The 69,171-nt window shown below is 35.7% G+C and overlaps 2 protein-coding genes and 2 long non-coding RNA genes across 4 annotated transcripts in view; all 4 read left to right on the top strand.

Annotated features, from left to right (window-relative positions):
• LOC129278352 (uncharacterized) overlaps window positions 1-1,377 on the top strand; it is a 5,568-nt gene extending 4,191 nt beyond the window's left edge. The window contains exon 3 of the long non-coding RNA XR_010293343.1: window positions 1-1,377. This exon is cut by the window's left edge and continues 192 nt beyond it. This is a non-coding gene — a long non-coding RNA (uncharacterized LOC129278352).
• Window positions 1,378-21,234: 19,857 nt separating this feature from the next.
• LOC129283954 (uncharacterized) lies at window positions 21,235-30,929 on the top strand. The gene is made up of 4 exons (XR_010293342.1): window positions 21,235-21,518; window positions 27,072-27,161; window positions 27,531-27,751; window positions 28,268-30,929. It is a non-coding gene; the product is annotated as an uncharacterized LOC129283954 (long non-coding RNA).
• Window positions 30,930-36,453: 5,524 nt separating this feature from the next.
• Window positions 36,454-43,680, top strand: LOC129258476 (uncharacterized). Its single transcript, XM_054896737.2, has 5 exons — window positions 36,454-36,697; window positions 36,803-36,854; window positions 37,859-37,911; window positions 42,933-43,061; window positions 43,454-43,680. The coding sequence occupies exons 1-5, from the start codon at window positions 36,658-36,660 to the stop codon at window positions 43,663-43,665; spliced, it is 486 nt and encodes a 161-aa protein (XP_054752712.1). The 5' UTR covers window positions 36,454-36,657; the 3' UTR covers window positions 43,666-43,680.
• Window positions 43,681-62,987: 19,307 nt separating this feature from the next.
• Window positions 62,988-68,939, top strand: LOC135153970 (uncharacterized). The gene is made up of 4 exons (XM_064098960.1): window positions 62,988-63,005; window positions 64,457-64,534; window positions 64,750-64,966; window positions 66,218-68,939. The coding sequence occupies exons 1-4, from the start codon at window positions 62,988-62,990 to the stop codon at window positions 66,262-66,264; spliced, it is 360 nt and encodes a 119-aa protein (XP_063955030.1). The 3' UTR covers window positions 66,265-68,939.
• Window positions 68,940-69,171: the final 232 nt, after the last annotated feature.

Genomic DNA, 69,171 nt, shown 5'->3' with positions numbered 1-69,171 from the left:
ATACAGCTTCATAGATACAATAAATAATTTTTTATGCAGTTCATGCAGGTATATCAAAGTTCAACTCTTATTTTTGGTACATGTATTTCCAAATTCTTTAAAAGAAAGAAAGAACTATCGAATTGAATGAAAAATTAACTTTTTTTATATATATATTGTATCGTATCCGAACATCTACCCCCTGGACATCCACCCCCCGGACATCCACCACCCGGACATCCACCCCCCGGACATCCACCCCCTTAGGACATCTACCCCCTAGGACATCTACCCCCGGACATTTACCCCCCGGACATCTACCCCCCGGACAATTACCCCCCGGACATTTACCCCCCCGGACATCTACCCCCGGACATTTACCCCCCGGACATTTACCCCCCGGACATCTACCCCCCGGACATCTACCCCCTGGACAATTACCCCCTGGACATTTACCCCCCCCCCCCCAGACATCTACCCCCGAGCATCTACTCACGGATATTTTGGATACGGGGGGTTCCAAAATTACGCATCATTTCATAAGTGCATGCAGACCCAAAATTGCACAAAAACGTAAATTTGTGTACAAATCCAATGCAAATAGAGTTTTTAGCCAAAATTCATAAATGTATAGTTTTTCCATTTACTGATTGAAATCAATTAATTCCATCTTATTTATGGTCCAAATAAAGTCCCCGACAATTTCCATTGAAAAAACAATAAAAACAAAGTCCAAAAACAAAGAAATACATAAGAAATTTTGAAAACAGTTAAATACCTGAAAAAATTAATGTGATTTTGAAATTTTTTGTTAGTACATTTGAACAGATTAATATAAAGTGTCTGTGTACCAAAAATTAGCATTTTAGGGGCATTATTTAGTTAATTAAAGCAAAATTCTGATTTCATGCATAAATTAGCATAATTAATTAGCAATGAGATTTTTCACAGAGTTTGATCATGTAGTTTTGTATATTATGCCATTGGTAACGCGGGTGCCAAGTTTCGTCGCGATCAACGGCCGAGATCATAAGGAGGGGGGCTGAATCAGACCCCCCCCCCCACAGTCTTCTTAGGCATCGAAATAGCCCAGTCTATTTAGGTTTAATTCATGTGTAATATCTGTTTTATAAATCTTCCAAATGATACCAAGTATCGTTCAAGTGGGTTTAAAGGGGAAGTTCACGCTGACAAAAAGTTTATTGTTAAAACAGAAGAAAAAAATAATAAAAATATTGCCTAAGTTTTGAGGAAAATCCATCAAAGAATTAAAAAGTTATTTGAATTTCAATTATTTGAGTTGTAACGTCATATTCGGGCAGCATTTCTACATAATGAATGTTTTTTTTTCTATACCTTTTCTATATCAAAGGACCAATCATTTTACACCCAAACATGAAAAGAAAACACAAAATAACAAAAATATGTCCTCTGGAACCATTAAAAAATGAAATTCATGCATTTTATATTACATAACTTTATTTGGCAGCTGCTCGTGTGTGTGACGCCACAAATCCAAAGGCTAAGCTTAGAATTCTAATAAATTTTTTAATATTTAACAGATTTTCCTCAAACCTTCACCAATTTTTTTGTCTCACCTGCATAGCAGACTTGTTTTGTCCAAGTGAACTTTCATGTTAAGATTGAATGAGTTGCAATTATCTTAACTTTAATATATTTAAAAAAATTATTTGCTTCTAAATTGAAGACAAAGTGAAGATTGAAATGGTTTGATTTGTTTCAGTAGCAAAAGAGGTGCAGACTGCAGAGCTTCAAAATATTTGATATCGCTATAATATTGTCAGTACTCTATATCATTCTTATCATTCCAACTATTTTGAGGCCGCCTGAATCGCAAACCCTGTATGGCCAGTTTTTGTTTATGACAAACAATGATGAGGGATGGCTGAAAATCCCTCCAGGTAAGTTGGGGTTTATGTAATTGACATGGTAACCAAATATGAATTTAGTAATTTATAACAGGATGTATATTCCTGAAACAAAGTGCAATTGTTTGATAAATGTTAATTGAATTGGCCACTATTGTAATTTTAAGATTGTCCTTATTGTTAGCTTTACATAGACACCAAAAACAGAGGATATTGTTCCCAACTGGAATTATGATATTACTATGCTATTGTCATATTTATCATCATAATAATGTATCTGGTAATGTAATGCTATCTTAAAGGGATGGTCCGGGCTGAAAGTATGTGTAGCTTAATAAATAGAGTAGAATTCACTGAGCAAAATGCAGAAAATTTCATCAAAACAGTCGTCATGAATATTCATTAGGTGGGCTGATGATGTCACATCTCCACTTGTTCTTTTGTATTTTATTATATGAAATTAGGTTTATTCAATTTTTTTTCCTCCAAGAACTAGAAAAATTGGATTGTCAACTGAATAGTGCATTAAATATTTATTGCTGCAACTTATTTCATTATAAGGGAGACATTCAGACAAGTATGAAATAATGAAAAAAATATGATTTTATGTAATAACATAAGACAACAGAAAGTGGAGATGTGACATCATCAGCCCACCTAATGAATATTCATGACAACTGTTTTCACAAAATATTGCTAAACTTTAAACTTCAATAACTTTATTATTTGTTATCCGATTTTTATGAAATTTTCGGCATTTTGCTCAGTGAATTATACTCTATGTATTAAGATATAAATATTTTCAGCCCGGACCATCCCTTTAAGTTTTGAACCAGGATTTGATTTTTGTGGGATATAATATACATGTATTTTATATACACCTCAGTTCAATATGTGTTACAATGTAACTGTACATCTGATTAAGTTTATCTTATTGTTACTTAATAAAACCACTTTACTCCAAAGAAGTATTTTGAATATTGGGTTCTTTCACTATGAAGTATTCTTTATCCCGCTTAATATTCAACCTTTAATGAGAGCTGTGGTAATGAGTTCCATGACATTTGCTCTGGCGACAATTGCTCCGCTGTAAATTCCACACACTATTCAGCTTCAACCCCTAAACCTACCATGAAACCCTATTGCAACCCTGACCCTCGAAGACAGAATTAATCCTGGGGCAATTATCGCAGGAGCAAATGTTGGGTCACCTGGTAATCAGATGGAAATGATTGGAGAGATGAAGATTAAATGGGGGGGGGGTGGTGGAGATGATGAAAGGTGGGATGGCCATGATGATGAGTGATGGAGTTGAGAAGGGTGGGGACGACGAGTGGATGGAGATGATGAGAGGAGGAATGGGGATGATGCAAGGATGGATGGAGATGATGTGGGAGGGATGGAGATGACAAAGTTTAGAGATGAGTGGGTTACAAGAGACGAGCAGGGAGATGAGGTGGATGGAAACGATGTGGAAGGGTTGACATGAGGAGAGGTTAGAGATGAGAGGAAGGATTGAGATGAAAGCTGGAGATGTGAAAATGGTTGGAGATGAAAAGGGAGTGATCATCATCAACTTCATCAATATCATTGCCATCACCACACCATCATGATCATCGTCACTATCATGACCATCATAATCACCATCATTATTAATATAATTACTTTCATTATCACCACCAAATAAATTATCATTGGCGTAATGAGCCAAAGATTTTGAGAGGGACAAGATATGGCAGATTGTGCCAGTATTTTTTTTTTTTAATTGTGAGCAAGCAAACTTTTCTATATTTTTATTACATAATTTTACGTTTTGATAGATTCTGACATAATACTGAAAATCTTCTCTCTTTTCTTTCTCTTATTATTTATGTTTTGTATTTTATTATCATTTTTTTTGGGGGGAGGGGGGGGGGGGGCTCTTTCCCCCAAGACCTCACCCCCACCATCATCACCAATTTCATCATCACTATCATCAAAATACCCGTCAACACCACTGGCTTCATCATCACCATCATCGACACCATTACTATCACTATCCTCATCACCACCCACCTCATCACCATCACCAGTCTATAATTATCATCTTCACCCACATCATTATCCTCATCACCACATCTTGATCATCATCTTCACGATTATTTCATCTGTGATTTCATACATAGAAACTACATGTAGTACTAAGTATATGTCACATTATTTTTTACCATGCTTGAGATTATACTTTATATGACTTGACTTTATATTATATTCTCACCCAAAAAGGACATTTCAATGATTACTAGTAGAAATCAATGAAGATGATTTATATCTCCCTTATCAAATCAGCGCGTATTGAAAAGCTTTGACAATAGAACCAGAGAATAATGTATTTCAGAACTATTTGTGAGAATTAATGAAAAGTAAAATATCAAAATGCAAACCGGCAGCAAGAGAAGTCATATTTGCGTTAAAAAAATGAATATTTCTGTTTGTTGGAATTTTTAGAGAATTAGTATGATTAACATCAATCAAAAAGTGGCATGAATATTCATCCCTGCATAAAGACATGCAAGATTAATTTTCTAAATGTGTTGGAAACTGCATTACCATGGTAATAACGAGAGGTATACCCTTTTCAGCACTGTTATTCTTTTACCTTTTCATTTTTTTCCATTTCTTTATTCGCGCCCCTTTTCCCTTTTTGCACCCCCTACATACGACCCTGACATTGATACAATAGTAATATCTATTTGATGGAAGCTCCTACATGTATACAGTCAGTGCGTCCAAAAAAAAACTAAACACTTTTGAAATGGCTGCCGAACAAAAAAATATATCACTTTGGGGGGGGGGGGGGAAGCCAATAAAGTCAACCTTCAAAGACACCCATAAGTGTTTAGCGAGCACTCCCCACTATGTTGATTTGAGTAAATAGAGAAAAATCAAACTTGCTAAACGCTGAAGATTTCATCAAAATCGGATGTAAAATAAGAAAGTTATGACATTTTAAAGTTTTGCTTATTTTTCACAACACAGTGTTATGCACAACTCAAATGAGACGGCCGATGATGCCCCTCACTATTTCTTTTGTTTTATATTGTTTGAATTATACAATATTTCATTTTTTATAGATTTGACAATAAGGACCAACTTGTCTGAACAATATAGTATTAAATAATGCTAATTCTACATGTTCAGGGAGGAATTAATCGTTGTTTCACTTGACAAAGAAAAGAAAAATAGAATATTCCATATTTCACATAATAAAATACAAAAGAAATAGTGAGTGGATTATGTCATCAGTCTCCTCATTTGCATACTGACCAGCATGTGCATAACTGTTTTGTGAAATTAAGCAAAGATTTAAAATGTCAAAACTTTCTTTTTTTACATCCGATTTTGATGAAATTTTCAGTGTTATACTTGTTTGATATTTCTCTTTTTATTCAATCCACTATTTGTTGGGATGGACTTGTATGAAGGGTATGAAAATAAGGCTGGGCATGAATTAGCCTTACAATTTCTGCCAGTTCTGAGAGGCAAATCCTTTAATTGAAACCTGAAAAATTAAGGGTGTTGTGATGAATTAATGATCAATCATGACCAGTTTGGTTGTTCAAGTAAATTTCATAAATTATTAATTTGAACTTCAATGCATGAGTGAACACAAATTGTACTTTTCTGGGCAGCATTTTAACTTTATCATGTGGATCTTCATGGGGGTCGGGATAATAGGGAGTGAGATGGCACTTAGTGGGAGAATTAGGTTGATGGAATAAGGGTTAAGAGAACATTTAGCCCCCTCCCTCCCCTCCTGTTGACAGACAGATTGCTATTACATGTGCATAAGAAAGTCAAGAGCACAATGTTGATTTAATGATAAATAATGAAAATCGGGAGTGGTGCATCAAGTTTTACCTATCAATCATTTATTAAACAATTTATCAATAAGTCTACTCATAATCAATGTGTAATGTGATCAATCAAACATTCATATTTTTCAATAAATTATTAATAAATCAACATAATCAGTCAATATCTTGGTAATCATTCCATGAAAAAACAAGTGGAGCGCCTCTGGCAGTCTCACTCGCATCAAACGATTCACACTCTGAAACATACTATGAAATAATTATTCACAAAAACACCATTCATGTATAATGATACAATACTACGTTCATTGACATTTGACCTTGATCATGTGATCTAAAACTTGTCAGAGATACTTGATTACCCCTATATCCACATTTTATACACTATATCTATAAACTTTGAGAGGTCATGTGACCTGTACCTCACACAAGACATTCAGTGATATTTGCTTACTCTTACATGTATTTCCAAGTTTCATGAATCAGATCCATAAAGCTCTCAAAGTTATGATGGTAATTCAACAGATACCCCCATATGGCCAAAGTTCATTGACTCTAAATGACCTTTGACTTTGGTCATGTGACGTGAAATTCGCACAGGATGTGTAGTGGTACATGATTACTCTTATGTCTAAGTTTCTTGAAACAGATCCAAAAACTTCAGAAGTTATGGTAATTCAATAGATTATGGCCAAAGTTCATTAACCTTTGAACTTGGTCATGTGACCTGAAATTTGCACAGGATGTTCAGTGATACTTGATTACTCTTATGTCCAAGTTTTATGAACTAGACCAAAAAACTTTCAAAGTTATGATGGTAATTCAACAATACCCCAAATTTGGCCAAAGTTTATTGACCCTAAATGACCTTTGACTTTGGTCATGTGACGTGAAATTCGCACAGGATGTGTAGTGGTACATGATTACTCTTATGTCCAAGTTTCTTGAATCAGATCCAAAAACTTTCGAAGTTATTATGGTAATTCAATAGATTATGGCCCTAGTTCATTGACCTTTGAACTTGGTCATGTGACCTGAAATTCGCACAGGATGTTCAGTGATACTTGATTACTCTTATGTCCAAGTTTTATGAACCAGACCAATAAACATTCAAAGTTATGATGGTAATTCAACAAATACCCCAATTTGGCCAAAGTTCATTGACCTTAAATGACCTTTGACCTTGATCATGTGACCTGAAATTCACACAGGATGTGTAGTGGCACAAGATTACTCTTATGTCCAAGTTTCATGAATCAGATCCATAAACTTTTAAAGTTATGATGGTAATTCAACAAATACCCCCAATTTGGCCAAAGTTTATTGACCCTAAATGACCTTTGACCTTGGTCATGTGACTCAAAATTCAAGCAGGATGTTCAGCAATACTTGATTAACTTTATGGCAAAGTTTAATGAACTAGGTCCTTATACTTTCTACGTTATACTGTCATTTAAAAAACTTAACCTTCGGTTAAGATTTGGTGTTGACGCCGTCGGAAAAGCGGCGCATAAGGTCTCACTATGCTTCGCAGGTGAGACAAAAATCACTTTCAGTCACAAAAAGTTACATGTTGAAAGGTTTTACTAGAAGCTACATATACATTGCCACTACAAGCATACATGGCAGTATTAAAAAAACTCAAGTTAAGGATAGAGATAGAGAATTAAAAAAGACACTTTGGAGACAAAATTATCTCAAATTTACTTCTTATGCCAGGTGTAAATTAATGCAATGAGTCATTATACAGAAAAGATAAATAATATCAAGCTTCTATTTTAGCTTTGTTCCTTTAAAAAATACTTAAATGAGAGAACAAATTGTTCTTTTGTTTTACAAAAACAACATTGCCATAAGTAACAAGTCACACTCTGAAAAAAAACCCACAATAATGATAATAAAGCATGGAGTGGTTTTAAAATGAATTCTCTGTAAACTTTCTAAGTTCTGTCTGAACATCTTTACAAATCAATGGTTATAAAACGAACCCAACATGTATCTCAATAGATAATAAAAACCTATAGATTTTTTCTTGAAGTGTTGATCCTGACCAATCACATACTTTCCATCAAAAACTTCGCATTCAATGAATTGTGAAAGAAAACATAACAAAGTACAACTTTACAACAAAAACAAAAGAAAAAACCACTCCTAGTCTCCTAATAGCTTTTCCTAGTATTTATCAAAAAACGTCTACAAAGACAATATACAATCATGTACAGTAACCAGGGCAGTATTGAGCTCTATAATACCCTATAGGCCAAGATGTTCAATTCACAATGGACTTGGAATAGATTAGTTATTATCAAAGTATAAACACAAACAAAATAATTGAAGAAGTGGCTACATACATCAAGCTATAGCTCTTAATGTTTCCTTACACCAGATGTATGAGTTCTTACAAAAAGGATGATGCTTTTACAAACAAAAATGTATTGTAAAGTACAGCTTTTTTTTCATCAATCCTTCGGGGATTTGTTTAAGACATACATCACTATCCTGACTACTCTGAGAAACACAGAAACAATAACAAAAGCAAAAAAGAGAAAAAATTGTATTCCATTGAACATAATTTCTCAAGGATAACGATGGTACATGTTTAAGCCGCTCAATGAATAGCACCATATGTCTACATAAATAATATGCACCATAAAATTATTGGAAAAGTGTATCCTGTCAAAATCCTTGATTTATATGTATTTTCATTCAAATACCCTAACCACTTTCATCTTCATGAGGCCAATTGATAATGGAACCAGCCAGGAGCCCCAACAACTTGGAAACAGTCGTGTAAATAACAAATACATGTGTAGTAATATTATGATAATGGCAGATCTTTCATATGAAAGTCATAAAACAATACCTTATTTTTTGTTTCTTGTAAGAAACCAAAAATTAAATAATATGTATGAAATATAAATTGTCAGTTATCAGTTTCAACTTAAACGAAAGAGAGACATGTTGAGATATCAACACAATTCCTATTTACCAAAGGACAGGTCGTGACATAAAAATAAGAAAATCTCAGACAATTTTTCATCATCTAAGTTTCCTTTAACATTTAAAACTTTGCCTTTAAAATCTTCAGTAGCAAAACCCCTTTGATCATAGGAGTGGGCTATACATGGATCAAAAATATTTTTTTTGACATTTTAATATGGCAACAGTTTTGATCTATTCCTTGTAATGTATCTCAACATGAAATGACAAATATTTTTTGCCTCGGGTCCGAGAAAAAAGTGTGCCAGGCCAAAATCCAAAATGGCTGCCAACCCCCCCCCCCCCCCCCCCCCCCAATCAAAGTTTTGCCCACATATAATATGTTGGGTTTTTTTTTTTTGGGGGGGGGAGCAGGCAATTTGTTTAACCTGAAATGATTACTTAAAAACCATTAATTTTGGAGTTAAAAGGTGATTTTACCTACATTTACACATACAATACCCTTTTCAGCCCCAAATTAGGTTTCTTGTGGTTCTTGGATATTGGACGATACCAGTTCCATAATAGCAAATAATTTCAAATAGCTATTTGCTCTTATTCTTCTACTTTGGTTTTTACGGATATTTGCGAAAAATATATTATTGAAAAAAAAAATTGTATTATCCATAGGGGCTATACAGTATACATTGTATTGTACATACTACACTGCATTCATGTATATTCATGCATTGACCATCATGACAAGGTCTGTATATAAACTATAGTGTGATACTAAATGATTTATTGAGAAATTGAAGATACTGTATGTTTTGTCTCAGATTGAAGACATATTTTGTCAATTATGCTCATTCAGGGGGGGGGGGAGGAAAATATCTTTAACAATGGATTAAAGTCACCCCCCCCCCCTATTATGGCACTTACACTGGCTTTCTGATTATGGTAACTTTGCCATCCAATGGTAACTTGCATGGAATCCTGAAAGCCATTGACCAGCATTACCACATGTGGTATACCTGACTCCATAATATAGGATTAGAATACCAGGTAAAAACAAGCTGCCAAATGAAGATGTGGCTGAAAATATGATGTACATGTATGTACGTACACTACATGATGTTTACATGCAATTTATGTTCATCATCGGGTTACATCATGTTCATCAGCTAACAAGCAATCAAATTCACAAGTCACAATCTAATTCTAAACCTCAGAAGCTCACTACTACATGCATGCCACTGGTATATATATAAAGTCCTAGTTGTATGCCATGGTGGTCAATGCATGGATATGTATGCAGTGTACAGTATGTACCATATATTGTACACCGTGCCACCCCTATGGATACCGTAAATTACATTTTTTCATTTGATAAGATGTATTTCGCAAATATCCGTCTTAAACTCAATTTAGAGGAATAAAAGCAATATAGCTATATGAAGCTGCTTACTACTGGTCAACTGGTGTCATCTAATATCCAAGAACCACAAGACGATGGAACCTAATTTTGCTTAAAAAAGGGTCTAAAAATTTGCAAATTTAAGTTAAATCACCTCTTAACTTTACAAATAATGGTTTAAAAGAACTAATTTTAGGAAAAACAAATTGCCTGCCCCCCAAAAAAACATGAATAGACACCAAAACCAGATAAAATGACCACCAAGAAAGAAGTTGTGGCCAAAACTGTGATTTGGGGGGATTTTGGCGGCCACTTTAGATTTGGGCCCGGCACACTTTTTTCTCGGACCACCGTGACCAGAGACAAATAATATTGTCATTTCATGTTGAGATAAGGTTAAAGGAATACGAAACAAGTGGAGTGCTTCTGGCAGTCTAGCCTGCATTACGCGATTTAATATAGCAGCAGTGCTAACTTTGAAAACTACTATAAAATAATCATTCACAAAAACACCATTCATATAATGACATTATACCACGTTCATTGACTATAAATGACATTTGGACGGTGAATAAAACTTGTCAACTACACCCATGTCCACATTTCATTCACTCTATCCATAAGCTTTCAAAGTAATGATGGCAATTCAACAATTACCCCAACATGGCCTAAGTTTATTGACCTTAAACTGACTTTTGACCTTAGTTTTGTGTCCTGAAACTCACAGGGGATGTTCAGTGATACTTGATTACTCTTATATCCCAAATTTTATGAACTAGATCCATAAACTTTCAGAGCTAGGATGGTAATTCAACAAATACCCCCCAACACGGCCAAAGTTCATTGGCCTTAAATGACCTTTGACCATGTTCATGTGACCTGAAACTCGCACAGGATATTTGGTGGTACTTGATTAACCTAATGCCCAAGTTTCATGAACTACATTGTAGATCCATAAATTTTCAAAGTTATGATGGTAATTCAACAAATATCCCCAACCTGCCAAAGTTCATTGACCCTAAATGACCTTTGACCTTGGTCATGTGACCTGATACTCAGGCAGGATGTTCAGTAATACTTGATTAACCTTATGTCCAAGTTTCATGAACTAGGTCCATATACTTTTTGAAGTTATGTCATTTCAAAAACTTAACCTTGGGTTAAGATTTGATGTTGACGCCGACGCCATCGGAAAACGGCGCCTATAGTCTCGTTTTCTATGCAGGCGAGACAAAAACTGTTGGCACAGTAAAACCAAAAATCACCCATTTATAGCACACTCCTATTGATAAACACAATGTATTGATGATTTTGATGATTATTCTTGTAAAATAACTTTGTAGATGAATAAGTGGATTCCTTTTCTTTCTCATCACAGGAACACGAGTGAAATAATAAATAATTTGAGAATCGCAGACTTCACTGTCAAACTTTCTCGTAATCCTTTGTTATGGAATTATTCTGATAATATCGACCAATTATCTCAATTAATCACTGCATGCCATGGTGAAGATGATCCCTTCTCTTTGTACTCTACATGTACTATGTAGCTGGAGATTTGTACCAATAAGCCTGATGCTCGTAGATTTGTTCTCACTTTTCCTCAAACGATATACCTGTTGCTCGAACAAGAAGCGCTTTTTGAGCGATGCTGGCAGATCCGTAACAAAATGGACGCTATGACGAGGGGCTGTCTGGCCTTCACAATCACGGGTCGTTGAATGTAAACATGCTTTTTTGCTGATATGACTATGAGGTCAAAACACGATCTCAATCCATCATGGCCCCAAAATGCATTATGATTGGGTCGTGACCACGGCCGACATTCTGCTCACTTCCATGACCATGTGTACATGTAGATCTTCTTGGGCTTGGCAACCTGTGGCCGTGTGGGCATTAGTATTTGAACATTTTCTCTGTCTCTGACTCTTCCTTTGACAGGTCAATGCTTTGAGAAACCCAACTCTTGAATCGCATTTCTCACCACCTAGCTGTAGCACTTTCTCATCTTTTTTTTCTCAACGCCATATATGAGCAAGCTCATTTTTCTATCGTGAAACTCTAAGTTATATAGATCCAGAATTATTTGTGTCAGATCTGTCTTAACTTTTTTTTTGGCGAGCATTGCCCTTGCAGTCAATGACTATAAACGAAATTCATCCATGGCCATACCCTTTCTCATGGTAGTGATATTTAGTATTCAGTACCGTAGGTCTAGTTTTGGCAAAATCGTGATATAGGCCCCGCTCGAGAAAAACATGTAATCGATCATACCTCAATATATAGGTTGCTAACTTCAGCTCACTATATATACTCGTGATATAGGCCCCGCTGCTGTGTTGAATGGCTTAGAATGTCCGTTCGCGGGGCCTGTTTCACGAGTATATACTATAACCGTTATATAGGCCCCGCACTACGGCAATTCAGGCACTCCAACTCAGTAGCGGGGCCTATATCACGAGTATATTATTAAGCTTGCATCCTAAGATAGTCGCGAAACTGGCCCCGTCCAATGCGCTTTTCCCAGCATTCGCACGTGTGTGGGGCTCCGATGACGGCTATTAGTATACTCGTTATCGAGGCCCCTTACACTGTTATATCATGGAAAATAACGTGGTCGTGGGGCTTGTTTCCCCGGCCGGTGAGAATTATCATGGGCGGCGCTGGAGGGGGGGGGGGGGGGGGGAGGGCCTCAAATTCTTTTTCCAAATAACCAAGGAGAGAGAATAATAAAAATGTGTATGTGTTTATTTGTCGATTTACTTATATATTAATATAGTTATTAATTTTTATTTATTTATTTATCAATCTATTTCTATTGCCATGTATTTCATTCATCTTTTAATTTATTTGTTTTCAGTTTTTTTTCTTTTGTGATATAGAGAGTAAGAGGTATCATTCGTTTATTTTTATGTGTGGAAGTTCACTTATTTCAATCTATTTTAACTGATTAATTAATGTATTTATATTTATTAATTAATGTATTTATATTTATTCATTAATCATTTAATGTATTTGTTTTCATTTTTGGGGGGTCTTTTGTGATGTAGAGAGTCAGAGGTATCATTCGTTTTTAATTATTTTGATGTGTGGAAGTTCACTTATTTCAATCTATTTTAACTGATTAATTAATGTATTATTTATCTATCAATCTATTTTAATTGATTAATTAATGTATTTATATTTATTCATTAATCATTTAATTTATTTGTTTTCAGTTTTTGTCTTTTGTGATGTAGAGAGTCAGAGGTATCATTCGTTTTCAATTCTTTTTATGTGTGGAAGTTCATTTATTTATTCATTTATCAATCTATTTTAATTGATTAATTAATATATTTATTCATTAATCATTTAATTTATTTGTATTATTTATTTTTCTTTTGTGATATAGAGAGTAAGAGGTATCATTCGTTTTTAATTCTTTTTATGTGTGGAAGTTCATTTATTTATTTATTATCTATATATTTATTCATTTATATTTTTTTAATTATTTTTCGTTATCTGAGAGGCGTGCGTAGGCCTAGGTCTTATGTTGATACAGGCTCGTACATTTCATTCATTTTTATTCATTCTGTAAGTTCTTGTGGATATACAAAATGATGACGGCAATCAACGTAAAGCTCAGAATATTTACTCTTTCACCTGGTATCCTCAGAAGATTCCTCGATCATTCAGGCATGAATGACTCTAACAATTTGAAGAAAGTATTATAATCAAAATTTAAAAATAATCGTTTACCTTTTTTGAATTAGTCGTGGTTGAAGGGTGTTATAACCTTATTTTTTCGTTACATAAAATGAATTTATAGTTTATTTAAAGGTCAAGTTCACCCCAGAAAAATCTTGATTTGAATAAATAGAGAAAAATCAAACTAGCATAACGCTGGAAATTTCATCAAAATCGGATGTAAAATAAGAAAGTTGTGATATTTGAAAGTTTCGCTTATTTTTCACAAAACAGTGATATGCACAACTCATATTGCTTGCAAATGATACAGTTGATGATGTCCCTCGCTATTTCTTTTGTTTTGTTATTGTTTGAATTATACAATATTTCAATTTTCACAGATTTTACAATAAGGGCCAACGTGACTGAACCATATATTCCACATGTTCAGAGAGGAATTAATCATTAATTGTTTCACTTGACAATGAGGAGAAAATTTGAAAATATATTCCATATAATAAAATACTAAAGAAATAGTGAGTGGGTGGCGTCATCAGTTTCCTCATTTGCATACCGACCTGGATGTGCATATATAACTTTTATTTTGAATTAAACTAAACTTCAAAATTTTATAACTTTCTTATTTTACATCCGATTTTTATGAAATTTTCAGCGTTATGATCGCTCGATTTTCCTCTTTTTATTCAAATCAAATTTTATGGGATGGACTTGTCCTTTAAATTAATTTTGTTATTCATGTATTTGTTTGTATTAAACTTTTTGTTTTATTTGATGTTAGACCAACAATTATCGTTAATTTCTCTTTTTTGTGTATGGATTTGATCTCTCTCTCTATACCGTATATTATTATCTATATAACAAACTATATTTTGTTACCTTATAATACCACTGAAGCCAATACGTGAAACGTTTATATATTGATATATATATATATATATAGAGAGAGAGAGGGGAGGGGCCTAATACATTACTATTTCAAGTTCTCCTTCGTATTGCTTCACTTATTCATTTCCTGGTTTATTCATTTATTCGTTCATGTTTGTGCTGTTTTGGGAAAAAAATGTTGTCTATTAATTGACACGATAGGCCTACCCCGAGAGGGGCAGTATACCCTGACGTAAAGTTGATGATAATTAAAGCAGAAACTAGAAAAAATATTCTTAAAGGTTTGCTGAAAATATATTTTTTTAATTGCCACGCATTTTGGTTAAGAAGTTCGCTATTCTCTTATCAAATATTTCCATTCTCACACTTTAATTAATGTTTATTATATTAAATTGTATTCTACTCATTTATAATGTAATGAATGACTTGCTAAGATCAATTGTAACGTCACTTTCACCTGCCCAGTAACCTGCACAATCAAGGTACTAATGGATAATTTGTTTTTCTGTTCCAATCATGAAGAAGCGTAAACGAAAATCAGCCCCTTAGTTTGGGATTTTGAAAACACAAAAACGAAATCACAACGAGAATAACGTGTTGTGATTTGGTTTTTGTATATCAAAAAACAGAAAAATTAAATTAGAAAAACTTTTGTGCTTTATCTGATTTCTCATGCTAAATTTGTGTTTGTATATATATATAAAAAAACAATATCAGAACATGCCACGATTCGTGACCTCACTGTCAACTAAGTATATGTATGATGCAACTGCATGAAAAACAGCGCCTATAGAATTGTTGGATGTCGCCTAGCAACAGGATACTATGTTAGTGGTAATTAAACTACATGTAAATCGATGTAAAATATATTGATATTCACAGATGAATCCAACATGACCAAGCAATATCATTTTGGTTATATATCCTAAATATAATGCTAATCAAATAAAGCTAATTTCTTACCCTACAGAAACTATATTAGACGAAACTGACAAGGTAACAAATGTCACTTAAACACAACAGTCATATCATTTCGTCTTCAAGAAATATTTATTAACAAACAAAGAAATTTATAAAGCATGATCTGATTATTAAATCAAGTTATGTAAATCTCAAATCTCAAAACTTAAAAAAAATATCCACGCAAATCATATTCGATAAACGATCAAGCAGGGCACTGGGAACGATTTTTAGTAGGGGGTGCTGTGGGTTTTGTTTGAAAAAATGGCACAAAAAAAGAAAAAACATTACACTCCAAGATGATTTTGGGATTTTGGTAAAAAATTATTGCTCCCAAATAAAAAAGAATTACAATCGATTATAGACCTATAATTTTATGCTCCCATCAATTCAAAGAACAAAACGATTCAAGGAAAACGTCAATTATACTAAAATCATTTAAAATGCATTATTATCCTTTGTAATGGATCAAATTCGACAAGGAAAGTTAAGTGTTGAACAAGATGCCCCCCCCCTCCTCTCTCACTCCTACATGTCAGCAGTGTTTAAAAACATAACCTTTTCGTGTCGATATAAATTATATCAACAAAATTCATCTCGAACTTCGATTGCATTCGCATGCTATTTTCAAGTGTGAAAATAAAATCAGCTCGTGCTCCTCTTTCACATCCTGTTCATGCGTCACTGTAAAGTCCTTTTCCCATTTTCAGTTCAGTAATTAAAATATTAAATAAACGTTTGTTGTTTAGGGTTAATAAGAGCTTAGTGTGCTCCATTCATAGCTTTTAACACATGGATTATAATTATTTTTTTTTTCACAGTTAGCGTTCTCGTTTAGTTCGACCGTATAGTCATGGTAGGCCTATCTTGTTGGTAAATATTAAAGTAAAATGTACATAAACTTCCCTATCACAACGCCCCCCCCAAAAAAAAAACACTTACCTTTTCCTCTTTGAGTGGCCGACCAGGGATTTCATGAATGGCAATGTGTCCAACCGGCCTGTACGGCTGTACCCCCGCCCCTTTAAAAATACTGAACCCGTACCTGTGTGTATATTTTTTTCTGACGCATTCAACCAGACAGACCTATGCGCCACCAACTGTCTTCTCAAATTTGCGCCCCCCCCCCCCCCCCGCTACGAAATCTCGGATCTGGGGGACACATTAAACTCCTGAAATAAAATATCACAGATAAGGAAATAGTAGAATAATTCGTGCATGAAAATAAATTATAAGAACACATTGAGACACTTTTCCGGAATTATTAAATCTTTTAATAAAATCGGGGGCGAGGGTGTATGAATTAGTAAATAAATGAATACCATATAGGCGAAGAAGAAAAATGCAATATTTGGATGGCGAATTAATGAAATGACGATCGATCAATAACTGTTTTTTATAATAATTTGTTGATGCGATATGCCGTTATTTCAGGCCTACTATACCATGTATACCAGCAAACAATCGAAATTCATCATTTTTAAAACCATGCCATCAAATACAGTTACAAACAATCTTCAAGTGGATTGATTAAAATGAATGCAGGATGAGAAAATAATTTAAGTTGATAGGTTAATTAGCTGAAGAAATACTGGGATATCAATGAACGGTAAATTAGTAAGCTTTTAAAAAAATAAAAGATTAATAAATTGATATTTAGGTAAAAGAGAAAACTTACTTAACGTACTTAGATAATATAGATATTGATAGGCCTATCCCCAATTGTGGGGGCCGGGAGGGGGATAAGTCACAGTAAAATATAGATTAAGTTAATTATAGCGTAGATATCCCTCAAGCAATTATAAAATTGACCAAAAGAAAATTAATACATTTTCCCCGAATGAATATGCCTATTCGTTTTCTTTTCTGAACTTAAATGGATGAAAAGTGGGGAAGCGGGGGGGGGGGGATTTATGAAAGGAATGAAAAAAATACAAATTGATAATACGCAGGAAGCCAGATGAATGATTCAATATTGAATAAGAGAAGAAAGCCGATTTGAAAAAAATGTATATTGACTTCTTACATCCAGGTGATTATAAATAGATTATGATACATGAATGAAGAAATGGATTCATTCGCAGCATTACGTCAAGTGAAAGATTGGGGGAAATTATACACGAACTATACAATTTAATTATTAATGACACCTCCCTCCCCGCAAAAAAATTATTCAAATGAAATGCTGAATAAAACGAGGTTATCAAATAACTATCAAATACAAATTACGATGGATAATGGAACAAAAATAACTATATATAGGCCTAACGTTACATCGAAAACACTCCAAAAAGATTAGCAAATGAATGAATCATTCACGGATTTATCAAAAGTTATTCAGAGAGCAGATCTTTAAAAGCAAAATATTAGCAACACGAGGGCGGCGTCAGGTTGTGAGGGGTCTGGTTGATTTTTCTCTGAAAACTGGAAGGATAACATCATGCCTAAAACAAGTCGCCCATATGGATCCTACTCCATTGTCATGCAGAGTTTTTATACTCACTTCTTTATTATTCCCTTGTTCTTTTGAAAATAAATTGGAGCCCCCCGGGCCCCTACAGCGCCGCGCATGATATCACTCACCGGGGAATCAAGACCCACGACCACGCTATTTTCCATGATATAACAAGTGTAAGGGGCCTCGATAACGAGTATACTAATAGCCGTCATCCGAGCCCCACACACGGCGAATGCTGGGACAAGCGCATTGGACATCACAAAAAAACTGAAAACAAATAAATTAAATGATTAATGAATAAATATAAATACATTAATTAATCAACATAAATACATTAATTAATCAATTAAAATAGATTGAAATAAGTGAACTTCCACACATAAAAATAATTAAAAACGAATGATACCTCTTACTCTCTATATCACAAAAAAAAAAAAAAACTGAAAACAAATAAATTAAATGATTAATTAATTAATTAAAATAGATTGAAATAAATGATACCTCTGACTCTCTATATCACAAAAGAAAAAAAAACTGAAAACAAATAAATTAAATGATTAATTAATCAATTAAAATAGATTGAAATAAATGATACCTCTGACTCTCTATATCACAAAAGAAAAAAAAATGAAAACAAATAAATTAAATGAATAAAATACATTAATTAATCAATATAAATAGATTGACAAATAAATAAGTTAATAACTGTATTAATATATAAGTAAATCGACAAATAAATTTCTGAAGAAGTAAATACATACACATTTTATTATTCTCTCTCCTTGTTTATTTGGAAAATAAATTGGAGGCCCTCCCCCCCCCCCCCCCCCCCCACTCCAGCGCCGCCCATGATAATTCTCACCGGCCGGGGAAACAAGCCCCACGACCACGTTATTTTCCATGATATAACAGTGCAAGGGGCCTCGATAACGAGTATACTAATAGCCGTCATCGGAGCCCCACGCACGTGCGAATGCTGGGAAAAGCGCATTGGACGGGGCCAGTTTCGCGATTATCTTAGGCAGCTTAATAATATACTCGTGATATAGGCCCCGCTACTGAGTTGGAGTGCCTGAATTGCCGTAGTGCGGGGCCTATATAACGATTATAGTATTATACTCGTGAAACAGGCCCCGCGAACGGACATTCTGAGCCATTCAACACAGCAGCGGGGCCTATATCACGAGTATATATAGTGAGCTGAAGTTAGCAACCTAGATATTGAGGTATGATCGATTACAATTTTTTTCTCGAGCGGGGCCTATATCACGAGTATGCCCTAGTTTTTCTATAATCTTATCCATAGGCTTTACCAATTCTGCGGACTCCGGCTTGGCTGTTTCGGCTCACCGACAGTAGCTGTAGCAACGTTTTCGACCGAACTTTCGCCCGACGACGCCCCGGGCTGCTCTGCTCAGGCGCTGGTACCGTATGACCCACTCACACGTATTGTTCATTGCACCGGCTCGAGTCACCGACGAAGATTGGGTTAACGTTAGGATTCCTATCCCTCAACAAATAAGGTCGCTGGCTAATTTCTTGAATCTTGCTCATAATCTTTTCTATTAAATATACAGAATCATATCTTGTTCTCCGGTCCGGTAAAAAGGGGGGAAAAACTCAAAATCAAACTTAGGGCCTTCCAATATTCTCCATGTCCAGGGTCGAATGGCGCCCACTACTGGCTTACAGTGAATAACCCTGATTATCGAAATTGAAAAACCTAGTTTATCGAATCGAAAAACTTAGTTTATCGAATCGAAAAACCTAGTTTATCGAATCGAAAAACCTAGTTTTTCGAATCGAAAAACCTAGTTTATCAAAATCGAAAAACCTAGTTTATCACTTGAAAAACCTAGTTTATCGAATCGAAAAACTTAGTTTATCGAATCGAAAAACCTAGTTTATCGAATCGAAAAACCTAGTTTTTCAATTTCGATAAACTAGGTTTTTCGGCGATAAACTGAGTTTATCGCCTTTATGGGACAAATGGCGTCCTTATGGGACGCCATCTGTCCCATAAAGGCGATAAACCTAGTTTATCGAATTGAAAAACCTAGTTTATCGAAATTGAAAAACCTAGTTTATCAGATTTGAAAAACTTAGTTTATCGGCGATAAACTAGGTTTTTCAAGTGATAAACTAGGTTTTTCAATTTCGATAAACTAGGTTTTTCAATTCGATAAACTAGGTTTTTCAATTCGAAAAACTTAGTTTATCACTTGAAAAACTTAGTTTATCAAATAACTCTGTTTATCAAATGAAAAACTGAGTTTATCGCTTGAAAAACTAAGTTTATCGAGAAAAACTAAGTTTTTCACTTGAAAAACCTAGTTTTTCATTGAAAAACCTAGTTTTTCATTGAAAAACTTAGTTTATCAGTGAAAAACTTAGTTTTTCGACGATAAACTTAGTTTTTCAATTGAAAAACTAAGTTTATCAAGAAAAACCTAGTTTTTCAATCGAAAAACTAAGTTTTTCGGCGATAAACTTAGTTTTTCTTGATAATCTTAGTTTTTCAAGTGATAAACTTAGTTTATCGGCGAAAAACTAAGTTTATCGGCGAAAAACTTAGTTTTTCAATTGAAAAACTAGGTTTTTCGATTGATAAACTAGGTTTTTCGGCGATAAACTGAGTTTATCGCCTTTATGAAACAAATGGCGCGCCATACACAGCTAGAAGGCAAAAGATATTCAGTCAACACAACCCATTCAAATTTGTAAAAATTTAATTTTGCTGATTGACAAAAGTGTATGAATATGATTAGCCATCTAACAATAATTATAAGGAGGGCAACTCCTGAACTTGCTTTGCCCAAATTAGGACGAAATATTGATGACTTTAGAAATAGTTTTTGGCTGGCTGAAGAATTACGGGTACTTCTGTTACTGCTACGGGTGATGAATTTGGATTCTAGGACATCTACCCACTGGACATCCACCCCCGGACATCCACCCTCTAGGACATCCATCCCTAGTAAGATATAAAGACGGGGAGGGAAAAAGAAAGAAAATGAAAGGGAAAAGGCGAAATGTGGTATTTTTTAAACACTATGTCGTACACAATTAGATTTTCAATTTAAAACGATCAAGATTTTCGTTCCTTTGCGACTGTTGAGAATATTCTCGAAGGGTGGCTAACTTAGCCCATGGTGCTAAATCGCGTCATTTGACGTCATTTAGCCCATGGTGCTAAATTTTGCATTTCTCGAAGCTCGGCTAACTTAGCCCGGGCTAAATCGTGGGCTAAATCGCGTCATTATTTTGACGTCACAAATTTAGCCACCCCTTTGATTTGGCCATGGGCTAAATCGTGGGCTAAATTAGCCCACTGATTTTGACCAATCAGATAGCAGATTATCAACATGAACAATAATTGTTTTATTTTCTGCATCGCGAGAACGAGCCGACGATATGGACGGGAAGGGGGTCGTAATGCCGTATTTATCTTCACATCTTCGAACAAAACCGTAAGTATGCATTTTGACGTAAGAGTTTTGATCATTGTAGAGCCTTCGGCTGATTTTTCATTTATCTGTGCCAACGCGAAATATCAGAATATGATTCGGAATACCTGATGATGCGGAAGTCTTACATCAAGAGTTACAGCATGAAGTAATGACACAGTCCCATACGTTCAATTTTGTGTGTGACTGACTGACTGTCCTGTGCACGTGCAGTCTGTCCATACACACTCCAAGGATCACGATCGACCGCGTTCAGGAAAACTGCTGTAAATGAAGTGAACGGTGTTCCCAATATCATGATAATGTCCTTAGATCTGCATGGCATGGGCCATTGGATAGGCGGGGGGGGGGGGGACCTGTCCCCCCTAAAATGTTTGTTCCCCCCCTAAAATTTAGGTTGATGACTTTTTTTTTTGCTTGTCAAAATTTTTTGTGATCCCCTCCTAAAATTTAGGTTTAGGCCCCTATAACCTTTTTTTTTGTCTTGTCTTTCCGTTAATGCCCACAATCATTATTTTGATTATTATGGCATATGAATGTCAATATTGACTTGACCTGAATTTTGCCGGGACCGGCAGGTGCAACCGGGTGAACACCCTACCGTACTCTTTGACGAATAGTGACGGTGTATTGGATTTAACGTGCATAGGTTGGGTTTCTCCTATACATGGGACCAACATTTGTGTCCTTTCCGATGGACGGAGTGCTTTCCAACTGCATTCACACCTGCACTGAATACAGTGGTGAGGCACGCTAACACACAACGCTAAATAGCATCAGATTTTTTTGTTAGACGCGTTTCGGCATGAGCGGGACTCAAACCCCTCACGAGTCACGTTGAGATCTACGATCTTATCCGAAACATGCGCTCTAACCGACTGAGCTACGCTGCCTTTTTTGGGCTTGTCAAATTTTTTCCGTGTCCATCCAAAAATTTCAGGTGGCCCCCCCCCCCTTAATTTTTTAGCTTCCGCCGCCAATGTAGCTATGGCCATGCTGGCCAGGGCAGGGTTATCATAAATGACTAGAGTATAGTAATTACGGTATGGCAACTGCAAAACTCACTCGGTCGCTGGCATCGCAAAGACAAGCTAAGTAAAGTGACCTGAAAGTTTACTTTAAAGTTTGATGTTTTCTTTATTTCAATTTTTGAGTCATTACTCATCACTCAATCAATGAACAAGGTTATGATAGAATGATTACTCATTTTTTGGGGGGGCATTCACCCAGGTTAAAAATAGTGGTGGATTGATCCACATGATGGAGCCTGTGTATAAAACTATAAAAAAGAACTGCCCACTCATCAAGTTATGTCCCCAACCCCTCCCCCCCTCCAAGAAGAAAAAATACTGTGACTTTGTGTTTGGGAATGTTGATATTTCTTGAAAAAAAAAATAAATGCACCCGTGAGGCCATGACTCATCATTATAATTTATAGACCCCTGTATTTCTTATTTTTTTTGTATTAATGAGTAATGAGTACTTATTCCAAAGGATATATGTGATTCAAAAACGTGCAATAAGGGTAATAACAAATTCATTTTTTAGAGCTCATACTCAGATTTTATTTTTTAAGTTAAAAATTTTAAAGGAGAATGAAACTCTTGGAGCAAGTTAGCTTTTGTGAAAGCAGAAAAATCAAAGAATAAGATCAACAAAAGTTTGAGTAAAATAGGACTAGCAATAGAAGAGTTATGAGCATTTGAATGTCGAGATCACTAATGCTATGGAGATCCTCCTTTTGGCAATGCGACCAAGATCTATGATGTCACAGATGAACAACTCTCCCCTTTTGGACACTGAAAATATACCCCAAAACATCTCTTTTTGCTCATTCTAATCATATGACAAAATGATTCATCAATGATATAATGTTGTGAAACCTCTGTACTTGTCCTCTAATAAAGAGAACACTTCACCTTGTGATAGACTCTATAAAAGTGAGAATATAAGTGAAATAAGTACTAAAGTAATGAGGGAGTTGTACGTGTGTGACATCACAGATCTTGGTCGCATTGCCAATGGGAGGATCTACAACTTTCTTATTATTCATTCAATTTTCCTCAAATTTTCAACAATATGTTTCTTTGATTTTTCTCTTTGATATGGATTCAGCTGGTTTCAAGGGTTTCATTCTCCTTTAAAGCTAAATGAACTTTATGAATCGCAAATTATTTTATTTATGTACAAATATTTCAATTTAAATTCTACTTTTCCATCTTGTTTTAATACTTATTTTATATTTAATAGCAGTATAAATAATTATGTAACGAGAAATTCAAACAAATTATATATACCGTTCTTTCGTTATACGCTTTCTAAATCTACAATTCGTTATAAAGGACCAAACTTGTGGAATAATTTACCCGATACTTAAAAATTATCTGTTACATTCTCATCATTGAAACGTAGATTGAAACAAAACCAACTGTCTGACTATAGTTTACAACTGCCTATCTAATGGGGGGGGGGGGGGGGGGGGGGTCGATGTCAATTAATGTTTTTTTGTTTGTTTGTTTGTTTTTGGCCACTATTCTATTTGTGTTTTTAATCGTATAATGTAGTAATCAAGGGAGTCGGCTTTGACAGGTCAATGGCCTTTCTGACTTCCTACATCCGCTACATTTTATTTTCATTTCTTTTATATTTCTACCATTTTTTATTGCTTGTACTGTGATTTAATTTCTTTTACTTCTTTGTTATTGTATACTGTACATATGTTTGTATGTTTTTTAAAGGATGTTAAATAAATGAATTGAATTGAATTGAATTGAATTAATCTCTTCTATAAAGTTCTAAAACTTATGTCACCTAGTACTGTGTATAGATCTAGATTATTTGGAATGACCTTTGTTTCTGGGGATTGTTTTCTTTAACAATTTTTTTGTTTACATTGGGAGGCAGCGTAGCTCAGTAGGTTAGAGCGCATGTTTCAGAAAAGATTGTAGATCTCAATGTGAGGGGTTCGAGTCCCGCTCATGGGCGGAAATCTGTCCCGAAAGGTAAGGGGGACAACGGGCTGATCCAGCCTTCGCCAATGGGGGGGGGGGGGGGTGAAAACATTTTCAGCCATATGTTAATCCCTGATCGGCTGGTTGAAGGTAATTTTTGTCTGTTTCATTGAAGGAGTAGTCCTCATGGTCACTTTTTAGCTTTATTCTTATAAATCAACATAAATATATGATATCATTGTCCTTATATAATGCTAGCGCGAAGCGCGAGCAAAATTTTTTTTGGAAAATTTATGTATTTTTTTCCTAAAATTTGAACATTCTGGGCAATGTTTGTTATCTTGAAAAAGATGTATATACAACTGAATATATATTACGACCGCGAAGTGCGAGCAGAGGTTAACTGATGGAAAAGGTACCTGTTAAAGACTGTTTGCAATTAGCCATGAAGACGTTACATATTTCAACAATCAAATAATGCGAGCGCGAAGCATGAGCGAAAATTTTATATAGTGACATGAAAGATTGTTTTTATTTTCCAAGTTTTCCCCTCATCTTATTTTATTCACTCTGGAAAATTTGACAAGCAAAAAAAAAACAAAACAAAGGTTTTCACCCAAAATGTAAGGTCATTTAGTCCAAAATACATGTATTATTTCGAATGTTAATGATGCATTTTTCTCCATCTTAAAAGACCAAAAATAGTAGGGGGGACATTTGATATTGTGTCCCCCCTACTATTTTTGGTAGGGGGGACATATCTCCCCCTGGGATTTCCGCCCATGGTCCCGTTCAAGCCAAAATTTGTCTAACAAAAAATCTGATGCTATAGCATTGTGTGTTCCTGTTAGCATGTCTCAGACTCTCATCACTGTATTTAGTGCAGGTGTGAATGCAGTTGGAAAACACTCCGTCCATCGGAAAGGACGCAAATGTTGGTCCCGTGTATAGGAGAGTCACAACCTATGCACTTTAAAACCAATACACTATTCGTCAAAGATGGGTGTTCACCCAGTCACGGTATTTATTGCACCTGCCGGTCCCGGCAAAATTCAGGTCATTGAGGTAAAGTCAAACTTGACGTTCATATGCCATAATAATTAATATAATGATTGTGGACATTAACGAAAAGACAATGCTACCATCAATCATCCCCACTGTAGAGCCAAAGAAGTTCAGCGGAACAACCAATATACAGAGAGTAGAGACTGAAATTTTTGGTCTACCATTTAATTAACATGCAGGTAGACAATTTTGAAGTCATTGTGCATGTTTATTATTTCTATTTGATCCCTAGATCAAATAAATCCCTTTAAAGTACCAACAGGAGCACACAAAATATTACTATTTGTACTAACAAGTAGATTCTAGATTAGACCAAAAGCGTCAGTCTGCGACTCTATCTATGTACATCGGTTGTTCCGCTGAACTTCTTTGGCTCTGCTTACCAATTAGGATTATAGTAAAATGTCAGAAATTGTTGAATAAATCCCCCAAAACAACAGTTATTCCTGTCTAATTCTTGATAAAGATAAATATCATACAGTATTACGATATCAGAATTTATCAAGTCTACTACTGATTGTTATTCATATCATAGTAAGATTTTTATTTCCTTTTTGTCTCACCTGCATAGCAGAGTGAGACTATAGGCGCCGCTTTTCCGACGGCGACGGCGACGGCGGCGGCGGCGACGGCGGCGTCAACACCAAATCTTAACCTGAGGTTAAGTTTTTGAAATGACAGCATAACTTAGAAAGTATATGGACCTAGTTCATGAAACTTGGCCATAAGGTTAATCAAGTATTACTGAACATCCTGCCTGAGTTTCATGTCACATGACCAAGGTCAAAGGTCATTTAGGGTCAATGAACTTAGACCATGTTGGGGGAATCAACATCAAAATCTTAACCTAAGGTTAAGTTTTTGAAATGTCATCATAACTTAGAAAATATATGGACCTAGTTCATGAAACTTATACATAAGGTTAATCAAGTATCACTGAACATCCTGCATGATTTTCACGTCACATGACCAAGGTCAAAGGTCATTTAGGGTCAATGAACTTTGGCCGAATTGGGGGTATCTGTTGAATTACCATCATAACTTTGAAAGTTTATGGATCTGATTCATGAAACTTGGACATAATAGTAATCAAGTATTACTGAACATCCTGTGCAAGTTTCAGGTCACATGATCAAGGTCAAAGGTCATTTAGGGTCAATGAACTTTGGCCAAATTGGGGTATTTGTTGAATTACAGCCATAAATTTGAAAGTGTGTTGGTCTAGTTCATAAAACTTGGACATAATAGTAATCAAGTATCACTGAACATCCTGTGCGAGTTTCAGGTCACATGATCAAGGTCAAAGGTCATGTAAGGTCAAAGAACTTTGGCCACGTTGGGGGTATTTGTTGAATTGCCATCATATCTCTATAAGTGTATTGGTCTAGTTCATAAAACGTGGAAATAAGAGTAACCAAGTATCACTGAACATCTTGTGCGAGTTATAGTAGTTTTCAAAATCAGCACTGCTGCTATATTGAATCGCGTGATGCAGGTGAGACGGCCAGAGGCGTTCCACTTGTTATTTCTTCATTATTAGGCACTACCTAAGCCACAATACTGAAAATGGCTAATGTTCTCCAACAGTGTCGTCACTCATCATTGTTGAGTATGGAGTATGGAAAGAGAGGTTTGTTTCATTTTTTTTTTAATTTCATTAATTTTCTAACCATAAGAAAATCTTGATATATCGGTTTCCTATTTTATGCCAACTGTAACCAATTATATTTTAGGGGCCATCTTTTTTTGTTATCACAATAAATGAAAACCTGTTTGATGGATAACTGTAATCTTATTATTTTACACTTACTGCAGAACATATTAAAGTCATTTGTAATTTCCTTTCCATTATTTTGATTGGGTAGGCAGTTTACCTTTAGAGTGACGATGTTCGGAATATGGCAAAAAAGGTGATGATCTCGGAATGCATGTCCACAATCCATATTATTTAACTCGTCCACATTTTAAAATTGTATTTTTTACTTTATCTAACCCACAGATACTTGAACATGTTGGAATGTCACCTTGAGGACCAAGATATGGGGAGAATAATGCTTGAATGGTGCACAGATGAGTCTTTTCAACTCTGGTATGCTTCTCCAAGAAAACGGCCATGCACATCACCAGAATGCTAGAACAGGATCAGGGAGTGAATATCTGAGGAAGGGTTCTTTTCCAGTACTTTGATACAATTGTCTTCACTTCATTTGTTTGCTGTTGGTGAGTTATTTCCCATCTACTTAATGTCCCATGATAATGAGCTTTTGTCAATAGTATGTTTTTTTTTTCCTTAATACAATACAAATCAAACTTATGTAAAAATAATCCATAATAAAGACAAAATAGTCATAATACATTATGAATACAAAATAACGATGTGAGCTTAAAGCCATCATGAGCGGTTATGCAACTTCACCCAAGCTGACATGATCTTACTTGTATGTATGCAGTCAACTTGGCCCTTACATACTGTATTTCATCCTTTTTCAGTCCTGTTGTTAGTCAAATTTTATTATAATTTGATTCTCTTCATATGTACGATCAGACAATTTTAAAGAGTTAACTGCAAAATTTTCTATTGCAGGAGAAATGAGAAATCGAAAAGAAAATGCATTTTGCTTCTTCAGGTAAAAGGGGTATTACTATTAATTGTTACATCAATGAAGATATATTTCTAGAAAGAATACTGAAGAGCAATTTTTTAAATATGTATTCTGTTCTTGATCCTTACTGCAGGTATCCGTTGCTCTTCTTTTTTTATGAATTCCTGCCTGCATTCTCTCGTCAATCAATCAAGATAGCGTGCTATTTCGCATTCCATTGGCCATGTCATAATCTACGCATGAACATGGACACTGAGTTAAAACTGGTAGCTTGCTCAATCCCGTACATCTCTGGACTGTCACCAGCTAGTTATTCCTAGAGGTTTTAAAGCTACTGTACCACAGCCAATTTGGACAGCACCATCTCAAGACATAAACTCCTGTACCTTGTAACACTAGGATGTAATAAATTGACAGGTTTATTACTTATTTGCAAAGAAAAAAATATTTTCTTAGTTGTTGGGGTGTTTCCACGCATTCCTGTATTTCAATAGTGATCTAATGACCATCTTGCTTTTAAAACCCAAATTCACAATATTTTTCTTGTTTGATAAAAGGTTTAGGTACTTCTGGGTGGATATAAATGACACACATGTTGGGTTAATAAACAACAGTTGTATCATACTTAACTCAGTTTTGCCAAGAGATGGACTGACTTTAGGTCATTCTTATTATTCAAGTCTATTGTCTCACTTATCTTTTTTTTAATTAAGAATCAATGCTGAAATCCTCATGGTTTCAATTTTAACCCTATAGACTGGGCTATTTCAACGTCTAAGAAGACTGGGGGGGGGGGCTGATTCAGCCCCCCGCCACCCCCAGGTCTTCTTAGGGTTAAGACCTGTTTATTCATAAAATAGTCACTTGCCTTGGCATGTGCAGCTCCCTAATGTGTCAAATTTAAATCGTATAATTTCATTTTGGTGAATTAATATCCTTTTACTTTCCAGCTTTTCGTAGGCACTTAGATACACTGAAATGAGCACTATATAAATGCAAACTACCAGTAATATTATCAATTTAATATTACTATTATTATGATTGAATCATCCTTCTTTAGTGTCTTTCAGAAATATATTTGACATTTTTTCCGAGTATCTTATCATTCATAGTGATAAATGTAGACAGTAAATTAAATTTTTGTGTCATATAAACGACTTTTGATCTAATTAAAAAACAACAATGTACTGAATAAACCACTGGCGTAAATCCCGGGGGGGATGGGGGGATATATCCCCCCCACTTTTCGAGGAGGGGGGGATGGCCTGTACAAACATCCCCCCCAGTTTTTACGAAAGAAAATTCTTCCTAAAATACCGCTTAACAAATAAAACAATATTATTGAATCATAAAATGACAATAAAGAGCCAGTTCACCATTTCCAAACGAAATACTTATGTCCTTATTATAACATTGAAGAGAAACCCCCGTTTCTTCCAATTCATCAATGTTGGGGTCTTTGGGAAGGGATTAAGATGGAATGTCAAAACATTTTGAATGTAATCTCTAATAAAACCATTAACCATCATGGGGTAAAAAAGATAATAATATTGGAGGGTATTTGCCATATGGACATACAGTGGCGTAACTACGGGGGGCATGGGGGGCACATCCCCCCCCCCCATCGGCTGACCAAATAAAAAACGGGGAAAGTGGGAAAAGGAGACAAGAGGGAGAAAGGAAGAGAAGCAAAGTGGGAAAGAAGAAGATATTATTCATTATAATGTTATATTACATTATAATTATGTTATGTTACATTATACATAAGAAACATTTTTATCATAACTTTATGAAACATAATTTGCCCAGGGCCTACGTCTTCATTGTTCCTGGTGCTCGCATTGTCTGTTTAACGAGATATATAATCCTGTTGTACTAAAACATCTCGTTTTCAAGTCAATATAAACCAAATATATTTCCTAGCACTTGAGTTATCGTTGTTTTACGTAGTTACATATGCTTCTTTTTCATGACTCAAAAAGTGATTGCCTCATGTTAAGGTCTTCGTATATATGAAACATTTCCTGTCCGTGATTACGTTCGCATTAGTGGATTGGTGAGATATGTCTGCTCTTCATGAATTCCTAAAATCAGTCCATAAAATGTCCCTTCTTCTGATCTGAATATCAAAAATTTTCAGCTCGCGCTTCGCGCTCGCATCATTTGGTTAATGAAATACGTATGGTCCTAGTTAATTCCTACAAAGAAACCTTAGAATGCCCCACTTCAGGTCTGAATTATCTAAGTTTTCAGCTCGCGCTTCGCGCTCGCATTGTTTAGCGAGACAGGTACCTATCATGATTACACAAATTTGATTATAATGTCCCTTTTTAGGTGTGAATATAACAAAATTTCAGCTCGCGCTTCGCGCTCGCATTATTTGATTAGTGAGATACATATCCGTTTAATGACATTGTCCTTAAAATTTCTCTATTAGGTCAGTATAACTGGCAACTGCGCGCGCTTAGCGCACTCACTCAGTGATTCAAAAATGTTGCTGGTGCCCCCCCCCCTCCCCCAATGCCGTGACCCACGGTACGCCACTGTGGACATATCAATGACAATTCCTTGCATATCTAAAAACATGATTGCAAAAAATTCCAAAATATTTCAGTCATCCCCCCCACCCATCAACACGGATTTAATATATCTACTATAAATGTACATACGTTTTGTTTATATATTGTATTCCAGGTGTGTTATCAGCAGAAAACATGATTTTTTTTCTCTCTCTCTCCATGTGCCTGTGTTCAGTTATTACAGGAGGCAAAAAATAAATTAATATAAGAAATACTTTATTCACTTTCAGATTAAAATTGTGCCAAGGAAAGATTAAGGTTATGTGTAAGGCAGGGGTGGTAGTAATGTGAATGATATGTTGGTAAAGGTTGTGTATGAAGGAAGTAAACTGACTGCTTGTGCAAGAGGATACAATTAGAGAAAATTGCTGTAGTGGGTACTACAATGTTATTTACTATAAACTTTTAATTGGGAGAAAAGTTTTTTGGTATGTAAAGATACATGATAATGTGCATGTGATGAAAGCAAATGAGAAGTGAAAGGAGGGAAGGTAGCTATATCACCGAGAGAATGACATGTGGGGTTAGCATATCATAAGACTTTGTTTAAATGTTAATTTTTATTGTAGGAATTGTAATCCCCTCAGAAATGATTTTATTTTTTTTCTTTAAAAGCAGGGGCATTTTGACCAAATATCCTGAATTAAGCAATTGGTCTTCGGGAGGGGATGGAGGGAGGCAAAGTTATTACAAGGCAGGGGCTGCGGAACAGTTAATCACAATCGGTCAAGGCCCTCCCCCCCACCCCGGATCCGCAGCCCCTGCAAGCTGGACACCAGGCTGATAATTTCAGAATTGACCATAATTAGCAATTATCTTTCAATCTAGGAGTACCTTGGACATTTTGTCATAATTTCCCCCAATTTCAAATATATTTTTATGATCGGTGGAATACCGTTTTTACTCATCCAGGGTTGATAAGTCAACATTTTTCTGGCTAAAATACTGTATTGCCTTTGAAAAAATGAATACATGCTCTTACGAATGTGCAAGCATGGTGTCTAACTTGGTTACCCCCCCCCCCCCCCGCCAACTGGAGTAGCAATAACAGAAATAGGTTAGGGATAATGCAATTACGGTGACCAGTGAGTGCTCTTGGAGGAGCTTACCAATTAATATCTTGGCTCCTTCCAAAATTGTTAGCTCTGGCACAAATGTTGGAAGTTTTTGCTCGCGCACAACTTTTTAAAAATTAATTTTACCAGATACGCCATATCAAGCCCCCTTTAAATTTTTGGTTCATCCAGGACTTCATCGATCATGGGGTGCAGAAATTAAATGTTCCACCCCCCAAAAAAAAAATATATATAAAATCAATCGAAAATAAAAATGATAAAGAAAAAAATATAAACTAGTTAAGTAAATTATAAGAGGTAGACTATAAATAAAGGAATAAAAATAACGAAATAAACAAATTTAAAGAATTCTGTTTTTGAAGGTGAAAGATAATTAAATTTAAAAAAATAATAGAAAATGGAATTTCATACAAATACTGTTGCAACTTCCCCATTGATAAAAATATAACTTATTGGAAAAAATACAATTAATAGAACATAAAATTTTAAAAATATTACTTCAAATAGGAAAGTTTAAGAGAAAGAAATAAATGACACTCGATAGTGGGGTCGAGGTCATGTTGCTTGCGCCGGCCCCAGCCCCTAACTCATAAATCTTTCACATGCATCTAAACGTCACATACAAGACCCCAATTTTTTTCAAGATTCAATTTTTAAGGATAGCCATAGCAGCATGGCATTTCATTTTCAATCAAAACTCGATCCACCCACTTTGACAAGGTAGGTAGGCTTCGTAAACAGAATCAGATCGATGATGTATTTCACACAATGTGCACTATAAATGGCAAGTTTTTTAGTTGCATTTTCCGTACTCAGTACTACGACATGTGCTCGATTTGGACTAAGGTTAGATCTAACCTATAGTCTATACATACCTAACAAAAGGTTAAAATTAGAGTAGGCCCCTACAGCTTTTTTCGCATTTAAGGTACCACTCTGTAGAACAGTGCAGTCTTGGTCCTCACGATGCGTAGCCCAGGGGGCTCCGGCCGGAGCTCCATGGGTTACGCGATACGTTGCCCGGAACGGTGCAGGCAGGGCCCGGGGGGGCCACTTCCATTGACGAGTGGATACCATGCGCGACCATGGGGTCTCGAAAATCACCCTAAACACGTATTTTCCATATTCTGAAAATGCACCCCTTAACAAGTATTGGCGTCTGAAACCATACCCTTAACAAGTATATTGGAAACAAAACGATACCCTTGGCAATTATTTCCTGAAATAAACCCCTAAACAAGTACAGCGATATTTTATTGTTATGTCACGGTGTTATGTCGGTTTTACCGGCACACCATTTGATTTAGTACGGCCCCACCTTCCATACCTCGCGCAAATCGGACTCTAAACACGTAGCGTGGGGCAAAAAGGACATCCTTTATAAAACATTTTAATTTTGTTTTATCATCCCCGCAAATTTGACCCTAAACACGTATTTTTCCTAGCGAAATAGATACCCTTTTTTCATTATTTTTGTGTTTTTGACACCCTTATCACGTTACGTACGTAACGTGCCCTATCTTGGAAAAGACATCCTTTTTACGTGTTTTTTTGGTCGCGCATGGTATCCACTCGTCAATGTAAGTGGCCCCCCCGGGAGGCAGGGGCAGCGCTCGCAGGCGGCGTGCCGTCGGCGGTAAATATATACCTACGTTGGCCCAAGTTAATTAACAAATTAATGACAATGTTCGCTGTCAATACCATCTCGCAAAGAAATTCAAGTGCATGTTGCTGATACATGATTTTTTATTGGTTGAGTCCTGCTTCATAACCCCTGCGATGGCGACGTTTTCATGTCCCTAGCAGACTAAACTCTCAATACGGCGCTGAGCATGCTCAGTACTGCTTTATTACACTGAGCATGCTCAGTACAGTGCTAAATAGAGCTCTAACTTCAGTCATCGATCGTGGTAGATTTAGCCTCCCGTGCTAAATATTTAGCACCCCGTGCTAAATATTTAGCCCGATGGGCTAAGTTAGCCGGGGGTGCTAACTAGCCCACGCTTTGAGAAATGCTCGGTGGGCTAAATTAGCCCACGGGGGATAGTTAGCCCAGTGGGCTAAGTTAGCACGGGCTAAGTTAGCCACCCTTTGAGAATTCGGGCCACAAAATCCCAGGGGGGACGTGTCCCCCCTACTCAAAATAGTAGGGGGGACACAATATCAATTGTCCCCCCTAATATTTTTTGTCTTTTATGATGGTAAGAAATGCATTATTCTGAATCGAAATAAAACATGTATTTTGGGACGAGTTGGGACGAGATGACCGTACTTTTGGGATGATAACCTTTTTTTTGCTTGTCAAATTTTCCCGCCCTTGTCCCCATAGGCGGATCTAGGGGGACCTAGGCCCCCCCCCCCCTATTGGCGGAGCAAAAAAGAAAAAAGGGAAAGAAAGAAGGAAGGAAAAAAGATGGAAAAGAGAGGAGGAAAAGAAAAGAAGGACGACGAGTGCATAAAATAAGATGAGGGGAAGACTTGGAAAATAAAAAGAATCTTTCGTGCCACTATATAAAATTTTCGCTCGCGCTTCACGCTCGCATTGCCTGTTAGGTGATTTACATATCTTGTTCAATATGGAGCTCAAATATCAAGTTTGTAAGTCAATATACAAAACATATTTCACCTCGGAAATCGAACTTTCATTATTTTGTGTGATTAACAAATTGATTTTTAAAAAGTGCTCTGTAAAAATGTCAGTTTAATGGTTTAAATATTTTTATCAACATTTGCTGCTTGCGCTGCGCACTCGCAAATTTTGATTTATCAGGTACCTATTATTTTCGTGTATTCCATAAAGTTTTCAAAATATCCCTTTTCAGGTCTGATTGTCAAGACGTATCAGCTAGCGCTGCAGGCTGGCATTTTGATTGGCGAGTTAAGTATGTTTCAATATTGATTATGCAACAAACTACTTAAAATCCCCTTTACATGACAGTTTATCAAAAGTTTTAGCTCGCGATTTGCGCTCGCATTAATGGTTAAAAATATATTAACTGATGCATCCTATTCATAATTACAAAAGTGAAATGTCCAGTTCTTATGCCATAATATCATCAGATTTCGCGCCCTCATTAGGCATTAATAAATATGATATTAATTTAATAGTTAAATTGTCCCTTTTGTTTCATCTCGCGCTTAGCAAGAGGAATAGGAAGATAGTCATCATTTTCATTACATGTCATAAGGATGTCCCTGTCCTATGTCAAAACTCAAAGTAATAATAATGAAAATTTTAGCTCTTTTTTTAAAGTGCGATCCATGTCCATCTTACAATTTTCCTACAAAATGCTTGAAATATAAAGCTGTAATTGACTCTTTTTTCAGATCGGAATATCAAAGTTTCATGATTTTCATGATTAAAGATGTATTTAGACTGCCTAGATTCTAGGTCTAAATATGAAACACGCGCGCGCATGTTTATTCAAATACTCAACTTGTTCTCTATTTAAATCATTATCCAGTTTCAGATCACAATATTCAACATTTTCTGCTAGCGCTTTGTGGTCGCATTATTAATGTAGGAAGACCCCCTATAACTCATCCTTTTCATGATTTACAAAACATTGATTTTGAATGATTTATTTTATTTAAACACGGTAAAAAGCCCTCGATCAGCCTATGGCTGTTTACAAAACATGAACAGAGTGGCCCATTTTTAGGTCTAAATCTCGATTTTTTTTCTGCTCGCGCTTCGCGCTCGCATCAATTGTTGAATTATATAGCTACCCTGTTCACGATTACAAAATTTGATTAAAATTTTCCATTCTTTCTTTAGAAATTTTCAAAAATTTTCAGCTCGCGCTTCGCGCTCGCGTTTTTTTATTGTTGAAATATGTAACGCCTTCATGGCTAAGTGCAAGCAGTCCTTAACAGGTACCTTTTCAACAGGTACCAGTTCAAATCGTATATACAAATTTTCTGCTCGCGCTTTGCGCTCGCATTATTAATACTCATCCTTTTCATGATTTACAAAACATGAATAGAGTGTCTCGTTCAGTATATATCATAGGACTAAATCTCGAAATTTTCCGCTCGCTCTTCGCGCTCGCATCAATTGTCTACTTATATACCTATTCTGCTTGAGTTACAAAAAGCGCTTAGAATTTATATTCTTTAGGTGAAAATGTAAAAAAAAATCAGCTCGCGCTTCGCGCTCGCATTATTTGATTGTTAAATGCTAACTGCACGCAGTCTTTAACAGGTATCTTTTCCATCAGTTCATTTCTGCTCGCGCTTTGCGTTCGTAGTAATTTTTTCAGGATAACAAACATTGCCCACAATGTTCAAATTTTAGGAAAAGATACATAAAATTTCCAAAAAATTAGCTCGCGCTCGCATCATATAAATAAGGATTATGATATTATATATGAATTCATAAGAATAAAGCTAAGAAGTGACTAATGAGGACTACCCCTTCAAAGAAACAAACAAATCATCTTCGAGCTGCCGATTGGGGAAAATATGGCTGAAACAAATTTCCGCCCCCCTCCTATTGGCGAAGGCTGGATCCGCCCCTGTGTCCCCCCTACCTTTTGTGAAAGATTTCCGCCCCTGCGTACTACAATGCTTTAAATTCAAATTCTTCTGTAGGTTTAATGACAGAGGAATCTCTTTGTTATATAGCGTTCCTTGGATTTCAATTCTTCTTTGATTATTCAATAAAGGTCTGGTCCCACTGGCCGACGGACACAAAACGTATTCATAACGGGTACAGTGGACAAGCAAAATTTCGGGTTGGCTCCATCGGTTTTCATCCGCTCCCAGACAATGGACAAAATGGGCGAACAATGAAATCAGAGTGGACGGATGCTCGATGGATATAGAGCGTAAAGAGTACACAACGGATACATAACGTTTCCCAACGGATGGCAATATTCTTGTCCGTTTTACATCCTCTCTGCATCCGTAAGTGAAGTGGGACCAAGCCTTTACATTACGAGCCTTAATATGTCGCATCTAATTTTTTTTTCAATGTTCTTGACATTCATGGTTGTCGTTTGATTATTACAGAGAAGGTGTGGACCCTAGCAATCGGAGATTTTGGTGTCAACCTTGAGTATCTGTAAGTATTATCATCAATGAAAGTTCAATTTCAAAATTAATAAAGAGCAAACTGCTGATTTGTTATATACCTAGTACCTCACTGTCACGATTTACACTGCGTACCTAATCGTGGAGTGATCGTAGTGATTTGATCAGATCGTATCAGTTTAGATTAGCCGTGGCGTATTGATCGTAGAGAGAAAAAAAATGAATGGTTAAAAATTTCCACGATCATCTACGAAAGGCCAATCGCGGCGGTCTTATGACTTTAACCCGGCGACAACTGCTCCGATGTAAATCCACACGTTAATTGAAGAAATAGTATTTCCTATTGATATGCAGACAAACCAGGGGCTTGCACATGGGCCTAGGAACGGTTTTGTCTTTTAACAGGGGGCTGGCTTAAATTTGAAAAGCAAAAAAAAAAAAAAAAAAAAAAATTAATTAATAAATAAAAGACAAAATAAAAATGTATTTAACTACAAAATGAAGGTGATTTTGGTGCGAGAAAAATTAGATAAGCTAAAACAGGTTCTCACTAAAAATGAAGATCATTTTGGTTACATTTATGTTATATAGCATACCAGATATCAAGGGGTGCTGCCTATAGTAAATAACACACGCAGCACCCCCAAAGTTAAAATTTGGGGGTGCTTTAGCACCCTCAGCACACCCGCTTCCCAGGGCCATTGGCGTGCATCACCTCTGAACGTGCATGTTCTGATTACACTTTTCCCGGATGGTGTCTCGTATAGCTGTTTCACCCTGATTGTAAGTCGTTTCGATACCTATATGCCTACCAGCTAAAGTTGAAAGTAGATTTATTAAATTATTAATTCCAAAAGGCATGTGAATGATGAATTAAATGTTTTCAAACACAGATAACGGTTAGAAAGTATAGAAGAAATGCACTACCATAAGACGCGGAGATGCTGGTTATAGCACCAGAAAGGTGTACCAGTAAGTGTTAATCCTTTCAGTTTGATTACACCTGTTGTTGATTGGTTTCTATCCCCTTCTCAGGGACGAGGCGTCTTATCAGATCAAAGGATACAACATTGATGTGGTCGAAGCAGGTAGGATATGACATATGACCCCCCCCCCTCTTCCACCCCTTACCTTCGAAACTGCAAGCACGCTAACCTATTAAGGATTTGAATAAATTCTTCTGGTCTCGGGAGAAGTCTAGCACATGTGCCTATATTGGGTGGCAAAACTGTCGAAGGGGAACGCCTTTCCCCAAATGATATAATTTGATTAAAGTACAGGAGCAAAATGGTGAACATTTCATAATCATTGAATAAATAATAGATAGTCTTTGGGTTTTAAAGGGATGGTCCGGGCTGAAAATATATCTAAATAAACAGAGTAAAGTTCATAAAGCAAAATGCTGAAAATTTCATCAATATCGGAACGAAGTTATTGAATCTTAAAGTTTAACAATATTTTGTGAAAACAGTTATATGCACATTATCATGAATGTTCATTAGGTGGGCTGATGATGATGTCACATCCCACTTTTTCTTTTTCTTTTGTTATTACATGAAATCATAAATGTTTCATTTTTTCATACATGTGTAAATGATGTGTCTCCATTATGATGAAATAAGTTGCGGCAATAAATAACTAATCAGTTGTCGATCCAATTACTTTAGTTCTTGGTAGAATTTTTTTTTAATAAACCTAATGTCATACGATAAAATACACTCTAAATTACAGGGATTTAAAATAAATCCTGATCGGCTGTGAATAGGGACCAGTCGATTTTGGATTTAGATTTGAATATTAAGGATATATATTCAATCCACAAATGCTTAAAATTTAAATCTCTAAGATTTAAATCTAAATCTTTAAGATTTAAATCTAAATCTTTAAGATTTAAATCTAAATCCAAAATCGACTGGCCCCTATTCACAGCCGATCAGGATTTATTTTAAATCCCTGTAATTTAGAGTGTACAAAAGAACAATTGTGGATATGACATCATCAGCCCACCTAATTAATATTCATAAAGACATGCCTAGAACTGTTTCACCTGAATAATGCAAATCTTTAAAATTCAATAACTTCGTTATTTGTTATCCGATTTTGATCAAATTTTCAGCATTTTCCTTTGTGAATTTTACTCTATTCATTGAAATATAAATATCTCCAGCCTGGACCATCCCTTTACATTTTTGAAGTATTTTGCAAAACGCCCGGAATGGTTCTCGCACATTTTGGCATGAATACGCAATGAGCGAGTAAATGATGTCATGACCTCTCGTTCTTTTTACCTTATTTCATTCTATTTAATTAGTTTATGTTTCTTATCACACATAACAAGTTTCAGCAGAGGTACATTCAATCAGTAGTCGGTCATATTTGTACATTCTTGGAGCAGAAAATTGAAATCATTACAATTTCATTTTATACTATGATATGAAATACATAAGAAAAGTAGGTAGATTACATCATCAGCTCACTCGCTGCATTTTAATGATGACATGCAATTTCCAATAATGCATTTATTCCGCTTAATCAACACTCATCTTGGGGCAACGGTAAAATGTATTTTTATTTGTCGATTTTTAGTTGTTGTTCAAGCCCTTCTCTGCCAAGGGGAAATAATAAGTGTGTGTAATGTATAATGTACCATTCGCAACACAAATACAGGAGTTTGCGCAGTCTGTATATCCGGTAAATTCGGTAATTTCCCCCTTAATGAATATGAATGATTTGTGGATAAACGCCTTAATAATTCTGAAGATATTTTATGTAGTCACTCTTTTTCGGCTGTTTTAATAGTCAGGTCCAGAATTGAAAAAATATGCTCAGAAAAAGTGCTTTAGGCATTTTGTGTTAATGCTGATTTATCAATTGTTTTAAGGTAATTCAGGGGTGCTGAATCCAAAAATGCTGTTTGCCAAACTTGATTCCGACGTTTTCATCCTCAAATCGGCAAAAAACAAAATGGCGGCATTTTTAATGCAGTTTCCCATATTAAACGATTTTTATGGGTGATTATATTTCAGAAATTGGGATCTATGCGTTATTTTTGATACCCAGGGTTGCAAACATAATGTGTCCGACTGATTCGTCAGCCATCTTTAATTCCAAGATGGCTGCCATGATTCACAGCTGCTGATTTGATAAATAATATGGCCAAATGTTTGATAATTTTGAGGCGATGCTGGCATATTCATATTGTGGTATCTTTAACGTGTCCGCCATTTTTCCCTCGCCTGCATAGCAGAAGCAAAACATGGACGTCGCTTTTCCGACGGCGGTGGCGAAGTCGACATGAAATCTTAACCGAAGTTAAGTTTTTGAAATGTCATAACTTTTAGGGTATAGATGTCTATTTCATGAAACTTAGGCATGTCAGGATTAAACAAAGTCTATTGACACAGGTTATAGTTACAAAAGGTCGCCAAGGTTACCTGGAAATCCAACATTGCGTCCACAACGGCAGTCGTTGTACCGTCAACTAAAAAAATAAAGTAAATCCTCAAAATCAAAATCAAAATCATCAAAAACTTTCAAGGCAAATAATGAAACAGGACATGTTTTTTACAAGATGGTCAGTGAGTGTGTCAGAGAATCCAAGATGACCATCCAAAATGGCGTCTATAATGGACGTTGCAACTTTGAAATGGTCCAAATTCATAGAATATCCACCTGGTAGAAATAACTTTGGGGTTTACCGAGAATAAAATAAAACATATATAAAATCATGGTTCCAAAGAGAAAAATTACATTGGAAAAATTTCAAGGTTTATCAGTGATGATGGCTTAAAAAATAGTTGCTATTTCTTAAAAATCTGGCTGCAAAGTCCATATACTATCTACCTAGAAACATTTTTGTGTCTTTCTCATGATTTCAAGGGTCGAATGATATAGGTGAAGACGAATTACAGGGATACAATGTTGTCCATCTTGTAAAAAAATGAAGAACGCTCCAAAAATTGCATTCAAGTTGGCCACCATTGTTACAAAAATGACAATACTTCGTATCCCATCTAGTGCCACTATTTTGGCGTCTCTGTTTCTAAGACTCATGAAAATATGTTTTACAAGAATTAGTGACACAATTAGACGGTGGTGCGACAATAGGTAAACATAAAAAACTAACTTTAAAAAAGTAAGGTACACTTTCACCTAAAAATTTTCCATAATTCACTGATAAGTATTTCAAGACACGTCATTTTTGTGCTTAGGACGATCCTATGGTTTTATGATTAGGGGACAGTAGTCATTTTTTACGCAATTTCAGAAGTCGCATTGGACTTTTTACGACGAAGAGGAAACTGACCATCCTTTTTATTTGTCCCGATTTATTATTTTAGCCTTCAAACCACAATATTGTAGATTTTGTTCACCTAATTATGACTATGTTTAGGTGATGGAAGTCTTTTTAGACTCACTTTGAAAGCCATCTTTGAATAATAGGCAAAATGGACAGCTTCATACCATTGTAACTAATCCAAAAGTATTATTTAACCCTTGAAACCGTAATGTAGACACCAACATCATATATCCCAGATGGATTCTAAATAGATTATGTCAATTTTTAAGTACCAGCAACCATTTTAGAGTCCTTAATTGGAATCCATCTTGGATTTTTAGACATACAGGACCATTGATTGCCCTTGTAACTTATCCTAATGTATTACTTGACCATTTAAACCAAGGGTTAGACAACATAATCATGTACCCCAGGCGGATATTAAACAAACTATGTCAGTTTTTAAGTAACAATAGCCATTTTAGACTCCAATTTTGGAAGTCTTTTTGGATTCTTGGACATGCTGGACCTCTGACTGTCCTTGTAACTTGTCCTAATTTATTACTTGACCATTTAAACAAAGGGTTAGACAACATAATCATGTACCCCAGGCGGATATTAAACAAACTATGTCAGTTTTTAGGTAACAATAGCCATTTTAGACTCCAATTTTGGAAGCCATCATGGATTTTTGGACATACTGGAACCACTTACTGTCCTTGTAACTTGTCTCAATCTAATACTTGACCCTTTAAACCATGCGTTATACTAAAAAATCATATTCTCCTGGCGGTTGTTAAACAAACTGTGTCGGTTTGTAATTAACGACAGACATTTTATACTCCATTTTTGCAGCCATCTTGGATTTTTGGACATGGAGGACCATAGACTGTCTTTGTTACTTGTCCCAACGTATTTCTTGACCCATTAAACCATGGGTTAGACACCAACATCATATCCTCAAGGCAAATATTAAACAAACTATGTCGGGTTTGGGGGTTTTTAGATAACAACAGCTATTTTAGACTCCAATTTTGAAAGCCATCTTGGATTTTTGGACATAGTGGACCGTTGACTGTCCTTGTAACTTGTTCCGGTTTACTTCTTGACCCTTGAAATCACCAATGAATAAAACCCAAATAAAATACGTAATAGATGAATTATAAATTTTTAGGCCATGGCAGCCATTTTTGCGCAATCTTGGACTTTCAGGTACCCTGGAGTGCTTATTTTCACTCTTTCCTTTTATGCTCTCCACCATTGAATACATGTATGCACCGAAAAAGGTGTCTAGGGTAGAAAAGTGCCGGTTATATTAATTTTCAGTTAATGGCTGCCATCTTAGACACCATCTTAAAAATAACCACTTTCCCGGATACGGATTTTGATGGATTTTTAGTATGTTATTTCTAAGATCAAATAGTACCAAAAACCGTTGACAAACATTTTTGTGACAAGTTTTGGGGGTCAGAATAGAGTAAAAATGGGTGTAGAATGGCGGCCATATTGTTTTTGCCAATTTGAGGATTTTAACATCAAAATCAAGGTTGGCAAACAGCAAATTTGGACTCAGCGCCCTCAAATTATGTTAAAACACTTCTCAATTTAGCATTAACACGATTTGCCTAAGACAGTTTACTTTTCTCAAATCTGGACCTGTCTATAAGTGGATCTTGAATGCCTATTCCCTCCTATCCAGCCTGCCTATATGCCTTTTCACTTTCTCCTACCTACCTACTTTCTCACCCTCTCTGTCGTTCTGTTATGTATTCAGCATTTTGTAATCAATATTAATGTTTTCAAGGGATTTATTTTGATCATTTTTTTCAGTCTGTCGGCTCGCTAATAAGACTTGCGTTCTAATGAAGGACGTCAACCAACGGTGTTGGGATTCGGAACCAGGCCAGCAGGCACGGGGAGGAGAGGGATTGCTGTCCGGTTGGTACGATGCGTGCACAGGTGAGGTGGATGGGAAAATGAATTTGGAAGTTGGTGTGATGTCGACGGTCAAGATGGCTAAGAACATTTTGATGTGTGATGATGGTGGTGATTATAATGATAATGACGATAATGATGAAAATGGTGATAAAGAATTATGGTAAATAGGAAAATGATGATGGTGATGATGATGACGACGATGGAGGATGATGATGATGATGACAATGATGATGATGATGACGACGATGGAGGATGACGATGATGATATGATAGTGATGAAGGTGGTGGTAATGATGATGACAATGGTATTAAAGATAACGAGGGTGATGATGACGATGATAACGACGATGATAATGATACTTCAACCCGGCCTTCTTCTTTTCTAGCCTCACTCTGACTCTCTTTCATTCCAGGTTGGGTTAAAACCTACCCGAGAAGTTTAACTTTTGACTTCACCCGAGCCTTTGTGAAAAGAAAGGACGTAGCCCTCTACGCTCCGAGATCATCGACCATCAACTTTCGTAATCTAACTGGACTCAACGTCGGCTTCATCGACGGATGGGCCTCGGATGAACATTGCTTAGCTAGATATGAGGCTGAAAACATTTTGGTAATTACACTTTAATACATTTCTCTTCCATGTCTACCGTGTGAGTAAAAAAAACTTGACACCTCACAAATCCCCAATTAAAATAAGGAAAAATATGTCTTTAACCCATAATTATATATGGCCTGAAAGAGTATGTTCTCCAATTTTTTTATGCGGTATGTGTTAACGCTTGGATGATCAAGAGGTATTCTTTGCAGTGATGTTAATTTGGATTTGCGCCAATATAAGGCATGACTGCAATAAATGAATCCAGATGTCAATGGTGTCATAATCCTACAAGGGTTGCATTAAAAACCATTTCAAAACACCTTCTCAATAATTTACATTATCATTGTTTAATAAACAGTTTTTAGTATCAATTCTCAAGCTAATTTCATTGAAAAGGGATTTGCAAATGTGTTTACTATAACTCATGATCATGTGTGATTATGACATAATTGGCCTCTTGATTCATTTATTGCAGTCACGCCTTTCTTTGGCTCAAATAAAAATTTGCATTACTGCAAAGAATACCCCTTGATCATCCAAGCGTGAAGACATACCACGTAAATATGGTCTAAAATTATTCGGGATAAGATACTCTTTCAGGCCATATATAATATATATATGTGTTCATGAAATATTTGGGGATTTGTGAGGTGTCAATTTTTTTTTCTCGCACGGTATTGTATGTTGTGCAACTATATATCTGGCAAACTTAAACGTAATCATTAATCTGTACCTGTCATATTGTGTTTTGTAATATTTGTTTTAATTAATTGTAATATGTTCATCATATTATGTACAAATGTGAAACGGAAATCATTTTATCATATCAAATCAACCCAATAAATCAACTAATCTGTTATTAAGCAGGTCACGGGTGTACAGGGTTTTTTTCGGGGGGGGGGACTTTGGGGGCCATGGAGCCCCAATTTTTCCGACCAAGAAAAACATCAGAAAATGAAGAAAAGGAAAGGAAAAGTGTGAAATGTGGTATTATTTTCCAAATATTATGTCAAATCTATCACAGAATTTGACTCTTGTGTACATGCATTTTTTTATAAAGAAATTGTTACCCCATACGCCATTAACTCATTACGCTACTGATTTTTTTTCGGATTGTTATTTCGTAGGTTCGTAAATCCGAGTATAAGATAAGGTAAACACTGCTCCTACAGTTCCTTATTCTTGAATTGTAACAAGGTTCATTATTCAAAAATTTCGATAAAGAGTTCGAAAATGTAATAAGGTTTTCAGTACAACAACAAAAAACAATAACAAATAGACTATAGGAACATTACTTCATTTTGGGGCTGTCAAACCTTCAGAATCTTCCCGAATATTGAACCTTATTTAATTTCGGACGAACCTCCTGTATAATCCTTAGACTGACTAACGTGTGAAATAATGAATTTTTGGACTGTTGAACATTTTAGAATAACGAAATAACGAATTGTAACTAGGGATATTTGTGGGTCGTCTGAGTTTTTATCACTCGGAATTAACCATTAGACTTGTTAATGACCGTGATTTTTTTTTACTATTCATTCCTGAGTATTAGATACTTACAAACAATAACAACTTACATAGAAGACTGCTTTAGCTGTATTACCAGATCACATTTGTTAAATTTCTCCTAACTTACAGAGACTCTTCGGCTTTACAATGTTTGCCTTCACTAAAAATACGTAATTAAAATAGGCCTAATCAAACCAATAGGAATCAAAATCAAGTACAAACTTCTTAATTTCTATTCAAATTCAAACGATTCAATCAATTTTCGCAAATCAGCTTTGCGGAGAATGAATGAAATCTAAAACAAAAAGAAAATGAATAGAATGTATAAGAAAATAAATATAAACGTAGGAAGATTTTGATCCAAATCATATTGTTTAGATATGTTTAACACTCATTAAGAGAAAAAGAATGTTTCATTTTTTTCCAGCTAACTTTCTTCTTGTGCCGAATGATAAAAGACAATTGAAAATTGATGAATTTATTCTGACATCGTGGTGTATAGCGGTTCGGACTTGGGAGTGCAATATAATATTTAGATGACGTCATTTTTATCGTTCAAAATATGGTTTTACACAGATAGAACACATAACCCCTCTTTTTATGATCTTCTTCATTCTCTCCTCCATTTTCACAAATAAAAAAAATAATTGGAGACTGACACCTCTTCCGCCCTGAAATACAGTTATGGTAATGTTTTTAATGCAAGGTCATATCAATTTTCTAAGAGAATAATTTAATATATTCAAAGTGGATGCGCATAGCGCTGTCAGTGGTGTGTTCTAGGCGTGATGGATTAATGCACACACAAGAAAAAAAAATCTCATACAATTACGAGTAAAAAGCAAATTCGAAATCTTGGTTGGCCTGGCAAAAAATAACCAAATGCTGAGAGTTAGGGCTTAGTATTATTTAGATTTTCTATGTATTACGTTACTCCCATCAGTGTGTCACGAAATTCACAAAATATCATTGTCCTTAGATGAAAAATCAAGCACTTGTATTAATATTTATGTCACTCAATAAGCTTTCACCGTATTTGATATGTAATAGGATTAGTCTTAAGCAACATTCTACCCACACACTCCGTAACTCAAACAATATAATAAACTTAAAAACACCCAATACAGACTTTGCACGAAATAGCAGCCTATATCTTGCCATACTTGATTTAATTCATTGGCAGAACGTATTCGCACTTTACCTTTTACCAAATCTTAATTCATTTGAATCTGAAATTGAAAAAGTCCTAAAATCTTGATTATCCCTTTTTACCCAACTTTTTTATTTTGTTACAATTGTGTTTTTGTTTTCTGTTTTGAATTTGTTTCTGTTTTGTTTCATCCTCCCTCTTTGGTTTTGTATATAGGTTTTTGTTTTACTTAATTTACTTTATTATGATTTGTTATTCTTTCTATTGGTTGTATATTGCACGGCCTCATTTGAAAACCAGCCATTGGCTGATCGAGGGCTATTTACCGTGTAATTAATAAATCAAATCAAAATCAAATCATGCTGCATAACAATAATTATTTTCATCAATTTTGCAGGCTGCAAATTAATTTTATGTTTCCCACTATCAAAATATCCCTGTGTTGCAATAAAAAGGATTGTGCCGTATAATTGGTAATGGAAGATAGGAGAAATAGGAAGGAAGGAATTTCCTCTATTCTAAACAAATTGGAACCTTTGTCCTGTATTTGGAACTTAAAACAAGCAGAAGAGATTTTTAAAGGACAAGTCCACCCCAACAAAAAGTTGATTTGAAAAAAAGGAGAAAAATTCAACAAGCAAAACACTGAAAATTTCATCAAAATCGGATGTAAAATAAGAAAGTTATGACCTTTTTAAGTTTCGCTTAATTTCACAAAACAGTTATATGCACATCCTGGGCAGTATGCAAATTGGCAGGCTGATGACGTCACCCACTCACTATTTCTTTTGTATTTTATTATATGAAAAATGAAATATTCTAATTTTCTCCTCCTTGTCAAGTGAAACAAAGTTTTATTTCTCCCTGAACATGTGGAATTACCATTATTTTAACAGTTTATGGTTAAGTTACGTTGGTCCTTATTGTCAAATCTGTAAAAATTGAAATATTGTAATATTCAAATAATAAAAAACAAAAGAAATAGTGAGTGATGGACATCATCGACTCTCTGATTTGCATATCGCTGAGTTGTGCATTTAACTGTTTTGTGAAAAATAAGCGAAACTTGAAAATGTCATAACTTTCTTATTTTACATCTGATTTCGATGAAATTTGCAGCGTTATATTTGTTTAATTTTTCTCTATCGATTCAAATCAATAATTTTCTGGGGTGGACTTGACCTTTAACGATTATCTAGGACCGTTCTTGGTCTTACAAACACCTGTTAAAGGGGTACTCCGGGCTGAAAATATTTATATCTAAATAAATAGAGTAAAATTCACAAAGCAAAATGCTGAACATTTTCATAAAAATCGAATGATAAATAACAAAGTTATTAAATTCTAAAGTTTATCAATATTTTGTGAAAACGGTTATATGCACGTCGTCAGGAATATTCATTAGGTGGGCTGATGATGTCACATCCCCACTTTCCTTTTTCTTACGTTACTACACGAAATCACAATTGCTCCATTTGTTCACACTTGTGTGAATGATATGTCTCCCTTATAATGAAATAAATTGCAGCAATATATATACAATGCCCCAAATCAGTTGTAAATCCATCTTTTTAGTTCTTGGTAGAAAAAATTGAATAAACCTAATTTCATATCATAAAATACAAATGTAGCTTTGTTATTTCTTGTCCGATTTTGATCAAATTTTCAGTGCTTTGTTTGTCTGATTTTTCTTGATATGCATAAATCATATTATTTCAGCCTGGAGTACCCCTTTAAGGCCCTCGAATCTTTTTAGTCTCTCTTTCGCTTTATTACGTCCAGATATAACATGTTAAATTAGATCAAATCGGTATGTCCTAAATTATATCCCGTGATCTATCAGAGAATGTCGATTTATTTTATGAAGGAATGTTGATTTGACAAACTGTAGGCTTAGGAGAAGAGCATCCAGCATCGTGCATTCCACCTGTTACCATGTACAGTGATCCACAATCTGAGCTGGGATCGTCAGGTTCACCTGTGTCCCAATCTGAAAAGAGATAGAGAAAATAACATAAATGATTCTTTCTCGGGATGAAATATCACAGAGGCTAAGTGCGCGGCGCCCTCTTGAATTTAGCGGGGGTTGTCATGCTGATTTTTGTTCCAATCTGAAAAAATAGAGAAAAGAACATAAACGATTCTTTCTTACTCCTGAGACGCCCTCGAAATGCACCTCGAGCGGGCTTGTCAGGATAACGTGCTATACAGGGCAGGAGAGGTGGTCTTGCACGATTTTCTAAGAACTTTTCTTTCCTCTCTCCTTTATTTCCTAACTGATATAGATTCAACAAAGAAATTATTCTGCTTTGAAAAAAAAAGGAAAGCAAATTTACAAGGCAAGAATAGTCAAAACTGACTAGTTTGCCTATTCAAAATAACAACAACAACAACAACTTTCTCGGGATGAAATACTAGTATCACAGAGGCTAAGTGCGCGGCGCCCTCTTGCGTTGGATGACGCCGACAGGTAAATAATAATAAAGGTGGAGTGAAAGAAAGAAAGAAAAGTACAAATATATTGATAATAGATTTAGGAACAATTAACAGTAGGAAGAATTGAATAAAGGTGTCTTAAAGGAAGAGTGAACTGTGTGTGGTCTCTCTTTGACTGTGTGTTATAAAAACATAGTCTTAAAATATACGTTTTCAGATATCTACTAATACTACAGAGAGTAAATTGACCTATAATTGTATATGTATAGAGAAACTTAACTGTTTTGAGAGGACAAGTAATTGTTTTGCTACTTGGTAACACAATTATTGTGGAATTTAATGTATTGAGTAGTAAATTAGCATGTTATTCAAGTGTGTCTATATTACTAGAATACACTAGCATTATGGATCAGGAAACTGGCCAGGTATGAATAGTTGAGGACTCGAGATGGTGCTATTGGTTCGTATCTGCTTTAATGTAACGTTTAAATGTGTCAATGTGTGAAGGTGCCACAGGCCTAATTACAACAGGAAGGCAAAAGATATTAATTCGACACAACCCATTCAAATTTTTAAAAATTTGATATTGCTAATTGACAAAAGTGTATGTACTAGTATATGATTGATCATCTAACACTGATTATAGGGAGGGCAACTACTGAACTTCCTTTGCCCAAATTAGGACGAAATATTGATGACTTTGGAACTATTCTTTGACTGGCGGAAGAATTATGGGTACTTTACAGTTGTTTTGGGTGTGAATTTGATCTTCATAAATGCCGATTTTTTTTTCAAAATGAGCTGGCAAAGTTACCCTATTCTGGTCAGATATGGAATGTCTGATATATCCTATGCACTGGTAGTAAACATTTAACCCTTCAATTTCATTTCTTTTTAACAGTACAATTTTTAACACACTAGTTACTATTTTAACGCGCGTGATCCCTATACGACACCAAGTTTGCCTGCTTTCACGAAGTCATCATTATTTTACAGTGATTGCCTGACTCTCCATGGAGAACACTACCTTTTACACAGGCAATATGAAGTTGGTACCCATTTGTAATTACAAACTATAGAAATAATTGCAAAAATTTTGTGACAAATTTTTGGATGACGTAAAGCTGGTGATATGATAAACTCCAGCGGCGGATCCCGAAATTCATTGCTGGGGGACACCAAATTCCAATTAAGCTACTTGGAAAATAATGAGAAATAAAGTGCATATAATTCCCTTGCGGCTGGTGTGTGTCGGCTTAGACAGTCGTGATCCCAGTCATACCATGCGTCACTGGCGTATTGATGGGGAAGGGGGTTGGGGCGCTTGCCACCCCCCCCAAAAAAAAAAAAACGTCCACGACCAAGAAATAAAGAAGGGGAAGGGGAAGAAAGAAAAGGAAAGAAGAAATATGATATTTCCTAAATATTATGTCAAACTCTGTCCCAAAATTATAGATTTTCAATTAAAAACAATATTTTCCGTCCCTTGCTACTGTTTAGAAGTTTTGCCCAATATGCCATATTCTGTCCCCTCAAAATCTTCGTCTCTTTACGTCCCTGACATGGGTTTCAATGAAGATAGGTTATAGAACGTAGCAGGATCTGCTTAGGAATACCAGACCCTAACCGTTCCCCGAATCGTCACGGATATCATGAAATAATACAAATCTAGACTCACTATGTTATCAGGCTCCACCCCCCCCCCAAAAAAAAGGGGGTACAAAGACGGACGTGGGAGGGGTGGGAGCATTGACAAAATATTGGTACTCAGGTATTTTTCGCCTGTAGGTATTATACCTGTTTCCCATTTTCACGATTTGCCCCACGATTAAAACGGTGATCTTAGATTTTGTAGATCGTAGTGATCGTATCAGATCCTATTACATCGTAGATCTTTTTAGTTGTGGCAATCGTAATGATCGCTGAAAAAAAACTGAATGGTTCAAAAATTCTCATGATCAGGTGGCGTTCGTGTTGGATCGCAGGACAGTTGAAACGAGAATACCTAGTTCCCACTTTCACGATTAACATGATTAAAACTGTGCTTTTAATCGTGGATCGTATCAGGTCATATCAGATCGTATCAGATCATATCAGATCGGTTGTGGCAATCGTATTGATCGTAGAAAATTTTTAAATGGTCCAAAAAAATTTGCGATTATAGTTACGAAAGGCCAATCGTCGCGTTCGCAATGGATCGCACGACAGTTAGAATAAGGAATGATAATTTACCCCCACCAAGGATAAGGGTGATGATAAGCCTAGAAATATGCCCCTTTTCTCATTTTTAAATTTCTAACTCCAGAAACTGCCCCTTTTTTCTGACTTTGATGTTGGTTTGTTTTTCTTCCTGAATCTCAGCCACGATATACGTACTGTTGAATGCGAATTAAGTTTAGTGACAACCCCCCCCCCCCCCACCTCCCTCTCCGGGCGTTATGACATTGTGAAGCGTCGTCCACTTTCCGAGTTAAACCAGAATCATTTACGAACTCAGCTGCCTGAAACGAAAAAAAAGTTTTATTGGACTTCTTGAATGAATCAGTTGTTGGGGATTGTTTTAATGTGAGATGGAGTTTGTTCTAGTCCATCGAGGATGCAACAGTGAAGGCTGGGTTATTAAGAGATTTGTATACCGAAAGAAGTAGCTTAAAAGTAATCCGGTGTCTAATAGGGAGCCAGTGCAGTTATGTAGCAGGGGTTCAGAATGCCGCCCGTCTTGTTTTAGAAGTCCGCTAGCGCATTCTGTGGGCGCTGGCTGGAGACCATCTAATTGGGCTGCTAGCTGATACTGAAGAAAAAATGTTGTAAAAATGAATACGAGAAAGGATAATATCTACTTGATTTACACCACTTGGTATACATGGTTAAATGAACTTTGTACAAACCAAATTTTAATTTTGACAAAGTAAAAACAAGAAAAAATAATGTAAGTAAACGACGTGGAAACTAAACTGGGAGTTGTGACGTGCGCCTGTAATCCAAGCTACGTGGGGAAGTTACAAATTGATGCGGAGGTTCGAGGTCCGAGCCTTTGTCACGTCTTTCGGATGGTGACGTTAATGGCCGGCACCAGATAAATCATATATGTTATACGTCTGTAAAATATCAATCACACATACAAAAGAACTGCATGGGCATTCGACTATATAAGATTATGAGATTTACAAATTGTGTATTAGAAGAAGTGATGTGCACTGCATACCAAACGGCAGTTGATAGGAGACCATTGGACTATCTCGGAATTTAACCAACCGATTGTAGGTCAAGTGAAAAACCCTTCTAACATGTCCAAAGTACTTACTTCTATATGAACTGGTTGTACCCAGACCGTCCCTGATGCACACCCATGTCCCCTCGACGTCAATGTCGTTACAATTCATCCAAGGTGAACCGCCGGATACATGGCGTTCCAGAAGATCAAACTCTTCATCGCTCTCTATGAACAACAGGGATGGTTTAATCCTTTCCCCGTTATCGAGTGATACCTCGGGTAAATTTGAACAGAAGTATCTAGCACTCTGCCAGCTCCATATGGCTTGAGCGATTAGAAAGCATTTGGTCATCCCGTAAACCCATCCATCTGGACATATACCTAAATTATCTGATTTGATATTAAAAAAATAAACAGAAAAACAGGTATTGATATTTCAATGATGATTTTCAATGATGATTCCAAGATTTTCGGTCTTGTATACTTTTAAACCATGGAAGGATTCAAACAAAAAAGAATGCATCAACCATTGTAACAAATAATGAAACCCACGAATTAAATATCAGGTTAGATTCCAGACGATAAAACACATATATAGGCCCTTTTAAGTAACGGAATCAGATGTTAATTTATTCGGATGCCATTTTAAAAAGGTATGCATTACAAACCTATAGGTATGGGCCGGATACATAATAAGTAGCTATTTGGGTTTCTAATCTTTTGTGAGCCTTGTGCTTGAATCGGTATGGGTGTTTCCATTTACTAACACCCCGATGTCTGACAACCCTTTTCCCCATTCACTTTTGAAAAAGTAGTGAATATTCATTAGTGTCTCATGTATTTTGCACCAAAAAGAGGCGTGGCAAACTTCGGCTTTTATGATATTTTATTGCTATTGAATATCCATTATTAGCCATCAACGCTTCTTCGTGTGAGGGCAAGAATGGGAAACTAAACAGGGTCTTGCCCAGCGATCTACCGACCTTGCCTGGCCGCGCGCGCGCGCGGGATGCGCATGCCAAGGGCAAGGCTGGCCGCCCAGCCGCCTGGCTGGTTACGGTTAACGGGCGGTTTATGCCCATATAGCAAGCGACGACGAACCACGATGACTTGAAAACGAATAAGTTCGACCCTGTTACTGCCACAAACTTGGTTATGACTGAGAACAAATATTTGTCAGATTCATACATTTAAACATCCCAGGATCGAAAACCATACCTCAGAGATCATTAATTACTCATTTCTAAAATTCTCGCTAAAAGTTTAACGAGCATTATTATTTTTAGAAAAAAGTTTATCGTTTTCTTCGCGTAATGAACATGATGAAAAGGGACCAATCAGCGAAACGAACATCGTTGATGGCCAATGGAACATGTTCAATAACACGCCTCTTTTTTATGAAAATACATGATGCACTAATGAATAGGGGAAGGTGGGGTAAGTTGTGACAGTTTTTGCATGTTAGAATTTATATGATTTATAATCTTGTAGAAATAAGTACCTTGCCTTAAAATTAAATTCTTTTGAAATATTTTTCACCTATATATAACTTCCTACCCCCACACTGAAAGTCATTGTCACCTTTGCAAAAAGAGATGTCAAATGGCTCAACTTGCCCCATCTGCGGAATAAGTTTGAGCCACCTTCTGGGGTAAGTTGAGCCACAAAAACTTGTACAAAATGTATGGGGGAAGAACCAGCATGCTAATTTTTTCATTTAAAGTCTTTTCACTTGCTCATTCTCTATAAATACTAACATCCTCTAAAAGGAAAAGGACAGTCATGTAAATTTGCTCCTTTCAGCCTGCATATCAATGGATTTTATAGGTTTTTTTTTAAATAAATACATTACCATAAGAATTACCATGGCTCAACTTGCCCCATGTTGTCGGTCTCAACTTACCCCAGTCCGAACCTAATGCGATAATTTCGTATCCTTACATTTCTTATGCATCCATCAAACAGACTATGACAAGAATGAAGATCCATACCTGGACTAACAATGTTGTTCTTATGTCTTTATTTAATTTAAAGACGTGTGTTTGTGTGTATTATCTATTTCACACTCTTTTTTACTTTCTTGACTGAAATTTGTATTTTCCCTCTAAAAAGTACTTTTTGTTTCAAAGTTGAAAGCAATGTGATGGGGTAAGGGGTTATGCTATGGGTCATCAATACATGACAGCACCACAATGTCAGACTCATTCATTGTTGGCCTGTGGCTGGTGGATCATCTTGCCCCTCTGTTCAACTTACCCCGCCCTCCCCTGCTAGTATTCTTTACGTGTACAAAAGTGAATGGGGAAAAGGGGTGACGAATAGGGGTGTTAGAGGTGTCAGTACATGGAAACACAATCGGCATGCATTAACATATTTTGATTGTGGGGAAACCTTTGTAGCACAGTGTTCTATCATGCCACACATAGCCCGGTTAGTAGCACCAGCGGGAAAATTTTCTCTGCTTTATACTACCAGAGTCAAACAGCCCTTTATGCAGCTAGGAATAGATTTCTTTTTAAGATTTAATTATATTCTTTCAGATGACTCTTTTTTTTTTCATTTTGCGAATGCACCAGGCACCGAGCAATTTGTACCGCCACGCTAAGTTTGGAGGCACACATACGGACCCCGTTCGATTTTCATTTCTACGGCGTGTGAGGTCCCATTATTCCCTAATTCGTTTGAATAAAAATATCACACTTGGGAAGATGCCCCACTATTAGATTGTACTGCGGGTCTGAATCAAATGCGATAAGACCACTCAGATATACTGATGAAATAAGTAAATAAAGAAATAAATTAACATTATTTTATTTATATTAACTAGATAGTGCCAGAGAATTGATTTGGAAATTGGGAACATACATCTCTCGCAGTGTACTCCTTCGTAGGCTGCCACACACACGCAGCTATATCCATCAAGCTCTTCCACACAGGTACCTCCATTGAGACATGTATGCGAGTGGCAAGCTGAAAGATAATGACATAAATTTATTATTATCATGACAATTGTCGAGGGATTGTGGGCAGTCTGGTTCATTTAAATGTGGGCTTACCTCTCCAAGTGTGAACCAAGCGGATTGTTGTTCCCATATCTGATAAAATATGCCCACAGTCATGACAGTAGTAGTATTAGGAAGACAAATTATTGATAACAAGAGAAATAATAATGAATCGGCGATGATGATAATAGCAATCTTATAATGATAATGAAGATGACAACTTCCATAATTCCTTTTCAGATGATCCTTATCATTACTATTATTATCATTTTAGTATCATTATTCTTATTATTGTCATTATTATTCTTTTTATTATCATCATTGGCAGGGTCCATTGTCAACAGATCCTGCTATTGTGATCTTGGTTAAGATCCCCACCCCTCCTAAAATGCACACACACGCACCCTCACACACACACACGCACACCCCCCCCCACACACATATATATATATATATATCCGTCTTATGAATTTTCATGAGTATTCAAGATAAGTGACGATTTGTCTATTCGTGATCATGTGACAAACTGTAATCGCTGCAAATAGCTCCATATAGTTTTCTTCTATCTCCGTATATTTTTCGATATACTTTCATGGGGAGAACTGCGAATGCTCATGCTCGATATGTTCCCAAACGTCATGAACGTTGAACTAGGTTCGGCAGCGTTAGAATTGATCTAGATTAGTAAAACCTCAGCAAGGACTAGGTCTACAAGTTAAAGAGGGATATATTATATAGAAATATATACGATGATATACGATATATACGATAATGAAGATGTCTGAATGTGGGCGAATCACCCCCTTCTTTAATTAAAAAGATTGATGAGTTACACCGTTGAGTTGTCGATTACCTGGCTGCGTGCAGTACAGGTTGACTTTGTCTCTCAGTTCTTTTGGAGTTCTGACGTCATATTCAAGATGATCACGTGGTAGATACTTGGGAACCAGTTTCAGAGTTTCTCCTGTTTGTTCAGAGATACCATAAGGACAGGGGGCATCGGGTTGAACGGAGGGACATGATCCCACTCCGTCAGTACCTGTTACAAACAGATTCATGATCATGATTCATTTTTATTCATATCCACAAGAAATAATTCAAAATAAATGTAACAAACATTCCTTGCAATGTCATAACTTAGAATAAACAAGGTGCACAATGCATAAATTTGTATTTTGATTAATATACAGTATATAAACTACAGTTAACCATGGGATTCTGTAAAACAGCAATGATCGTTCTCTGATTAGACTGAATGACATTTAGACCAAAATACCACGGACCTTTACTGGTTTTTAGCGCCATTCTTGGTCACGTGTTTGACAGAAATTATGATAAATCATTACTTTAATTAGTTATAAATCTAAAAATGTTAGAGATGTATAACTAATTAGGATGTCTTTGAAAGTTAAATTCAGTTTTGAAATTCACATGAATTTCAAAATGAAATTAAAGTTTCAAAGTCATGCTTCTGTGTGAAGTCAAACACGTTATCCATTTATTTTTACCTCTGACTTTGAACCTGCAAATTAGAGACAGCAAAAAATATTTCCAAATGATAGCTGACTAAACATGATAATGTTTTATAACTGTTGAATTACTAAATCCTTAATATTTTTGATTTGCAACTAATTAAAGTCAAGATTTGTCATAGTTTCGGTCGCACACGTGACCAAGAATGGCCTTTAACAGAAATGATTAGTAGCCGATATTGTTCAATTGTCCGTGGACCATATTAGTATTGGGTACTCAATGTATTCATTCAGTTCATCACACAATGACATTTAATACAAGATGTAACAAATTTAATAAACTCAAAGGGTGTTTACATTGACCGACATAGATTCATAAAAATATACTGCATTATTGTATACAATTGACATCATAATTGTATATGACATTGGAGAATCAGGATTTAACTTTTATGTTGATCATACCAGGCGAAAAAATAGAGAATTGAATATGGGTATTGGACCGGGTGCCAATGGAGTTGACTAAATACATCGTCACGAATACTGTTTCAATTCAAACAAACTCTACAGTAGGCATACAGACCAAGAGTTTGGGGCCACCAGCCTCGGACAAACTTTCAGGTTATCAAAAACAACCTTTGTTTTAAATATATTCAAATTGTATGCATACCTGTCAATTTTAAAGGTTTGCATAAAATTTGAATATGAAAACCAACTGGGATTCACATAAGTGCAGTCGAAATCAGTTGGAAACATGCTTGTGTAATATAATGGAACTATCATAGCCTATTAATTTGCTTATATGCAGAATGCAGTGTTATGTATGATAATCTTTTAAATTTGAGGGTGGCCCCAAACTTTTGACCTGTACTGTACATGAAAGTAAAATAAACCATATTAAACCTATATAGTCATGTCTACATTTTCTGTAATCTAATCTCATACAGGGGCGTCGCTAGGCCTTTTCCAGGGGGGGGGTGTAAAGGCCTTGAATACCGACAAATGTCGGTACCGATTACCGACATCCGACGACCATCAGTCATGGTAGAGTTACCGATTCTCCTCAGTCACATTTTCTTTAGGGGCAGATCCAGCTTAACCAAGGTTAAGTTTTTGAAATGCTGTCATGACTTCAAAAGTATATAAACCTAGTTCATTATACTTAGACATAAGGGTAATAGTATATCACTGAAGATCCTGCCTGAGTTTCAGGTCACATGATTAAGGTCAAAGGTCACTTAGGGTAAACAAACTTTGGCCATGTTGGGGTTATTTGAGGAATTGTCATAACTTTAAAAGTTTATGAATCTAGTGCATGAAACTCGGACATAAGAGCAACCATGTATCCCTGAATATCATGCGCGAGTTTCAGGTCACATGACCAAGGTCAAAGGTCACTTATGGTCAACGAACTTTGGCCATGTTGAGGGTATTTGAGGAATTATCATAACTTTGAAATTTTATGGGTCTAGTTCATCAAACTTGGACATATGAGCTTCAACTATCCTTCAACATCCTTTGCTAGTTTCAGGTCACATGATTAAAGCCAAAGGTCATTTAAGGTCAACAACCTTTGGTAATGTTTGGGGTATTTGTGGAAACGTCATCATAACTTTAAAAGTTTATGGATCTAGTTCATGAAACTTGGATATAAGAGCAGCAATGTATCCCTGAATACCCTGTGCGCGTTTCAGGAACATGGCCAAAATCAAAGGTCATTTAGAGGTCAATGAACCCAGGCCGTGTTGGGAGGATGTGTTGAATCGGCATCATAACTTAGACAGTTTAGGGATCTAGCTCATAAAACATCGATATTAGGGTAATCAAGTATGAATAATTGTTTGCGCATGTCTTAGGTCACATGATCATGACCAAAGGTCATTTTGGGTCAATGGACATATTTTATTATCATAATCTCTTTTCAATTGCAGCACTGCTGCTATATCGAATTGCATAATGCAGGCGAGACTACCAGAGGCGTTCCGCTTGGTTTTTGTCTCGCCTGCAGGGCAGAGCGAGACTATAGGCACTGCTTTTCCGACGGCGACGGCGGCGGCGGCGTCAACATCAAATCTTAACCTAAGGTTAAGTATTTGAAATGACATCATAACTTAAAAAGTATATGAACCTAGTTCATGAAATTTAGCCATAAAGTTAATCAAGTATTACTGACCATCCTGCCTGAGTTTCAGGTCACATGACCAAGGTCAAATGTAATTTAGGGTTAATGAACGTAGACCATATTGGGAGAATTATTTTCAAAATCTTAACCGAAGGTTAAGTTTTTGAAATGACATCATAACTTAAAAAGTATATGGACCTAGTTCATGAAACTTCGACATAAGGTTGAGCAGGTATTAGTAAAGATCCTGCTCGAGTTTCAGGTCACATGATCAAGGTCAAAGGTCACTTAGGGTCGATGAACTTTGGCCAAGTTGGGGGTATTTGTTGAATTACTATCATAACTTTGAAAAATTAAGGAACTAGTTCATGAAACTTGGACATAAGGTTAATGTATTAGTGAACATCCTGTCTGGGTTTCAGTTCACATGACCAAGGTCAAAGGTCATTTAGGGTCAATGAACTTTGGCCAAGTTGGGGGTATTTGTTGAATTACTATCATAACTTTGAAAATTTATGGATCTAGTTCATGAATTTTGGACATTAGGTTAATCGAGTATCACTGAATATCCTGTGCGAGTTTCAGGACCATGGTCAATGGTCATTTTAGGTCAATGAACTAGGGCCGTGTTGGGGGTATTTGTTAAATTACCATCATAACTTTGAAAATTGACGGATCTAGTTCATAATTGGACATAAGAGTAATCAAGTATCACTAAACATCCTGTACGAGTTTCAGGTCACATAACCATGGTCAAAGGTCATTTAAGGCCAATGAACTTTGGCCGTGTTGGGGGTATTTGTTGAATTACCATCCTAACTCTGAAAGTTTATGGATCTAGTTCATAAAACTTGGGATATAAGATTAATCAAGTATCACTGAACATCCCCTGTGAGTTTCAGGTCACAAAACCGAGGTCAAAGGTCAGTTCAGGTCAAACTTAGGCCATGTTGGGGTAAGTGTTGAATTGCCATCATAACTTTGAAAGTTTATGGATAGAGTGAATGAAATGTGGACATGGGTGTAGTTGACAAGTCTTAAGTCACCGTTCAAATGCCATTTATGGTCAATGAACGTGATATTATGTCATTATATGAATGGTATTTTTGTGAATGATTATTTTATATTAAATCGCGTAATGCAGGCGAGACTGCCAGAGGCGTTCCACTTGTTTAAATGTTAGGGTCCTTTTAACTAAATTCTCATCTTAGAAACAAGAAAAGGTATTTCGTGTGGCCAGAATATCAAATACCATGCGAGTGCGAAGCGCGAGCTCAATTTTTTTTTAATATATATTTAGATCAAAGAATTCAACATTTTGAGCAGCGTTTGTTTTCTTTTTAGGGACAGGTGTGAAATGATTTGTCTATTGATATACTGAAGGTAGCGTATAAATCATTTTCAACTTTCGGAGAAAATGACATTTCATTGATTTTTCACCATACGATGTGTAAGAAACCTACTCGCATATGACGTCACTAATCAAATAATTGAAATTTTGATATTTTTTTATTCTTTGATGGATTTTTCTCAAACCATCGTCAGTATTTGTTATTATTTTTTTCTACTACTTTTATATATGATAAGCTTTTTTTCAGGGTGAACTTCCCCTTTAACTGTATTTGATAAAAGCATAGCATCATCCAAGCGTGAATTAGTTAAATGGTTTCACTGCTGCCATGGAAACCATAATTATCGAAGATATTCTAATAAATACATTTATTAGGCCAGAAAGCCTATATGATATTGCGACAGTAGATACAAATTTCGTGTGTAGACAGGTTATAATTCATAGCATTCAGAGGATTATAAAATGTGTTGGTATTATTATTACACTATTGCCCATCTCCAACTGCCACCGGGACTCCGAACTAAAAACTACGGTGACAGAATCCTCAGTTATAGCCCCCAGGCTTTGGGATAGTATCTATACTGATGTATGAAATCCCTTCTTAAACCCCACCTATTGTTTTTTTTTTTTTCATTTCACAAATTTCTACTTTTTTGTGAAGATATATTCATCCAAAAATCAGTTTGTCATGAAAAATATTAATATGTAAAAGAAATATATAAAAAAGTATCTTTCAAAATCCACATACAATAATACAACCGTCTTCCTTGTGATTATGATTATGAGGATGGCAGATTAAAAAAAGAAGTATACTCACCGTGAAGCAACCACCAGAGGAGGAAGAATCCAGTTTGTACCTTTAAAATGTCGACACACTTCGAGTAGAAAATAGAAAAAACCTAATATGAAATTTTAGTAGAAAATCAGTAATTGGTCGATATACCAATGAATTTTCAAACTTCTTGTTAACAAAGATATTGCATTGGGGTGGATTGATGCAATCGGATGGTAATGCGAATGGGGGGGGGGGGAGAAATTTCGCCTGTTCCGAAAAATTGAAAGTGGTTTCGGGACTGCGACATCAGTTCTGAAAAATGAGTATAGATTATTTGTATGCGAGGAGCGAGTCCGAGCGAGAAAAATTCGTTATTTTCACAATGGATAATTTTGGTCAAGTGATGATCAGAATATTCACATTCATCATGTTCTTTAAACAAAAAAAAACGAATTTAAGGAAGTTTATTACATGACAACGGAGGAGCTGCTCGCATATGACGTCACAAATTAAAAAACCTAAAAAGTCGTAATTATTTCATTCTTCGACGAATTTTCATCGAACTTTCTCTAATATTTTTCCACATCTTTTTTTTTACATTCATCAAAATAAACTTAACCTCAGGGTAAAATAACGCTTCAAAAGTACACACCACATAAAGTTCCTTCAGCAAAAGATATATCCACTTTGCTTTACTCAATGTCAGGTGAGATACATTGGGACGTTGGTGACATGAATTAATATTTTCAAACGCTCTGCTTTGCAAAGGCCTTTGTGATTCTGCTGCATTATTTATTTTAGAGCCCTTAGAAACTTCCTAAAAAGTAAGTAATGAGCGCTATAAGCAAGTATAATCAACAATAATGATAATGAATATTACATAGATTAGGCCTACTAATTAATAAAAAAAATTCTTATTTAAATTTTGAGTATGATGACCACTGAGTAGCTCGGATATTAAAGGGAAATGGAAAGATGTATTTAGAAGATTAAGAACAATAAGACAAAGCGGTAAGTGAAAGTGTGAATTTATAAAAGTTGTACAAATTTTAAGTCCCTATATATCTGGAGACTTCAAATTGGCCACATTGGTGATGTCATGGTGAAATAGGATAAGGACTACTCTTAATTTCTTTTGTTCCAATACAAAAAATTGCTAAAGAAAATAATGACAATATTTTTTTTAAAAAGGTTTACGCCATAAAACATCTATCTTCCATGATGATTTAGATAAAATGATGTCTGTGATACTGTTTGATCAAGACCCCCATCGGGATGTTTGCTTATGAGAAAACGAAAAGTCCCTGAAGTACACAGGCTATGGGAACGTTATTCCTACCTCTTGTTAAAATTTACCACCAAATTGCCATTTTGAAGTTTACATGGTAATCTAATATCTTACATGTACATCCAGTCGACTATTATTCTTATTTCTTGTCCAATTTCGTTTGAACTTTCAACATTTTGTTGGTTTCTTCTCTACCAAGGTTGGATTCCCCTTGATATAAGTGCAAGCGAAGCGAGTAAAGAAGTATATGACATTGAAATTACTGTATAACGTAAATTAAAAGGGTCTTAAGAATGTGACCTTAAAGACCCTAAAACTAAATTTGAGACTAATGTACGAAATCCTGATGTGATGAGTGAGCCTTGTAAAGTTGATAGGTTTGTCCTTAATAAGTTTACCATTTTTATTTCAAATCTGCAGTAAAATTTATTTGATATTGATTAAATAAACAGAACTGAATGAAAAGGGATCACTTTTCACATTACTATTTTAGATTGATGATAGTGATAATTAAATAATGATTGAATCGACGTAAATTCGGATCTTCATAGTAAATTTGCCATGTTGTGATAAAACATGTATGTCTGAACGATTGGCAGTACCAATGTCATCCCTTGAAAAGAGGACAATTTAATTAAAAACATACCCCGGACTTCAGTTCGCACCCATCACTGTAAAAAAAAATATTGAGTAAAATTTAACCAGCACGAGATTAATTATAGGTGTCCAACCAAGTTGGGGCAGTATGTTACCCAATGCGGGAAGCAAATTGTCAAGCAAGGTTAAAAAATACGCAGCAATTACTTTAGAATGGGCAAAATTTTCATCACACTGGATAAATAAAAATGCCAAAAGAAATGCCCAATGTTAGTTGGACGAATAATTACCCTCATGAAGCATTTTTATCAAATGTGTAATAGAGTCCATATGAATTAAAAGTAAAAAAAAATTAAAACTTATTCAAGAATAGTAAAGCATACCATTGTAATCAAATTCGTCAAAGCTACTTAGTTGACAATATGGTCCAATGCGGATCCTTAGAATGGTAGGTATTCGTAAAAAGGTACTCGTAAAGGTACTCGTAAAGGTCTATTATCGTCCGAGAGTTCCGTGGGAGAAGAGGTATCTGCTTTTGATTTCCTTGTATATACATGGTGATGTATTGTATTAATACGAGAGTAATTGCACTGTATTGACGCGCGTGCATTGAGGTTATAGCGTATTGGATGCACAGTCGACATCTAAAAGGGGAAGTTTACCCTGACAAAAAGTTAATTGTAAAAATAGCAGAATAAAGAAAAAAATATCGGTGAAGGTTTGAAGAAAATCCATCAAAGGTATTTAGAAAAATTATTAGAATTTTATGAATTTAAAAAATCAGTGAAATTTCTTTTTTTCTTAATAATTGAAAGTGAATTTTACTGTATCTTCAGTCGGTCTTTATCTATGATGGATTTTCTTCAATCCTTAATTTCGTCAGAATTTTCTTTATTATCATTATTATTATTATTAAGTTTTCGCGTAACATCATAATGCAGCATAAAGTCGTATTTGTTATGTCAGTCTATCAATGCCCATTAAATTCTGAGCAATTTGATACCTGGTTCAACCTTTTACAATCGATAATAAGAGAATGCGCGTCCATACAGTTTGCAACACGCGCGCGTGCAATCTCTCACAATAGGTCATAAATGGCAAAAATATGCTTACATAAAATTCACTGTAGCTCATCAGAAAGAACGGGGATCCCTATTTTTTTTCATGGTTCGATTGATTATGAACCCTAGATATGATTTCATATCTGCATATACTGACCAGAAAAGGAACTTGGTAAGGACTGCATTATTTTAGTGACTCATGCGAAGGATACACATCTCACCAATCGAATAATGCAGGTGCAAGCGCGGGCTCAAAGTTTGTGATATTTAAAACTGAAAACTAGATATTCTAAGCATTTTTCGTAACCAGGAAGTCAACGAGTACCTTACTAAACAATAATTGATGCGAGCGCGAAGCGCAAGGCAAAAGTATTTGCGATTTTCTAACCTATAATGTATGAGGTTTAACTTAAAAAGGGCAATTCATTTTTAAAAGGGGTACAATTCTTTTTTAAAGAAGACACTTTCCATTTTGAAAGAAGAGCATTTTCCTGTGAGGATTTTTTTTTGGGAGGGGCGAGTGGCCCCTGCCCTCCCCCTTCCGCCACCCCTGATTTGTGTACAAAACAAAAGGAGAGTCTTTCACATAATCAGCCGTTTTTAAGCACGTTTGCCAAGTTAAGGATCCTCTCTTATTTTATAACTGGTTTTGATGAAACTATTTGTATATTGAACCCCTCATTTTACTCTTTCCTCCCAAATCGATCCTCTCATTGGATTTTTCTTTCATTTAAGCCTGATAAATTCAGTTGACAAGATCAAATATTTTACACTTTAAGTTACGTTTGGTTGTTTGGATGGTAACTGTTACCTTCTTTCTTTTTTTCTCGTATCATAGGGTGCTAGTGTCCCATCTGATCGCATTCATCATTTTTCTACTGGACTCGAACTGATTCAAGCATTAACGAATGGCCAGGTAAGGACAACAAATTATTAGTACAAACAGTACTCCCCAATGCTGCAGTCACATTTCCCCGATAGTTTTGATTGCCGCTTATAAAAGAATCAGAGTGAATCACTCTAATACAACCGATACCTTGACTAGAACATACACACACACGCCGGGGCACACACTCACACACCACAAATGATCTTAACAACTTTTCATTTTCGCTTTTCAATACCATCAAGGTCGATGTAGCCTTTGCTATTAAGCTGCCCCAACTCGAAGCCGGATTCCAGCGCCTCACGCCAAACGACTTCGCGAATAATTGCTACCTGGATGGAGCCGGTATGATGACCCGAAAGGACAACACAGAGTTTTTGACCTGGTGGAACGATGCATTTGGACGTCTGGTTGGAACGCCTACTTATGACGAAATCTGCACGAAACTCAAGACTGTACATGGTAAGTCGCATGCAATCTGAACTTCAATGCAGTCGTTTTCTGGCAAGCTGATTCTTCCCTTTTAAATACTTCATTGTCAAATGTTATAAATACCATGCACATATTTCAGAGTGAGGGAATAGCTAATGAATTAAGGCTAATGTTCAAAGAGATTGAACGGGAGATTGAGTGTAACAGTACAGGAAGGCGGACAAAACAGGCACTTTATTGTGCCAAATCGTCTGCATGTATAAAGGATCATTAAAGGGATGGTCCGGGCTGAAAATATTTATAACTCAATAAATAGAGTAAAATTCACAAAGAAAAATGCTGAAAATTTCATCAAAATCGGGTAACAAATAACGAAGTTATTGAATTTTAAAGTTTATCAATATTTTGTGAAAACAGTTATATGCACATTGTCTTAAATATTCATTAGGTGGGCTGATGATATCACATCCCCACTTTCTTTTTTCTTAAGTTATTACATGAAATCTTAAATGTTTCATTTTTTCATACATTTGTAAATGGAGGTCTCCGTTATGATGAAATAAATTGCGGCAATAAATAACTAATGCACTTAATCAGTTGTCTTAATTTCATATAATACAATACAAAAGAACAAGTGGAGATATGACACCATCAGCCCAACTAATCATGATGACATGCCTAGAATAGTTTCACGGGAATAATGCAAATATTTAGAATTCGATAACTTCGTTATTTGTTATCCGATTTTGATCAAATTGTCAGCATTTTGCTTTGTGAATTTTATTCTATTTATTTAGATGGAAATATTTTCAGCCCGGAGCATCCCTTTAACCAATGTATGACCTTCACTGAGGGTGATAGAAGTGTTCTTGCAAGTTCTATAAGTTATATGTCGGGGCCTTTATATCAGTTCCTTAACCAATAATAATCTTAATTATAATTTCTTTAAAATATGTATTACAACTTGTCCAGTCGATACATAAGAGGGTAATTCAGAATGTCAGTTTTAAAATAATTTAATTTGAATAAGAACTGTATATGTCCATGAGCAATGCCCACCACATTATTTTAATAACGTCGTATATTCCTCGTGATTACACAGTCAGGGTTATTTTGTGATTGATTTGATATAAAGGTTTAATAATGATTAATGGATATATTCCGACAATTTAAAAAGTGATGTCAATTAAGTTCCTGGCGTTGTTATTCCTGGCGTGGTCATGATGGTTCTGAATTTCTGAAATTTCTCTATCTCTCTCATGATTTCTCCGCCAATTTCAGGACACAAACCCGGATCTGGGGCCAGAGATGTCTGTATCGGATACTAGAAACCCATTGATTCATCACCGTCATGTCTTTGAAGCTTCCCGATCGGTCAACGGATGCTTTTGTGACTAAGAAATTGACTATTGAACCATTCAATTCTGAGGTCTCGTCGGTCCTTCAATTTTTACGACTGCTTTCGGGTTGTGGTAGCTAGCGTTGTGGTGACAACGACAACATGACCCAGGTCAAATTGGTCACGCGATTCTTTTCAGTATAAGTAAGGAGAGTACCTCTTCGTCCTAAAAATCGAAATACTTTATTCGCAGGAAGAAAAAATTAATCCAACGACACATTCATAAGTTTTCAACTGTCACAGAAGTATTCATCGTCCAAAACGAAAGTTCCTTAAAGGACAAGTCCACCCCATCAAAAGGTTGATTTGAATAAAAACAGACAAATCAAACAAGCACAACACTGAACATTTCATCAAAATCTGATGTAAAATAAGAAAGTTGTGAAAATAGCAAAATAGCTATATGCACATCCAGGTCAGTATGCAAATGAGGGAACTGACGACATCACTCACTTTTTTTGGTATTTTATTATATGAAATATGAAATATTGTAATTTTCTCCCTCATGTCCTGTGAAACCAAGTTTTATTTCGCCCTGAACATGTAGAATTACCATTGGTTAACATTATACGGTTCAGTGAAGTTGGTCCTTATTGTCAAATCTGTAAAAATTGAAATATAGTAAAATTCAACAATAAAAAACAAAAAATAGTGAGTGAAGGACGTATTTGATTCTTTCATTTGCACGTGACTAAATTGTGCATATGACTATTTTGTGAAAAATAAACAAAACTTTAAAATGTCATAACTTTCTTATTTTACATCCGACTTTGATGAATTTTTCAGCATTATGCTTGTCTGGCTTTTCTCTATTGATTCAAATCAACATTTTTCTGAGCTGGACTTGACCTTAATGAAACTTTTACTACAGATCGATTGCTGTCTGAACTTGAGTCTTCCGCTGTGAATTGAAACGAATTTACTGCGGGTCTGACAAGATCTCATACGAGAAAGAGGCAAATCAGTGTACATCGACGATTGCTGTTTGAACCCGAATCTTCCGCTTTAACAATATATGATTGTAACGGAATTTACTTTAACTCTGCATTGAAATAAATGTCAAGGGAGATTTAAAAAAAGATCGTAATGACACCAGGCCCTCGTTGCACAATGTCTCGTGAGTGACAGTATCATTAAGTCTAAAATAAGATTGATTGTACATAATAATCAATATAGTCTGTTTTAAATATCAGTCGTATAATCAATCGCTAAGCAATGTCTTGCAGGACATACTGGTCCTTATAATTATATTTCTTATAAAATGTATTAATGTATATACTTTCTGAGTGTAGTATAAAGTTACATGGCGGATAAGATTGGTATATTATCATGTTTGAACTCTATACACAGGTCTACAAAAGATAATATTGTTCCTGATATGTAGTAGACCGTTTCCATATTGGAGTTGTGTAATGAATCGACTTACCCTTATAAATAGGCTGTATTGGTAGAAAACTATAAATTATACATCAGGAATCCGGTTTATTAGTCGCAAAATTATATTATTTTTATTTTTATTTTTTGCGAGATATACACTGTGAAATGGAACAAATGTCGTATTTCTTGAAATTATATGTTTCGACATAATTTCTTTTTAAATCAAGAGGGCGTCCAAAATATCAATTACAAGTCTTTCAACATTGATTGATGAAATCTTTATTGTCACAAAAGGGATACATGATCTCCTGTGGAAATAATTCATCGATCATTGGATATTTTTTTTAATGAAATTTATAGCAACACTCCCAAAAAGTTAGAAAGAGAGAGAGAGAAAGAGGGGGGGGGGCTGTAGAGAGTGACGTTAGTGAGGTTTCCATAAGGCAATATTTATTAGGTAAGTACCCTTTTTGTAATTATACAAGGATATCTGTTGCGTTTATTTTAACTTCGAGAAAATAGCTTGAATCATGGACCTATTACATGCTTGAATGAATGAACAATGATAATAATAATAATAATAATAAAAATAATGATACATTTAAATGAACAGGGACGTGTTTTGAAGTGAGCATGCTTTTTATTCAGCCTAATAATTGTTCAGAGTCTTTTGAATACAGATTACATGTAAAGGTAAGTAAATGGTTAAGAGTAATCTTTTCCATAATGCAGAAACATGTGATGCAACAGGACAGTACAGTGTAAAGTTAAAAGGAGTAGAAAGAGCAATTAAAATTGGGGGTGAATGTAGATATCGGTATGTCGATAATAAATCGGTCCGTCACGCGACGATGACGAATACTGCAACAAAATTGTAAATAGCCCTTCATGACAATGCAGTCATTGTCGAAATTTGCAATTATTCATCAGCTCGGAATCTTAAGACGATCAGTTGTCCAGGTTCACCAATCTTCGACAAAGACCTTTGAGCTGTTCATTGTGATTTGCGAAAACTCGCTATTATTAAGAGAGTTGTACATCAGACGGTTGCCTATGCACGAGGCAGAGCTCCACGAAATTTGCATTTGTTTTATAATCTTTGTCTTTTTTTACCATTTTTGTATTCAAATCGATGTTATGTTAATTTTGTAAATTATACGAATGTATTTTTTAAAGTGCCGAATAAATAAATTCATGCAACAAAAAACTAATTCTAAACAAGATAAATCTTCCTTTCATCAGGTGCTCTTTTACTTGTGTTGGGGTGTAATAACGTTTGGTTATCAAGTGTCTCCTTTACTCGAATGACATAAGGGGTAAATAGAGGTAGATAGGGTAGGAGGGGAGGTGAGAGGGTATGTGTGGGTGCGTCACCGTGCGTGTGTGTGTGAGAGAAAGAGAGAGGCAGAGATGGGGAGTGAGGGAGAGAGAGAGAGATAGAAACATGTCTCTCCATTAG

The sequence above is a fragment of the Lytechinus pictus genome, chromosome 4, assembly GCF_037042905.1.
Source record: "Lytechinus pictus isolate F3 Inbred chromosome 4, Lp3.0, whole genome shotgun sequence".
Classification (NCBI taxonomy): Eukaryota; Metazoa; Echinodermata; class Echinoidea; order Temnopleuroida; family Toxopneustidae; genus Lytechinus; species Lytechinus pictus.
This window is presented reverse-complemented; position numbering and strand designations above follow the sequence as displayed.

Excerpts from the sequence above, each read along its gene's own strand:
- LOC129258476 (XM_054896737.2), top strand. The coding sequence starts at position 36,658 with ATGGCAATATTCTTGTCCGTTTTACATCCTCTCTGCATCC. Across the intron at positions 36,855-37,858 it reads GGTGTCAACCTTGAGTATCT|GGACGAGGCGTCTTATCAGA; the intron begins GTAAGTATTATC and ends TCCCCTTCTCAG. Across the intron at positions 43,062-43,453 it reads TTGGTACGATGCGTGCACAG|GTTGGGTTAAAACCTACCCG; the intron begins GTGAGGTGGATG and ends CTTTCATTCCAG.
- LOC135153970 (XM_064098960.1), top strand. Across the intron at positions 64,535-64,749 it reads AAGCATTAACGAATGGCCAG|GTCGATGTAGCCTTTGCTAT; the intron begins GTAAGGACAACA and ends AATACCATCAAG. Across the intron at positions 64,967-66,217 it reads GAAACTCAAGACTGTACATG|GACACAAACCCGGATCTGGG; the intron begins GTAAGTCGCATG and ends CGCCAATTTCAG.